The sequence below is a fragment of the Arachis hypogaea genome, chromosome 1 (genome assembly GCF_003086295.3).
Source record: "Arachis hypogaea cultivar Tifrunner chromosome 1, arahy.Tifrunner.gnm2.J5K5, whole genome shotgun sequence".
NCBI lineage: Eukaryota > Viridiplantae > Streptophyta > Magnoliopsida > Fabales > Fabaceae > Arachis > Arachis hypogaea.
This window is the reverse complement of record NC_092036.1, coordinates 58134975-58207063: the sequence shown is the minus strand read 5'-3', so window position 1 is coordinate 58207063 and position 72089 is coordinate 58134975. Positions and strand designations below refer to the sequence as shown.

General features: G+C 36.2%; 2 protein-coding genes, 3 long non-coding RNA genes and 1 other non-coding gene across 10 annotated transcripts in view; 3 read left to right on the top strand and 3 right to left on the bottom strand.

Moving 5' to 3' along the window:
• The first annotated feature begins 6319 nt into the window (after positions 1 to 6319).
• LOC112804995 (adenylate kinase 4) lies at positions 6320 to 10590 on the top strand. The gene is made up of 6 exons (XM_072198574.1): positions 6320 to 6825; positions 8885 to 9030; positions 9117 to 9236; positions 9369 to 9536; positions 10134 to 10223; positions 10314 to 10590. The coding sequence occupies exons 1-6, from the start codon at positions 6708 to 6710 to the stop codon at positions 10413 to 10415; spliced, it is 744 nt and encodes a 247-aa protein (XP_072054675.1). The 5' UTR covers positions 6320 to 6707; the 3' UTR covers positions 10416 to 10590.
• A 6588-nt stretch (positions 10591 to 17178) lies between these two features.
• LOC112804984 (uncharacterized) lies at positions 17179 to 17716 on the top strand. Its single transcript, XR_003203604.2, has 2 exons — positions 17179 to 17351; positions 17442 to 17716. It is a non-coding gene; the product is annotated as an uncharacterized lncRNA (long non-coding RNA).
• A 12582-nt stretch (positions 17717 to 30298) lies between these two features.
• LOC112716585 (small nucleolar RNA R71) lies at positions 30299 to 30406 on the bottom strand. Its single transcript, XR_003160412.1, has one exon. It is a non-coding gene; the product is annotated as a small nucleolar RNA R71 (small nucleolar RNA).
• A 26512-nt stretch (positions 30407 to 56918) lies between these two features.
• Positions 56919 to 61422, bottom strand: LOC112804948 (cyclin-dependent kinase G-2). 3 transcript variants are annotated; one of them, XM_025847577.3, is made up of 6 exons: positions 59943 to 60181; positions 58162 to 59464; positions 57885 to 58020; positions 57644 to 57732; positions 57436 to 57547; positions 56919 to 57348 (listed from the first exon to the last, which is right to left on the bottom strand). In XM_025847577.3, the coding sequence occupies exons 2-6, from the start codon at positions 58989 to 58991 to the stop codon at positions 57229 to 57231; spliced, it is 1287 nt and encodes a 428-aa protein (XP_025703362.1). In that variant the 5' UTR covers positions 58992 to 59464; positions 59943 to 60181; the 3' UTR covers positions 56919 to 57228. The 3 variants fall into 3 exon arrangements, 2 of the variants coding, with proteins under 2 accessions (XP_025703362.1, XP_025703360.1); XR_011863280.1 differs by having other exon boundaries at positions 57436 to 57563; positions 58162 to 60267; XM_025847575.3 differs by having other exon boundaries at positions 58162 to 61422.
• Positions 61423 to 64404: 2982 nt separating this feature from the next.
• Positions 64405 to 65224, bottom strand: LOC112802402 (uncharacterized). The gene is made up of 2 exons (XR_003202389.2): positions 65122 to 65224; positions 64405 to 65029 (listed from the first exon to the last, which is right to left on the bottom strand). It is a non-coding gene; the product is annotated as an uncharacterized lncRNA (long non-coding RNA).
• A 2577-nt stretch (positions 65225 to 67801) lies between these two features.
• The window catches only part of LOC112804926 (uncharacterized), a 12386-nt gene continuing 8098 nt past the window's right edge, over positions 67802 to 72089 (top strand). For all 3 annotated transcript variants that reach the window (XR_003203558.3, XR_003203546.3, XR_003203552.3), the window contains exons 1-2: positions 67802 to 68312; positions 69730 to 69815. This is a non-coding gene — a long non-coding RNA (uncharacterized lncRNA). The remainder of the gene's footprint in view (positions 68313 to 69729; positions 69816 to 72089) is intronic.

The window sequence follows — 72089 nt, the reverse complement described above, 5'->3', positions numbered from 1 at the left end:
ACATAGTTGATACATATTATTTATTCAATTTTTCTAAAAAAAATTAAAAAAGAATATTTTCATGTGTTATATATAATATAATATTTTTAACAAAAGTATTTAGTTAATAAGTATTGAATATAATAATCTAATTATTTATCAAGAAATATAAAATAAAATTTAATTATTTTATATTTTTATGCTATAGTTTAAAATATCTTTTAAATATAAATTTTAATATTATAATCTTTTTGCATAATAATTAATTTTAATAAATAAAAAATATTTATATTTTTTGTATTTATATGTTTTATATTTTTAATTACATAAGTTTAATTAGTTTAGGCCTTACTAATATAAGTAAATATATAATGTGATAAGCATAAATTTAAAATTATATTATTTATTCTATTTTTAAAAAAAATTAAAAATAAAAAGTTAATATTTCCATGTATTATATAAAATATTTTAAATAAATTATATTTTTAAAATATTTTGATAAAAATTATATTATATAATAATATTTTTAACAAAATAATTAGTTAATAAATTTGAATATAATAATCTAATTATTTATCAAGTAATATAAATAAAATTTTAATTATTTTATATTTTTATATTACAATTTAAAATATTATTTTAATATATTTTTTAATATTATAAAATATTTTTTGCATAATAATTAATCATAATGAATAAAAAATACATATTTTTTGTATTTATATATTTTATATTTAATTATTTAAGAATAAAAGATTCTGTTGTCATTTAAAGTATTGTGTATTAAATTGTTGTTATTTAAAATATTTATTTATGTAATAGGATATTCTATATTTATTAGAGTCAATCAATACTCTTTTTTTATATTAGCTTTTGATTTTTATCTAATAAAATCTAATAGTCTATATAGATGTGGCACATTCAATAAGCACACAATTGTTGTGCTCATTTTAGATATACCCGAAACTTTGAATTTGACTTAGCCCAATGATAAAGGTTTTGAATTTAATTTAGCTCAACAAACAAAGTAAATCACTCATCTCACTTGAATACACATAAAAAAAATGTATATAAAGCAACTGAAAAATTTTATTTCTAAAAAAATTGATCAAATTATATCACAAAAAATGTTTAAATAGATTCCTAAGAAATTAGCTATAATGTGGATTAAACCTTTCTAGAATAAAATATAACATCTAAAATTAAATAAAAGATATGATTCTAAAATTAACTCTATTTGAAGTATTAGATGAGATCAGATTTGATATAAATATAAATTTAAATTTCTAAAATATGATAACCAATTTAAACCAAATTTAATTTTATTAGAGTATATCATATTTGATTTAAATTTTAAACTTCTAAAACTATTACTAAACAAATCAAAATCAAATAAGATCTTTTGACAAATCTTAATAACAAATCGAACCAAAATATGGACTAAATAATTTTGAAATTAATACTAAATTTGTTCTTTCTAATAAACTTGAAAAGCAATCTTAGATTGTGTGCTCCTGATTTAGTCTAATGAGCTTTGTCCTTTCTCCTTTGATTAACAATTTGATGTATTTCATTATGTATGAGTACTGCCAAATTTCTAAAACTCTCATTGAACTTCTTTTCATGTGTTTTAGTGATGAGACTTTTTAGACCTTTTAAAAGTGTAAAATTTTTATTATGTCCCTTTGTCTTACAATATTTAAATTGTCCTCTAAACATGTATCATATTTAGTTATATTTTTTTTCTTCAAATATAAAGATATTTTTTAAAGGGTAATAAAATAAATAGGTTCATAAAACAAAAAATTTTTTCATATTTTTTAATCAAATAGATCAATAATTAATATGTTATGGATTAAAATTTTATTTAAAAATTTATTATTAATTAATAAATTATTTTATATATAAAATAAAATTTAAATACTTAATATTTATTTAAATAAACTAATAAGCTATGTCTTCAAACAATTCATGCATAAAAAAGTATTGTGTAAAAGTGGGAGTACGTATTCCTCATCTAGCGTCCGACACTTTGCTAGGTTTTACTGTACCGCCTTCATGGTTACACCTTTTTTTGTCTTTTCTTCGTCAAACTCTTTTTCATCTTCTTCTACTTTCTTTTCTTAATTTCTTTTCCACTTAGCTCCCTAATTTTCGTTTTCTTTCCCAATTCATTCCTCTTTTAATTCATTCTATTTTCTAATTCACTCATTCCATATATCTTATTTCTCTTTGGAATCATTAAATACCAATTCTGATTTTCTCTACACCATGAGCAACAAATCAAAGACTCATAACCCTCATATAATTGTTATGACGGAGGGTGCCAGCCTTCAAGTGGCACCCAAAGAAATATGAAACTACTCTCGTAGAATTGTCGGAATTTGGGGAGACCCCTAACAATCCACAATCTTAAAGGAATTTGCAAATCCTACTCCCCCGAGGTTGGTTTTATATGTGAAACAAAAAATCAATCTCGACAAGTTGAAGGAAAACTAAGATCTTGTGGTTTCAAAGAATGGTTTATTGTGGATCCGGATGGATTATCAGGGGGTTTGGCAATGGCATGGATGGATGGTTGCACTGTTCAGATTTTACAGCATGGTAGATTCTTCATCGCGGCATCAGTTCTGACAGCTGGTTCTAATGATCCCTATGGTGTTCTAGGTGTTTATCTCAGTTCAAATGATCAATATAGAATGGCTCAATTTGTGGAATTAACTTCAATCACCCAACAGTTCGATGGTAAGGTTGTGTTAATAGGGGATTTTAATGCCATTTCTAATCAATTGGAGAAAGAAGGTGGGGGTGCTAAATCTCCTTCTTCTATTGAAACCTTTAACAGTTTTATTGATGATAATTCCATGATTGATATTGGTATGGTCGGAAGACCATTCACTTGGTCAAATAGACGGAGGGGTGATGAGTTGATACAGGAAAGATTAGACCGATTCCTGGTAGGAGTTGATTGCCAGCAACTCTATTCCAATGCAACGGTTCTTAGACTGTCAGAATCAGGCTCGGATCACGCCCCTCTTCTCTTAAACTCTAATTCGAGAACTGAGAGATCTAAACACCGATTCAAATTCCAAGAAAGATGGTGTTCCAATGATGAAATAAAGCAAATTGTTAGAGAGGTTTGGTATGAACAGATTGATGATTAAGCCATGTATATCCTAACTCAAAAAATAAAGCGTTGTCGGCATAAGATTGTCAGATGGCAGCAAGAACACAGATCTAATTCGAAGGTGGAGATTGATTTACTACAGTCGGAATTAGAGAAACTTTGTTTAGCAGGAATTCATGGAGGCAACATCATTTTAGAAATAGAGGACAAACTTGAAAAAGCATTGCAAAATGAGTTATCTTATTGGAAAGATAAGTCTAGAGTCAAATGGCTCAAATCTGGTGATCAGAATATAGCTTTCTTCCATCAGAAATTTAGAAATCGAACCCGAAGAAATAGAATTTGGCAACTAAATGGCAGTGATGGTGAAGTGACTACTTCAAATGCTGGTATTGCTTCTGTGGCTGAATCTTATTTCAAGGACATCTTTTCCTCCACTTGTCATGAGAACCATGAACCTCTGTTTACTGATTTTGAACCTAAGGTTACAGCTCACATGAACCGTAGGCTTCAAAGACCAGTGACTATGGAGGAAGTGAAACACGCAACATTTAGCATTCATCCTCAAAGTGCTCTAGGAGATTATGGTATGACAGCAAAAATTTTTCAAAGCTTCTGGAACATACTTAATGGTGATGTGTTTCGAGCAGTTAAGAGCTTCTTTTCTGGGGGCAGAATCTTGAAGGGTTTTAACCACACTCAAATCTGTCTTATTCCCAAGATTTTTGATGCTAAAGATATGACTCAGGTAAGACCAATAAGCCTATCTTCAGTCTTTTACAAGATTATCTCCAAAGTATTTGTACATAGGCTTCAGGTTATGATGAATAGACTAATTAGCCCTACGCAGAGTGCTTTTATGAAAGGCAGATTAATCTTTGATAATATCCTAATTGCTCACGAGTGTATGCATTACTTGAAGAACAAAAAAAGGGGACTCAAAAATGAAATGGCGCTAAAATTAGATATGAGTAAGGCATATGATAGGGTGGAATGGCACTTTCTTTGGTTTATATTGGAGAAGTTTGGTTTTGACTTCCGGTGGATCATGTGGATTCGAGAATTAGGGACAACTGTTTCTTATTCTGTTATTGTGGAAGGACAACCTTATGGTTTCTTCAAACCAAATAGAGGTATTCGACAAGGAGATCCTCTATCCCCCCTATCTTTTTCTTTTCTGTGCAGAAGGTCTCTCCTTCTTGCTACACAAGGCAGAACAAAACAGACTAATTCAGGGTCTTCAGATACATAGGCGATGTTCCAAGGTCAACCACCTCCTGTTTGCTGATGATTCCATCTTATTCTGTAAGGCTAATCCTGAAGCATGTTCAAATATCCTGCATTTATTGAATTTTTATGAAAGCATCAGTGGCCAGAGGATAAATCTTAATAAATCTGCTGTATTCTTTAGCCACAACACTCCCTCCACTACTCATACACTACTGGTTAACTCTATGAATATTAATCATATTGGGGCGCAGGATAAATACCTTGGTTTGCCTTCTACAGTCTCTAAATCGAAAAAGGCTTCTTTTAGTATGATCAAAGAAAAGATTCAGAAAAGAATCCAAGGGTAGAAGCGCAATCTTCTTTTGTCAGGTGGTAGACACGTATTGCTTAAGGCAGTGGGAGAAGCTATTCCTATTTATACATTGTCTTGCTTCAAGTTGCCTGATGGTTTAATTTTGAAAATTCACTCTCTACTTTCTCAGTTCTGGTGGGGACAAAAAGGATTTGAAAGGCGAATGGTTTGGATTAGTTGGGACATTATGACTCGCCCACGAAAAGAAGGAGGCCTTAGATTTAAAGATCTCAGAATCCAAAATCTGGTACTTTTAGGCAAACAGTTTTGGCGACTTCTAATACAGCCTACTTCCTTATTATCCAAAATCCTAAGAAGTAAATACTTTAGCAATGGTAATGCTATAACGGCAGAATTGGAGTCTTACCTTCTTGGGGATGGAGGAGCATATTGGAAGGCCGAAAGATTGTTGAAAAAGGTCTTAATTGGGCTGTGGGTACTAGTGAAAATATCCGAACCTTTGAGGATCCTTGGCTGCCTCCTCCGTATCCTTTAATGATTTCTGACATGCCAAATAGGCAGGCTATTTCTGAGTTGGTTCCAAGAGTTAAAGATCTAATTATTGAAGATAGAAATTGGAATCAGAATCTCATTCAAGAATTATTTTCCCAAGACGTTGCAAACAGGATTTTGTCAGTTAAAATTCAGCAGAATAGGGACAAATTACAATGGAATTTGAACAAATCCAAGCAATATGATACAACTTCAGGTTACAGAATTGGCTATTTATTTTACCATCCGCCTCTAGAGCTTTGCCCTAATTATATGCAGTAGAAAAAGTCGTAGATTGATCTATGGAAGTTGAACTTGCCTCACAAAATTAAGCTATTTATCTGGAAAGCTCTCCGTGGCCGACTTCTGGTGCTTGCTCAGATTCATCACCGCATTCCATCTATATCACCAATATGCCCCTGCTGTCATGAAGCAACGGAAACAGTCACTCATTGTTTGATCGATCGCTCTAGAATTAAAGACGTATAGTCTCAGAGTTATCTTTGTGACTGTCTTTTCCCTCAGAGTTCTAATGACTTTTGGACATGGTGGACTGCATCAACAGAGATATTTAACCCGTTGAAGAATGCTGACCGTAATCCTCAATTGCTTGCCATCGTTTGCTGGAATTGCTGGAAAGCTCGCAACTAGTTGATCTTTGAATGTTCTACTTTTATGCCGTCTAGCATCCTAGCAAGCTCTGTCAAGTTGCTCCGTGAAATCCAAAGAACTCCCAGTTTAGGTTGTCATCTCCATGAGGCAAGCTCTTAGTTGCATTCAATTTGATTTACCATTCTTTTTTCTTTAAGATTTTTCTTCGTTTTTCGACTACGCACGATTGGATGAATATCTTCAGTGTAATGTTTTTAGAAAATCCCCACCTTTTATTATACTGTCCTGTTTTTAGACATCTTTATATTTTATTTTTTTGATAATTAATGAAATATAACCTACTATCTTTGAAAAAAAAAAGTTTTCAAACAATTCAAGTTAAACCAAAGAACTTTTAAACAAGTGAATTTAAATTCATATTTTATTGGTAAACCAACTAACAAAATGGCCTTTCAACAAAATTAAAAATCAATGCACCTACCCATAGAAATCACCCTCACCTAACACAGGCAACCGAACCAAGGGGCAATATAGTCAAGCCACTCAATATAAACTAGAAAAGCGAACCTACCAATACGGTAAGACCGCGCTCCTGAATTTTCAGCTTTGGAAGCTCCGAATCTCAAAACATTGCAACTTCGATTGTGGCACAGCAACCAAAGCCAAGCCAGGTACCAACAAAACGACATTGCCCTCCGTGCCGTTTACTCTCACTCACGGAGAGAGAGAGAGAGAGAGAGAGAGAGAGAGAGAGAGAGAACATATCCCTCATTCCACTACGCGTGTTTCTGTCTCTGTTTCAGGCGCTGTCCCTGACAACCAAAGCGCCGTTAACCACCATATCAACGGCAACAACAAGAAAAAGAAGCGGTTTTTTTTGTTGCAGTGGAGAGAGAGAGAGAGAGAGAGAGAGAGATGGGGAGCAGTAGTGCAGCACCGAACTTGGAAGATGTTCCCTCCATGGATCTTATGACGGAGCTCCTCCGTCGTTTCAAGTGTTCCGCTAAGCCTGATAAGCGTCTCATTCTCATTGGTATAACTCTTTCTTTCTCCCTTTGTTTAGCTTCAGATCCGAAATTTCCATAACGTGTACCACAAAATTCTATGCTTTTTGGTGTCTCCGTACAAAAATAAACAAAAAGTTAGCGGCTTTGGAATTTTGTTGTTGCGGATGTTAGGGTTCATTCCTGTTATTCCATGAGCTACTGAATGTCTGCTATTTTGTTTTGTTTTGTTCTGTTTTAAGGGTGGAAAGTGAAAAGAAAAGAATTTGTTTCTTGTTCTGATTTGATGCGAAAAAACAATGGAGATTTGACTAATGTTCAGTTTATAATTGATGATGGAGATTCTTTACCATGATAAGTATTCTGTTCATCTATTATTATGGCACCATTGCATTGTATAATCCATGTAGTCAACCACACCAGTGATACAAGGTTTAGTTCTTTTTCATGTGTGGTTGTCAATGCTTTTAATTTCATTCTTTGATTCGGACTTGTGGTTTTAGGAGCATGCTCTTATTGTAATTATAAGATTTTATCTATTTAATTTTGTCATTTGGATACACTTCTCTGCACTGTGAATCTACATGCATATATTTGTTGGAGGTTTTTTATCTGTTCGGGAAGTGTGTGACATTCTCTTATGTATATAATGATTGTCTTCTCTTGGTAGAGATAGCACAATATATCAGTTGGCGTGGAATCCTTTTATCTCTTCTTTGTGTACTTCAGTTTTTGTTTATGGTCGAGGGAATCAACTTTTCTTAAACTAACAATCGGTCAATACATTAGTGGATGAGTAAAGATTAAGGATTTGAATTGTTATTCTATGGAGGGAAAGAGAAATTTAAGAAGAAAGAGAAATGTTAGCTAATTGTTGAATGAAAAATGTTGGTTTTCAATATTTTCCTTTTTACTTTTTGTTCACCGATATGTAGTTGTTAGATTTTCTTTCTTTTGACTTGTCTTAATAACTTTATGTATGCTAGTATACTTGATTATTGACTGGATTTGTACTCCGGGTCACAGCATATGTCTTTCCTATTTTTACTTTTACAAACATTAGGGATACAAATAGGACAATTTAAACGTTAGGGACAGTGGGACACAAATAGGACTTACCCCAAACGTTGGGGACAAAAACGATATTTTACTCTTGTATTTTTTTCCTCCTAATATATGTATTTTCGAGATGCTATTCTCTCTATTTGCAAGTCGAAGAAAAAGAAAAAAGAGCAGAGTTGAGTAGCTTGATTAAGGTTTTAGATTGAATTGAATATATTTGCATAACAAGTCATTGGATGGTAAATTTAATTCCTATATACCTCCTTATATATATACAGTTGTGTGATTCTGTTGCTACTTTATATTTGGCCCTCCAAAACAGGAGTTAAATTAAATTAGTCTTTGCTCTTCTTCTGTTAACTTTCAAATTGAACCACCACGTGATTGCTTTGTAGTAGATGGTGAGACTTCTAGATTTGTATTGTTCCTTTGTAATGGCACGTTCACCACTTTTTATATGATTGAATCAATGCAGAATGTTTCTGTTAGAGATAGAGCTCATCTCCTAATAGAATTGAAATTATAAAAGAGAGAGGTTAAAGGTTATTTAGGGAGAATTGAGAATATGAACAAAAAGTTGCAAGGGCTGAGGGTGTCCCGAGTTGCTAAGCTGGCCACTAGGTGTGTGAGGAATGTAATTATTGCATGCGAGTGTTTTAAACCATTGTAGGGATATTTGTAGTGATGTGAAAGCATAGAGCTGCTCAGTAGTGCTGTGTATTTTTCCTTTCTCGTTTTTGTTTGTACTTCTCTTCCAAATTCTTTTTTTTTTCTGGTTCCTTAATATCTATGGAACAGGAAGCCATAAATATAATTATCATTTTCATTTTCTTCTGTTTGTTCTCAGCGGTTCTTATCAGTACCTAATATTGTTGTTCCAATTATTAAACAAAAGGCTGGTTATTTTTCATAGTTTATTTTCTCAGAACATTTGTTCATGTATGTTACTAGTATATAACTGTATATGAGATTATTTTGAAACACGATAACGTATATAATTGAAAAATTGAAAAACATTTAATGCAGGCCCACCCGGTTCCGGAAAAGGAACCCAGTCACCAATCATAAAGGATGAGTACTGCTTATGCCACTTAGCCACGGGTGACATGTTAAGAGCTGCTGTAGCTGCTAAAACTCCTCTTGGTATCAAAGCTAAAGAAGCAATGGAAAAGGTTAGGTTATCCATATATTTTTTTCTGCAGATTGATGTTCTTCTCTCTGCATTTCATGAGGAGATTGATAATGTGATATATTCCAGGGAGAGTTGGTTTCAGATGACTTAGTTGTTGGCATTATAGATGAGGCTATGAAAAAACCATCGTGTCAAAAAGGTTTTATTCTTGATGGTTTTCCAAGAACAGTTGTCCAAGCACAAAAGGTATTAGCTTCTCCACACTCTAGCTATTTTTGCGGTTGAAATGTTGGATTACATTTGAAACACAATTAAATAATTAACCACATTTGCTGTTCTTCTGTGTAATATGGATTTGCCTGGTCTCTCTCGTTGCAGCTTGATCAAATGCTGGAAAAACAGGGACTAAAAGTTGACAAGGTGCTCAATTTTGCAATTGATGATTCTATCCTTGAGGAGAGGATAACTGGCCGCTGGATACACCCATCCAGTGGCAGAAGCTACCATACAAAATTTGCTCCTCCTAAAGTTTCGGGGGTTGATGATGTATGTTCATTTTTTTCTAACGTCTCTTCTTTTAGAGTTAAAATATTGATTAAGTTGAAGAATAAGTTGCCAGGCTTTATTGTTAAATCCTTTTATGTTAAATTTTCTGTTAGTCTTTACTGTTTTTCCAAATTTGCAATTAGGTCTCTAAATTTTAAAAGTTTTCAATTGAGTCTCTTCACCAAGTTTAAATTTGTAATTAGATCTTTTTTGACAGTAGAAGTTACAAAAATGTTTTCATCCATCTAACACTACAACGGATTATGCCTTTTGGAATGACAAGAATGTGATTACTAATTTAAAACAGGAGTAAGGACCTAATTAAAACTTTTAAGTGTAGGGACTCAAATTATAACTATATTGAAACTATTGGAACTAATAGAATAATTTAACCATCTCTTTATTAGAAAATAAATTTACTTAGCAGCCATTCAAATGGTATCTATTTTAGTATTTTTTTTATAGAACCAAAGCTAACAAAGGAGGAAGGTGATTATATTTTAGGCAGAAGAGAATGTCATAGTCTCACGGAATACAACATTGTTGCTTTTAAGTAGTATGCTGTAGTGTCAATATTCATTGTCAACTTCTTCTCAGGTGACTGGCGAACCTCTTATCCAGCGTAAGGATGACACTGCAGCAGTCCTTAAGTCAAGGCTGGATGCATTTCATAAGCAAACTGAACCAGTATGATTCTGAGTGCCCTATCTCTTGTCTTTTAAACATAGTTCTTTGCTTTATCATGTTAATTTAATTTTAAATTAACTGTATATGCAGGTGATTGATTATTATACAAAGAAAGGGATCGTCGCCAATCTTCATGCTGAGAAACCTCCCAAAGAAGTTACAGTTGAAGTCGAGAAGGTGTTGTCTTCGTAGAATTATCGAACTTTTTTTTTTTTCAATATAGACGTTGAAAACTCCATTTGCCAATTTGTATTTTAGTACGTTCTAAATCAGACCGTTCAGCTTTGCTGCAAATGCCGGCTTCTTCTCAAACTCAAATTTGATGAGTAACTTTGGTGAAATAAGAGTTGAATTTGAAATTTTACTATTTGTTTGTGCGTTAATTCCCTCCACTTGTTTTTTGCAACTGCTTGTGTTCTCTTTAAGAGGCAATATATGCATATGCTCAATCAGATTTTTCATGTAAATCATCCAACGCCTGAGTTAGGAAAATTTATTGATAGCAACTCTTACAAGATATTTAATATGGGATAAGATTCCAAATAAAGAGATGCTGGGTGTAAGAACCCAACAACAATGGATTTACCCTTTTTGTTATACCAATTAGAAGCTGGAAAAATATAAAGACACAATGAAAATACTAATCAATGTAAATAATAGAGTAAAAAAAAAATTAAAATCATAAATTAGATTATGAATTAATTATTTTTAATTTTAGATTTTGAAATTTGAAAAATAAAGATTTACAATTAAACCAAATCACAATTGGCACAGTTACTCCCAATATCACGTTAACATCTCATTCTCCATTTGCGATCTCCAGTCCGCAGAGTCACCCCGGCGCCGTTGCACTATCCCACTGTCTAATCCGATACCGTCCAGCCGATGCCGCCCAGCCTTCCATCGATGACGCCCAGCCTCTTTGCGTTCCGCATGCGCGCCATAGCAACGGGAGATCGCGCCGCAATAGCCCCGTGCGTCCTCGTTTCCACTACCCACCCGCCGCAGGCCATGCAGGCCCCATAATAAACCACTATTTTATGATTTATCTTGTGCTAAATTGAGTGGTTTTTATTAGCTTTTCACCCACTTATTCATATGAATTGCATGATATTACAATTCCTTCCCAAATTTATTCTATGATTGAAAACTTGCTTCCTAAAGCTTTAAATTGTGTATTTTAATTTCTCTTTTATACCATTCGATGCCGTGATCTGTGCGTTAAGTGTTTCAGGCTTCATAGGGCAGGAATGGCTTAGAGAATGGGGAGGAAGCTTGCAAAAATGGAAGGAACACAAGAAATTAAGGTGATGACCAGCGAGAAGCGACGCGGACGCATGGCTCACGCGACTGCTCGAAATGGAGGAAATCGCAGTTACGCGCTCACGTGCCTGACGCGAACGCGTGGATTGGAAGCTGCACGAGTGACGCGAACGCGTGGACGACGCGTATGCGTGGCAAGGAAAAACGCATGGACGACGCGGACGCATGCCTAGCGCAAAACGCAATTGACGCGGACGCGCGGAAGAGCAAAACTCCAGATGACGCGAATGTGTGGCCCACGCGTACGCGTGACAGACGCCACGTCCAGAAATTGTAGAAAATGCTCTTAGCGATTTCTGAACCCTCTTTTGGCCCAGATCCAAGTCCAGAAGCACAGATTAGAGGCGATAAAGTAGGGAATCCATCCATGCATCAGAGAGAACTGATACAACATTCATAATTCATAATTTTTAGTTCTTAGATGTAGTTTTTAGAGAGAGAGGTTCTCTCCTCTCTCTTAGGTTTTAGGATTAGGATTTCTTTTAGTCATTAGGTTAGGATTGTTTCTTCATACCAGGTTCAATATTCCTTTATTTTGACTTCTCTTCTACTTTTAGATACTTTAATGCTTTTATTTATTCATGACTTATGTTGCCAAATTGGCTTATGAACTCTTCATGTTAGATTTGGATTTTCTATTTAATGAATTTTTGAGGTATTTCAGATCTATGATTTGTTTCTTTTATTTATGATATAAATAATTTGTATTTTTCTCCTTTTGGCTTTGGTTGAGTAATTAGAGACTCTTGAGTTATCAAACTCTTTTGTTGATTGATAATTGGAAGTTGCTAATTGACTTGAATTCCACTAACTCTAGTCTTTCTTTGGGAATTGACTAGGACTTGAGGATTCATATTGATTTATCCACTTACCTTCATAGTTAGAAGTTGACTAAGTGGGAGCAACGAGCAATTCTCATCACAATCGATAAGGATAACTAGGATAGGACTTCTAACTTTCATACCTTGCCAAGAGTTTTCTTAGCTATTGATTTATTAATTCCGGCAATTTATTTCTCTTGTTCAAACCTTTCAAAAGTCCAAAAATACGATTTTCCATAACCAATAATAAAACATACTTCCCTGCAATTCCTTGAAAAGACGACCTGAGGTTTGAATACTTCGGTTATTTATTTTTATTGGATTTGCTTAAGTGACAAACAAAACTTTTGCACGAAAGGATTCTCCGTTGGTTTAGAAACTATATTTACAACGCGAACTTATTTGTGAATTCTTTACCGATAGAGAATTTCGATCGTCAAAATGGCGTCGTTGCCGGAGAATTGCAAACATGTGCCTTATTATTGGTTATTGTAAATATTTTCTTTTTTATTAATTTTTGTTTTTATTTTCCCTCACTACTATGAACTCTCACCCCTTTCGCTATGAGTCTGGTTACAATTATGTTGCAGGAAGAGGAGATTACAATGAGAACATGCATCAAGGTTGGGACAATCAAAGATGGGAGGAGCCACAAGGATTTGATCAACCCTCATGGCAACAACCACCTCCAATGGACTATCAACAACCATTCTATGATGCATATCAAGGCAATGGCTATGGTGAGCACTCTTTTGATTATCAACAACCACCACCATATGCCTATGAACCCCCTCCTCAACATGACTTTGGACCACCATACTCACAAGCCCCTTTCCACCATTCACCTCCATATGACCCTAACTCGTATCCACCATACCAACTACCTTATGAGCCAAATGAACCATACATAGAACCACCCCATTCCAACACAATTACTCTCATGAACCACCACCTCAATATACACCATCTCCTTATCATTATCAAGATGAACCACTAACGTAGCGGAAATTGGCAGATTAAGAAATTAATATGAGTGATACGTTGCAAGTACAGTTCTTAACCAACAAAAATCTGCTTATCAATTTAGAAAGGTTGTCACAAAATTAGAATTAAAATACTGGGAGTATGAATCCCAGGTCGTCTCCCAACGAGTTGCAGGAAGATGTGCTATCTTATTAATCAGAGGTTTTCCAAAATGGTTTTGAGTTTGATAAACGGGAAATTAAATTAGAGTATTGATGTAATTTAAATAAAAATCTTGACAGGGAGTAGATTAATCGGAAGTTCTATCCTTGTTGGAGTTTTTCCAAGATCAATTGATAATTGAAGGTTGTTCTACTTAGTTATCCTTTACTAGGTAAAGGAGAGTCAAGTAAGTTGGAAGTTGATGAGCGGATAATTTATACGCTTTTTGGCATTGTTTTTAGGTAGTTTTTAGTAAGTTTGAGCTACTTTTAGGGATGTTTTCATTAGTTTTTATGTTAAATTTACATTTCTGGACTTTACTATGAGTTTGTGTGTTTTTCTGTGATTTCAGATAATTTCTGGCTGAAATTGAGGGACTTGAGCAAAACTCTGAAAAAGGCTGACAAAAGGACTGCTGATGCTGTTGGAATCTGACCTCCCTGCACTCGAAATGGATTTTCTGGAGCTACAGAACTCCAATTGGCGCGCTCTCAACGGCGTTAGAAAGTAGACATCCAGAGCTTTCCAGCAATATATAATAGTCCATACTTTGTTCGGAAATTGACGACGCAACTTGGAGTTGAACGCCAAGTACATGCTGCTGTCTGGAGTTAAACGCCAGAAAAACATCATAATCCGGAGTTGAACGCTCAAAACACGTCATAACTCGGAGTTCAACTCCAAGAAAAGCCTCAGCTCGTGGATAGATCAAGCTCAGCCCAAACATACACCAAGTGGGCCCCGGAAGTGGATTTATGCATCAAATACTTACTCATGTAAACCCTAGTAGCTAGTCTAGTATAAATAGGATAAGTTACTATTGTATTAGACATCTTTGGTCTCAGTTTTGTTTTATTCTTCATCTGAGGAGACTATTGATCACATTCAGGGGGCTGGCCATTCGGCCATGCCTGAACCTTTTACTTATGTATTTTCAACAGTGGAGTTTCTGCACACCATAGATTAAGGGTGTGGAGCTCTGCTGTACCTCAAGTTTCAATACAATCACTATTAATTTTTATTCAATTCCCTTTTATTCTTATTCCAAGATATACGTTGCACTTAACTTGATGAATGTGATGATCCGTGACACTCATCATCATTCTCACCTATGAACGCACGCGACTGACAACCACTTCCGTTCTACCTTAGGCCGGGCGCATATCTCTTAGATTCCCCAACAGAATCTTCGTGGTATAAGCTAGATTGATGGCGGCATTCATGAGGATCCGGAAAGTCTAACCTTGTCTGTGGTATTCCGAGTAGGATCCTGGGAATCCGGAAAGTCTAACCTTATCTGTGGTATTCCGAGTAGGATTCCGGTATTGAATGACTGTGACGAGCTTCAAACTCCTGAAGGCTGGGCGTTAGTGACAGACGCAAAAGAATCAACGGATTCTATTCCAACCTGATTGAGAACCGACAGATGATTAGCCGTGCTGTGACAGAGCATAGGAACCTTTTCACTGAGAGGACGGGATGTAGCCATCAGCCATGGGTGATGCCTCCAGACGATTAGCCGTGTAGTGACAGCGCATAGGATCATTTTCCCGAGAGGATTGAAAGTAGCCACCGTTGATGGTGATGCCCTACATACAGCTTGCCATGGAAAGGAATAAGAAGGATTGAAGGAAGAATGAGTAGTGAAGCAGAGTTTCAAGAGGAGCACAGCATCTCCATACACCTATCTGAAATTCTCACTATTGATTTACATAAGTATTTCTATCCCTTTTTATTTTCTATTTTATTATTAATTTTCGAAACCATAAACCAATTTAATCTGCCTAACTGAGATTTACAAGATGACCATAGCTTGCTTCATACCAACAATCTCTGTGGGATCGACCCTTACTCGCGTAAGGTTTATTACTTGGACGACCCAATACACTTGCTGGTTAGTTGAACGAAGTTGTGAACTATGGTATTGGCACCAAGTTTTTGGCGCCATTACCAGGGAATGAAAAGCAATGAATTTTGCAAAATGGAATAACAAGTGAATCACAATTTCGTCCACCAGAAGTCTACTTCTATTCACAAGTTCTAATCCTCTCCCTTGAGAATGATTAGTGTCAGTGACTAGAGAGCCATCCAACAATAAACCCAATTACAATTTTACTCTTGAGCATTCCAACTCAAGGGTCTCCTTTCAATCAACTCCCAATCAAGTTAGAGAAATATTCACTCATCATGGATGTAAATTTCACAAAATAAAAATAAGGAATAAGGAAAGACATGATAGACAATAATAAAAAAGATCAATTAAAAATAAAAATGGTTCTTGTATTAATGAATCCTAAAAATAATCCAATTGTAACTCTGAACAAATTAAGGATATGAAAGAGTAAGCAACAAGTAAAGAGAACAAACTAGAGTGATGAAACCTTGCGGAGGTAATAACTTTTCTCAATATCCCAAGCCAAAAAGCAATAAAAACCAAATCATAAGAACTGTGAATGTGTAGAGAAAAAACCTAGAAGAGGAGTAAAATCAGATCTAAAAAATTAGGAATGTTGTGGAATGAATGTTGTCCTTTGTCTTTGCATGTTCTTTGGCTCTAATCTGCGTTTTTGGGCCGAAAATTGGGTTAAAACGCGGCCCAGAATTTATGCCAGCGACTTCTGTAATTCTGCAGATTGCGCACGTCACGCGGTCGCGTCGTCCACGCGTTCGCGTCACTCAGCGTTTTCTGTGCCACGCGTGCGCGTCGTCCACGCATTTGCGTCACTCGTGCAGCTTTCAATCCACACGTTTGCGTCAGGTACGCGTTCGCGTTGCTGTGAATTTCTCCATTTTGCGCGGTCACGTGAGCCATGCGCTCACGTCACTTCTCGCTGGTCATCTCCTCAATTTCTTGTGCTCCTTCCATTTTCGCAAGCTTCCTCTCCATTTTCTAAGTCATTCCTACCCTATGAAGCCTGAAACACTTAACACATAGATCACGGCATCGAATGGTATAAAGGAGACTAAAAATATACAATTAAAAGATCTTTAGGAAGCAAGTTTTCAATCATAGAACATTTTCAGGAAGGAATTGTAAATACATGCAAATCATATGAATAAGTGGGTGAAGACTTGATAAAACCACACAATTAAACATAATATAAATCATAAAATAATGGTTTATCAACCTTCCCACAGTTAAACATTAGCATGTCCTCATGCTTAGTTGAAGGAGATAAATATGAATGAATAGGGACATGTAAGACTCATGCAATGCAATGCAACCTATATATATGAATGCAACTATATGATTTTGTCTATCTGATTAAAAATAAATAAGTTCTCTAAGACAAAACATGGAGCAGATTTCACTAGTTCAAATCACACAGTAAAAGTAGGTAAATGTGTAAGAAGACAGCTCGTGAAAGTAGGGGACATGGAATTAAGCAGTGAACCCTCACTGATGGTGTGTGTGCACTCTAATCTCTCTAGTGTATTGGGTAATCACTCTATCCTTCTCTAATCATGCTCTCTAATTTTTTTTTCTTCACCTAACCAATCAACAACATTTAATGTATCAATGCAAACATCATGAGGTCTTTTCATGGTTGTAATGGGCTAAGGTAAGGGTAAGGGTATACATATGGCTAAGTGAGCTTATACATTGAATTTTTAGGCAGAAGAGAATGTCATAGTCTCACGGAATACAACATTGTTGCTTTTAAGTAGTATGCTGTAGTGTCAATATTCATTGTCAACTTCTTCTCAGGTGACTGGCGAACCTCTTATCCAGCGTAAGGATGACACTGCAGCAGTCCTTAAGTCAAGGCTGGATGCATTTCATAAGCAAACTGAACCAGTATGATTCTGAGTGCCCTATCTCTTGTCTTTTAAACATAGTTCTTTGCTTTATCATGTTAATTTAATTTTAAATTAACTGTATATGCAGGTGATTGATTATTATACAAAGAAAGGGATCGTCGCCAATCTTCATGCTGAGAAACCTCCCAAAGAAGTTACAGTTGAAGTCGAGAAGGTGTTGTCTTCGTAGAATTATCGAACTTTTTTTTTTCAATATAGACGTTGAAAACTCCATTTGCCAATTTGTATTTTAGTACGTTCTAAATCAGACCGTTCAGCTTTGCTGCAAATGCTGGCTTCTTCTCAAACTCAAATTTGATGAGTAACTTTGGTGAAATAAGAGTTGAATTTGAAATTTTACTATTTGTTTGTGCGTTAATTCCCTCCACTTGTTTTTTGCAACTGCTTGTGTTCTCTTTAAGAGGCAATATATGCATATGCTCAATCAGATTTTTCATGTAAATCATCCAACGCCTGAGTTAGGAAAATTTATTGATAGCAACTCTTACAAGATATTTAATATGGGATAAGATTCCAAATAAAGAGATGCTGGGTGTAAGAACCCAACAACAATGGATTTACCCTTTTTGTTATACCAATTAGAAGCTGGAAAAATATAAAGACACAATGAAAATACTAATCAATGTAAATAATAGAGTAAAAAAAAAAATTAAAATCATAAATTAGATTATGAATTAATTATTTTTAATTTTAGATTTTGAAATTTGAAAAATAAAGATTTACAATTAAACCAAATCACAATTGGCACAGTTACTCCCAATATCACGTTAACATCTCATTCTCCATTTGCGATCTCCAGTCCGCAGAGTCACCCCGGCGCCGTTGCACTATCCCACTGTCTAATCCGATACCGTCCAGCCGATGCCGCCCAGCCTTCCATCGATGACGCCCAGCCTCTTTGCGTTCCGCATGCGCGCCATAGCAACGGGAGATCGCGCCGCAATAGCCCCGTGCGTCCTCGTTTCCACTACCCACCCGCCGCAGGCCATGCAGGCCCCATAATAAACCACTATTTTATGATTTATCTTGTGCTAAATTGAGTGGTTTTTATTAGCTTTTCACCCACTTATTCATATGAATTGCATGATATTACAATTCCTTCCCAAATTTATTCTATGATTGAAAACTTGCTTCCTAAAGCTTTAAATTGTGTATTTTAATTTCTCTTTTATACCATTCGATGCCGTGATCTGTGCGTTAAGTGTTTCAGGCTTCATAGGGCAGGAATGGCTTAGAGAATGGGGAGGAAGCTTGCAAAAATGGAAGGAACACAAGAAATTAAGGTGATGACCAGCGAGAAGCGACGCGGACGCATGGCTCACGCGACTGCTCGAAATGGAGGAAATCGCAGTTACGCGCTCACGTGCCTGACGCGAACGCGTGGATTGGAAGCTGCACGAGTGACGCGAACGCGTGGACGACGCGTATGCGTGGCAAGGAAAAACGCATGGACGACGTGGACGCATGCCTAGCGCAAAACGCAATTGACGCGGACGCGCGGAAGAGCAAAACTCCAGATGACGCGAATGTGTGGCCCACGCGTACGCGTGACAGACGCCACGTCCAGAAATTGTAGAAAATGCTCTTAGCGATTTCTGAACCCTCTTTTGGCCCAGATCCAAGTCCAGAAGCACAGATTAGAGGCGATAAAGTAGGGAATCCATCCATGCATCAGAGAGAACTGATACAACATTCATAATTCATAATTTTTAGTTCTTAGATGTAGTTTTTAGAGAGAGAGGTTCTCTCCTCTCTCTTAGGTTTTAGGATTAGGATTTCTTTTAGTCATTAGGTTAGGATTGTTTCTTCATACCAGGTTCAATATTCCTTTATTTTGACTTCTCTTCTACTTTTAGATACTTTAATGCTTTTATTTATTCATGACTTATGTTGCCAAATTGGCTTATGAACTCTTCATGTTAGATTTGGATTTTCTATTTAATGAATTTTTGAGGTATTTCAGATCTATGATTTGTTTCTTTTATTTATGATATAAATAATTTGTATTTTTCTCCTTTTGGCTTTGGTTGAGTAATTAGAGACTCTTGAGTTATCAAACTCTTTTGTTGATTGATAATTGGAAGTTGCTAATTGACTTGAATTCCACTAACTCTAGTCTTTCTTTGGGAATTGACTAGGACTTGAGGATTCATATTGATTTATCCACTTACCTTCATAGTTAGAAGTTGACTAAGTGGGAGCAACGAGCAATTCTCATCACAATCGATAAGGATAACTAGGATAGGACTTCTAACTTTCATACCTTGCCAAGAGTTTTCTTAGCTATTGATTTATTAATTCCGGCAATTTATTTCTCTTGTTCAAACCTTTCAAAAGTCCAAAAATACGATTTTCCATAACCAATAATAAAACATACTTCCCTGCAATTCCTTGAAAAGACGACCTGAGGTTTGAATACTTCGGTTATTTATTTTTATTGGATTTGCTTAAGTGACAAACAAAACTTTTGCACGAAAGGATTCTCCGTTGGTTTAGAAACTATATTTACAACGCGAACTTATTTGTGAATTCTTTACCGATAGAGAATTTCGATCGTCAAAATGGCGTCGTTGCCGGAGAATTGCAAACATGTGCCTTATTATTGGTTATTGTAAATATTTTCTTTTTTATTAATTTTTGTTTTTATTTTCCCTCACTACTATGAACTCTCACCCCTTTCGCTATGAGTCTGGTTACAATTATGTTGCAGGAAGAGGAGATTACAATGAGAACATGCATCAAGGTTGGGACAATCAAAGATGGGAGGAGCCACAAGGATTTGATCAACCCTCATGGCAACAACCACCTCCAATGGACTATCAACAACCATTCTATGATGCATATCAAGGCAATGGCTATGGTGAGCACTCTTTTGATTATCAACAACCACCACCATATGCCTATGAACCCCCTCCTCAACATGACTTTGGACCACCATACTCACAAGCCCCTTTCCACCATTCACCTCCATATGACCCTAACTCGTATCCACCATACCAACTACCTTATGAGCCAAATGAACCATACATAGAACCACCCCATTCCAACACAATTACTCTCATGAACCACCACCTCAATATACACCATCTCCTTATCATTATCAAGATGAACCACTAACGTAGCGGAAATTGGCAGATTAAGAAATTAATATGAGTGATACGTTGCAAGTACAGTTCTTAACCAACAAAAATCTGCTTATCAATTTAGAAAGGTTGTCACAAAATTAGAATTAAAATACTGGGAGTATGAATCCCAGGTCGTCTCCCAACGAGTTGCAGGAAGATGTGCTATCTTATTAATCAGAGGTTTTCCAAAATGGTTTTGAGTTTGATAAACGGGAAATTAAATTAGAGTATTGATGTAATTTAAATAAAAATCTTGACAGGGAGTAGATTAATCGGAAGTTCTATCCTTGTTGGAGTTTTTCCAAGATCAATTGATAATTGAAGGTTGTTCTACTTAGTTATCCTTTACTAGGTAAAGGAGAGTCAAGTAAGTTGGAAGTTGATGAGCGGATAATTTATACGCTTTTTGGCATTGTTTTTAGGTAGTTTTTAGTAAGTTTGAGCTACTTTTAGGGATGTTTTCATTAGTTTTTATGTTAAATTTACATTTCTGGACTTTACTATGAGTTTGTGTGTTTTTCTGTGATTTCAGGTAATTTCTGGCTGAAATTGAGGGACTTGAGCAAAACTCTGAAAAAGGCTGACAAAAGGACTGCTGATGCTGTTGGAATCTGACCTCCCTGCACTCGAAATGGATTTTCTGGAGCTACAGAACTCCAATTGGCGCGCTCTCAACGGCGTTAGAAAGTAGACATCCAGAGCTTTCCAGCAATATATAATAGTCCATACTTTGTTCGGAAATTGACGACGCAACTTGGAGTTGAACGCCAAGTACATGCTGCTGTCTGGAGTTAAACGCCAGAAAAACATCATAATCCGGAGTTGAACGCTCAAAACACGTCATAACTCGGAGTTCAACTCCAAGAAAAGCCTCAGCTCGTGGATAGATCAAGCTCAGCCCAAACATACACCAAGTGGGCCCCGGAAGTGGATTTATGCATCAAATACTTACTCATGTAAACCCTAGTAGCTAGTCTAGTATAAATAGGATAAGTTACTATTGTATTAGACATCTTTGGTCTCAGTTTTGTTTTATTCTTCATCTGAGGAGACTATTGATCACATTCAGGGGGCTGGCCATTCGGCCATGCCTGAACCTTTTACTTATGTATTTTCAACAGTGGAGTTTCTGCACACCATAGATTAAGGGTGTGGAGCTCTGCTGTACCTCAAGTTTCAATACAATCACTATTAATTTTTATTCAATTCCCTTTTATTCTTATTCCAAGATATACGTTGCACTTAACTTGATGAATGTGATGATCCGTGACACTCATCATCATTCTCACCTATGAACGCACGCGACTGACAACCACTTCCGTTCTACCTTAGGCCGGGCGCATATCTCTTAGATTCCCCAACAGAATCTTCGTGGTATAAGCTAGATTGATGGCGGCATTCATGAGGATCCGGAAAGTCTAACCTTGTCTGTGGTATTCCGAGTAGGATCCTGGGAATCCGGAAAGTCTAACCTTATCTGTGGTATTCCGAGTAGGATTCCGGTATTGAATGACTGTGACGAGCTTCAAACTCCTGAAGGCTGGGCGTTAGTGACAGACGCAAAAGAATCAACGGATTCTATTCCAACCTGATTGAGAACCGACAGATGATTAGCCGTGCTGTGACAGAGCATAGGAACCTTTTCACTGAGAGGACGGGATGTAGCCATCAGCCATGGGTGATGCCTCCAGACGATTAGCCGTGCAGTGACAGCGCATAGGATCATTTTCCCGAGAGGATTGAAAGTAGCCACCGTTGATGGTGATGCCCTACATACAGCTTGCCATGGAAAGGAATAAGAAGGATTGAAGGAAGAATGAGTAGTGAAGCAGAGTTTCAAGAGGAGCACAGCATCTCCATACACCTATCTGAAATTCTCACTATTGATTTACATAAGTATTTCTATCCCTTTTTATTTTCTATTTTATTATTAATTTTCGAAACCATAAACCAATTTAATCTGCCTAACTGAGATTTACAAGATGACCATAGCTTGCTTCATACCAACAATCTCTGTGGGATCGACCCTTACTCGCGTAAGGTTTATTACTTGGACGACCCAATACACTTGCTGGTTAGTTGAACGAAGTTGTGAACTATGGTATTGGCACCAAGTTTTTGGCGCCATTACCAGGGAATGAAAAGCAATGAATTTTGCAAAATGGAATAACAAGTGAATCACAATTTCGTCCACCAGAAGTCTACTTCTATTCACAAGTTCTAATCCTCTCCCTTGAGAATGATTAGTGTCAGTGACTAGAGAGCCATCCAACAATAAACCCAATTACAATTTTACTCTTGAGCATTCCAACTCAAGGGTCTCCTTTCAATCAACTCCCAATCAAGTTAGAGAAATATTCACTCATCATGGATGTAAATTTCACAAAATAAAAATAAGGAATAAGGAAAGACATGATAGACAATAATAAAAAAGATCAATTAAAAATAAAAATGGTTCTTGTATTAATGAATCCTAAAAATAATCCAATTGTAACTCTGAACAAATTAAGGATATGAAAGAGTAAGCAACAAGTAAAGAGAACAAACTAGAGTGATGAAACCTTGCGGAGGTAATAACTTTTCTCAATATCCCAAGCCAAAAAGCAATAAAAACCAAATCATAAGAACTGTGAATGTGTAGAGAAAAAACCTAGAAGAGGAGTAAAATCAGATCTAAAAAATTAGGAATGTTGTGGAATGAATGTTGTCCTTTGTCTTTGCATGTTCTTTGGCTCTAATCTGCGTTTTTGGGCCGAAAATTGGGTTAAAACGCGGCCCAGAATTTATGCCAGCGACTTCTGTAATTCTGCAGATTGCGCACGTCACGCGGTCGCGTCGTCCACGCGTTCGCGTCACTCAGCGTTTTCTGTGCCACGCGTGCGCGTCGTCCACGCATTTGCGTCACTCGTGCAGCTTTCAATCCACACGTTTGCGTCAGGTACGCGTTCGCGTTGCTGTGAATTTCTCCATTTTGCGCGGTCACGTGAGCCATGCGCTCACGTCACTTCTCGCTGGTCATCTCCTCAATTTCTTGTGCTCCTTCCATTTTCGCAAGCTTCCTCTCCATTTTCTAAGTCATTCCTACCCTATGAAGCCTGAAACACTTAACACATAGATCACGGCATCGAATGGTATAAAGGAGACTAAAAATATACAATTAAAAGATCTTTAGGAAGCAAGTTTTCAATCATAGAACATTTTCAGGAAGGAATTGTAAATACATGCAAATCATATGAATAAGTGGGTGAAGACTTGATAAAACCACACAATTAAACATAATATAAATCATAAAATAATGGTTTATCAACCTTCCCACAGTTAAACATTAGCATGTCCTCATGCTTAGTTGAAGGAGATAAATATGAATGAATAGGGACATGTAAGACTCATGCAATGCAATGCAACCTATATATATGAATGCAACTATATGATTTTGTCTATCTGATTAAAAATAAATAAGTTCTCTAAGACAAAACATGGAGCAGATTTCACTAGTTCAAATCACACAGTAAAAGTAGGTAAATGTGTAAGAAGACAGCTCGTGAAAGTAGGGGACATGGAATTAAGCAGTGAACCCTCACTGATGGTGTGTGTGCACTCTAATCTCTCTAGTGTATTGGGTAATCACTCTATCCTTCTCTAATCATGCTCTCTAATTTTTTTTTCTTCACCTAACCAATCAACAACATTTAATGTATCAATGCAAACATCATGAGGTCTTTTCATGGTTGTAATGGGCTAAGGTAAGGGTAAGGGTATACATATGGCTAAGTGAGCTTATACATTGAATTTTTAATTAACCTAAGCTCTAATCTCACCTAACATACATATATTCTATATAACTTTAAAATTCATACCTAGCTACCCATAATTTTCTTTTCACATTCCATACTCATGCATCAACCTTTATTTTAATTTTATCACATGTACATTGATTATTGAACTTTAACTTATCATTGGGGTAATTTTGTCCCCTTATTTAAATAAATATTTTTTTAAAAAATAAACATAACTTATCAATGCACATAGATTTTTAATTTTCTTTTATAGCTTCACATGAGTAGGTACCCAAATTCCCATTATTTTATCATGACACATTCCTATATTACCCAAAAATTTGTTCCCACAATCTTTCCAAACTCAATTAACACACAATTTCTATCTTAACCTAACCAAAGATTCAATTGGGATATAAAAATTATTTTCTGCTTAAGGCTAGTAATGTGGTAAAATGTAGAACAAATGGGGTTAAAACGGCTCAAAGTGGCTAACAAAGGTAATTAAAAGGGTAGGCTTAATTGGGATAAGTGAGCTAACAAACAATGGCCTCAATCATATGCATGCATATAACACATTAACATTGGACATATAGGATAAAACAAAATTCAGATTACAATCATAGAGAAGTAAACACAAAAGAAAAAAAATTCATGGTTAAATAATGTAACCATGTATTTAGGCTCAGAGTCTCACGGGTTGTGTGTTCCTTAGCTCAAAAACCATGTTCCAATTACAACTTCAAACAAATTTAACATAAAGGTTTTGATTTAAATTAGTGAAAATTTTCAAAGATAGGGTCTTAAAAGAAACTTATTATTTTTTTCAATCAAGTAGAACATGCATGCCATTAACCTATTACTATGCAATCTATCATATTCTAAGAAAAGAGAAAATTGGTGTTAGGGAAGAGAAATTACCTCCGAAAGTCAGGTACAGACCGACCTCCCCATACTTAAGGCTTTGCACCGTCCTCGATGCCATCTGTCAGGAACAAAGGTGGGCTGGTAGCAGTATTTCTACAGTTGGGATCGTCATGGCTCCCTGTGCTGGTAAAGGAAGTGGAGTCCGGAGTGTCTGGGTCCTTGTCAGGTATGTGGTTCCCTGTGAGTAGCTCCTTGAGGTATTTGAATCAGCGCTAGTTGCAGTGCTCTTGTAGCTTCACTTTCTGTTCTTGCCGGTCCAACCTCTCTAGTATTTGCTGGAGCAGCTGACTTGATGATGGAGGAATGTCTGCAGCTTGTTCTGGGACTGGCTGGTAGTGGCTTTTGGTGGCCTGAGATATTTCCCGTTGGGGACGTACTAATCATCCCGTGGAAGCATGGCTTTGGTGTCCCCAGCTCTTTAGGAGACTCCGGCTGCTGAGACAAGAACTGAGACCAAGGTGGGAAAAGGTAGGTTGCCCGTAATTTGTACGTGTCCCATGGCATTCCGGATGTGTCTTGGCAGATTTAGAGGCTGGTCTGTAAGGATGCACCATAGTAGAACGGCCATGTCTGCAGTGAAGGAGGACTCATGAGTGCTCGAAAAGACGTAATGGGACATAATCTGTGCCCATACGCAAGCCTCCAAGGTGAGAGCAGAAGCCGATATTCCCTTAGGTCGGGAACGATGGTATCCAAAAATCCATCTGCTGCCAGGTTGTGCAATAACTCTGAGAACACATCCCAGTCAAATTGGTATGTCTGGCGCTTGAGTGCGGCTTCTTGAAATGCGTCCAGTCCTTCTGGAGCAGGGGGGAGATCTAAGGCTCGTTGAATGGCCTATTCTGTAATGGGACTTGCTTCTGACGGACATATACAGACTGCAGGGTTGGCAGGTGGAAATTGGAGTAGAACTCAACCACCCATGAGAGATTAACCTGCCGTGACTGTATCTGTAGGAATCCCCAGTGTCTGTGTCTGATTAGCGGCTCAACAAATTCAGCAATACGGGGTGGGATGATAAGAAGGTGTTCGTTGTTGTTGTTCCTTGCTGCCAGAATGGGGAACATCTACTCACAATAGCGGTTGGGAAATCGCGCAGTGTCCTTTGCTAGGAAGGCTTTCTCTTTTTCATCGACCTTTATAATCCTCATAATTCTTTTTGTTGAGGGCATAACTGCAGTTGAAGATGGCTCTGCCACTAATGCTCTTTTTGTTCCTCTCCTTGCTGTTGATTTGGAAGTAGCTTTCTCCTTGCCTTTCTTGGTGGCCATCCTGAAAGAGAAAGAGGAAGGACGTGAGACTTCAAGGGTTATAGAATGGAAAAGAATGGGAAAGGTGGTAATTGATGAGCGGATAATTTATACGCTTTTTGGCATTGTTTTTAGGTAGTTTTTAGTAGGATCTAGCTACTTTTAGGGATGTTTTTATTAGTTTTTATGCAAAATTCACATTTCTGGACTTTACTATGAGTTTGTGTGTTTTTCTGTGATTTCAGGTATTTTCTGGCTGAAATTGAGGGACCTGAGCAAAAATCTTGTTCAGGCTGAAAAAGGACTGCTGATGTTGTTGGATTCATACCCCCTGCACTCGGAATGGATTTTCTGGAGCAATAGAACTCTAAATGGTGCGCTCTCAATTGGGTTGGAAAGTAGACATCCAGGACTTTCCAGCAATATATAATAGCCCATACTTTATTTGAGCTTAGATGACGCAAACTGGCGTTCAACGCCAGTTCCATGCTGCATTCTGGAGTAAAACGCCAAAAACACGTCACAAACCAGAGTTAAACGCCAAAAACACGTTACAACTTGGCGTTTAACCCCAAGAGAAGCCTCTGCATGTGTAAAGCTCAAGCTCAGCCCAAGTACACACCAAAGTGGGCCCCAGAAATGGATTTTAGCACTTAGACTTATTTCTGTAAACCCTAGTAACTAGTCTAGTATAGATAGGACTTTTTACTACTGTATTTTCATCTTGGAATCTTTGGACCTTTAGTTCTTAGTCCTTGGGGGCTGGCCTCATGGCCATGCCCGGACCTTCATCACTTATGTATTTTCAACGGTGGAGTTTCTACACACCATAGATTAAGGTGTGGAGCTCTGTCGTTCCTCGAGTATTAATGCAAAGTACTATTGTTCTTCTATTCAATTCATGCTTATTTTTATTCTAAGATATTCATTCGCACTTCAACCTGATGAATGTGATGTTCTGTGATACTCATCACTATTTTCACTTATGAACGCGTGCCTGACAAATACTTCCGTTCTACCTGCGAAAGCTAGAGTGTGTATCTCTTGGATTCCTGACCCACGACGCGTGGTTGCCTCGCCTGACAACCGAGCCTCCCATTCCGTGAGATCAGAGTCTTCGTGGTATAAGCTAGAATCCATTGGCAGCATTCTTGAGATCCGAAAAGTCTAAACCTTGCCTGTGGTATTCCGAGTAGGATCTGGGATGGGATGACTGTGACGAGTTTCAAACTCGCGACTATTGGGCGTAGTGACAGATGCAAAATGATCACTGGATCCTATTCCAACATGATCGAGAACCGACAGATGATTAGCCATGCTGTGACAGTGCATTTGGACCATTTTCACTGAGAGGACGGGAGGTATCCATTGACAACGGTGAAACCCAACATACGGCTTGCCATGGAAAGGAGTAAGAATGATTGGATGAAAGTAGTAGGAAAGCAGAGATTCAGAAGGAACACAGTATCTTCATGCGCTTATCTGAAATTCCCACCAATGAATTACATAAGTATCTCTATCTCTATTTTATGCTTTATTTATCTTTATATTTGAAAACCATCATAACCATTAGAATCCGCCTGACTGAGATTTACAAGATGACCATAGCTTACTTCATACCGACAATCTCCGTGGGATCGACCCTTACTCACGTAAGGTTTATTACCTGGACGACCTAGTGCACTTGCTGGTTAGTTGTGCGAAGTTGTGAAAAAGAGTGATATTACAATTGTGCGTACCAAGTTGTTGGCGCCATTGAGAACACAATTTCGTGCACCAAGTTTATGGTGCCGTTGCCGAGGATTGTTTGAGTTTGGACAACTGACGGTTCATCTTGTTGCTCAGATTAGGTAATTTTATTTCATTTTATTTTCAAAAAAGTTTTCAAAATTTTTTTCTTCTTTTTTGTTTTTTCTAAAAATATTTTCGAAAAATAAAAAAAATTAATAAAATCATAAAATCAAAAAAATATTTGCGTTTCTTGTTTGAGTCTAGTGTCAATTTTCAAGTTTGGTGTCAATTGCATATTTTTTTTTAAAATTTGTGCATTTTTCGAAAAACTCATGCATGGTGTTTTTCATGATCTTCAAGTTGTTCTTGGTAAGTCTTCTTGTTTGATCTTCATATTTTCTTGTTTTGTGTCTTTTGTTATTTTTCGTATGCATTTTTGAATTCATAGTGTCTAAACATGAAAAATTTATAAGTTTGGTGTCTTGCATGTTTTTCTTTTCTTGAAAATTTTTCCAAAATAAGTCTTGATGTTCATCTTGATCTTCAAAGTGTTCTTGGTGTTCATCTTGATATTCATATTGTTCTTGCATGCATTAGTTGTTTTGATTCATAATTTTTATGTCTTGAGTCATTTTGTTGTTTTTCTCTTTCCAAATTAAATTCAAAAATAAAAAATATCTTTCTCTAATTTCTCTCATAAATTTCAAAATCTTTGGGTTGACTTAGTCAAAATTTTTTAAAATAATTTGTTTCTTGTTAGTCAAGTCAAGATTTCAATTTTAAAAATCCTATCTTTTCAAAATCTTTTTCAAAAATCAAATCTTTTTCATTTTTCTTATTATTTTTTGAAAATTTTAAAAATTGATTTTCAAAATCTTTTTCTTAATTTTATTTCATAATTTTCGAAAACTTTACTAACAATTAATGTGATTGGTTCAAAAATTTAAAATTTGTTACTTTCTTGTTAAGAAAGGTTCAATCTTTAAATTCTATAATCATATCTTTTAGTTTCTTGTTGGTCAAGTAATCAATTCTAATTTTAAAAATCAAATCTTTTTCAAAACAAATCTCAATCATATCTTTTCAATCATATCTTTTTTTTTTCAAAATCAATTTCAAAAATCTTTTCTAACTCTTTATCTTTTCAAAATTGATTTTCAAATCTTTTTCAACTAACTAATTGACTTTTTGTTTGTTTCACTATTTCTTATCTTTTTCAAAACCACCTAACTACTTTCCTCTCTCTAATTTTCGAAAATCACCTCCTTCTTTTTCAAAAATCTTTTTATTTAACTAATTGTTTCAAATTTTAATTTTAATTTTATTTCTTCTCTTAATTTTCAAAAATCACTAACCTTTTTTTTCAAAAATAACTTTCGAAATTCTCTCCCTCTCATCTCTTTCTATTTATTTTATTTATTTACTAACACTTCTCTTCATCTTAAAATTCAAACCCTCTCTTCTCTTCTGTGTTCGAATTTTTCTCTTCTTCATTCTTATTCTTCTTTTCTTCTACTCACATAAAGGAATCTCTATACTGTGACATAGAGGATTCCTCTTCTTTTCTGTTCTCTTCTTTTTCATATGAGCAGAAGCAAGGACAAGGACATTCTTGTTGAAGCAGATCCTAAACCTGAAAGAACTCTGAAGAGGAAGCTAAGAGAAGCTAAAGCACAACAATCCAGAGAAAACCTTACAGAGAATCTCAAAAAAGAAAGAGACATGGCCGAACCCAACAATAATGCAAGGAGGATGCTTGGTGATTATACTACACCTACTTCCAATTTTTATGAAAGAAGCATCTCAATCCTTGCCATTGGAGCAAACAATTTTGAGCTGAAGCCTCAACTAGTTGCTCTCATGCAACAGAACTGCAAGTTTCATGGACTTCCATCAGAAGATCCTTATTAGTTTTTAACTGAGTTCTTGTAGATTTGTGATACTGTTAAGACTAATGGAGTAGATCCTGAAGTCTACAAGCTCATGCTTTTCCCTTTTGCTGTAAGAGACAGAGCTAGAACATGGTTGGACTCACAACCTAAAGATAGCCTGGACTCTTGGGATAAGCTGGTCACGGCCTTCTTGGCCAAGTTCTTTCCTCCTCAAAAGCTGAGCAAGCTTAGAGTGGATGTTCAGACATTCAAGCAAAAAGATGGTGAATCCCTCTATGAAGCTTGGGAAAGATACAAGCAGTTGACCAAAAAGTGTCCTTCTGACATGCTTTCAGAGTGGAACATTTTGGATATATTCTATGATGGTCTATCTGAGTTCTCTAAGATGTCAATGGACCATTCTGCAGGTAGATCCATTCACCTAAAGAAAACGCCTGCAGAAGCTCAAGAACTCATTGACATGGTTGCAAATAACCAATTCATGTACACCTCTGAGAGGAATCATGTGAGAAATGGGATGCCTCAGAGGAAGAGAGTTCTTGAAATTGATGCTCTGAATGCCATATTAGCTCAGAACAAAATGTTGACTCAGCAATTCAACATGATTTCTCAGAGTCTGAATGGACTGTAAAATGCATCCAACAGTACTAAAGAAGCATCTTCTGAAGAAGAAGCTTATGATCCTGAGAACCCTGCAATGGTAGAGATGAATTACATGGGTGAACCCTATGGAAACACCTATAATCCCTCATGGAGAAATCATCCAAATTTTTCATGGAAGGATCAACAAAAGCCTCAACAAGGCTTTAATAATGGTGGAAGAAACAGGTTTAGCAATAGCAAGCCTTTTTCATCATCTTCTCAGCAACAGACAGAGAATTCTGAGCAGAGCCCCTCTAGCTTAGCAAACATAGTCTCTGATCTATCTAAGGCCACTTTAAGTTTCATGAATGAAATAAGGTCCTCCATTAGAAACTTGGAGGCACAAGTGGGTCAGCTGAGTAAGAAAATCACTAAAACTCCTCCTAGTACTCTCCCAAGCAATACAGAAGAAAATCCAAAAAGAGAGTGCAAGGCCATTGATATTATCAAAATGGCCGAATCCAACTAGGAAGGGGAGAACATGAATCCCAATGAGGAAGACCTCATGGGACGTCCCCCAAACAGAAAGGAGTTCCCTATTGAGGACCTAAAGAAATCTGAGGCTCATATAGAGACCATAGAGATTCCATTAAACTTTCTTCTGCCATTCATGAGCTCTGAGAACTATTCTTACTCTGAAGAGTAAGTTGCTCAATATCTATGAGCCATCATGAAGCTGAATGCCAAGTTGTTTGGTAATGAGACTTGGGAAGATGAACCTCACTTGCTCATTAGTGAACTAAATACATGGGTTCAGCAAACTTTACCTCAAAAGAAACAAGATCCTGGTAAATTCTTAATACCTTGTACCATAGGCACCATGACCTTTGAGAAGGCTCTGTGTGACCTGGGGTCAGGTATAAATCTTATGCCACTCTCTGTAATGGAGAAACTAGGGATCTTTGAGGTACAAGCTGCAAGAATCTCATTAGAAATGGTAGACAAGTCAATAAAACAAGCTTATGGATTGGTAGAGGACGTGTTAGTGAAGGTTAAAAGCCTTTACATCCCTGTTGATTTCATAATCCTAGACACTGGGAAGGATGAGGATGAATGCATCACCCTTGGAAGACCCTTCCTAGCCATAGCAGGAGCTGTGATTGATGTTGACGGAGGAGAGCTAGTCTTTCAATTGAATGGGGACTACCTTGTGTTTAAAGCTTAAGGATCTTCCTCTGTAACCATAGAGAGGAAGCATGAAAAGCTTCTCTCAATACAGAGTCAAACAAAGCCCCCACAATTAAACTCTAAGTTTGGTGTTGGAAGGCCACAACCAAACTCTAAGTTTGGTGTTGAACCCCAATATTCAAACTCTAAGTTTGGTATTGGGAGGTCCCAACAATGCTCTGAATATCTGTGAAGCTCCATGAGAGCTTACTGTCAAGCTATTGACATTAAAGAAGCGCTTATTGGGAGGCAACCCAATTTTTATTTATCTATATTTCTACTGTTCTTTTATGTTTTATTAGGTTTATGATCATGTGGAGTCACAAAACAATTGCAAAAATTAAAAACAGAATAAAAAATAGCAGAAGAAAAAGCATACCCTGGAGGAAGAGCTGTCTGGCGTTTAAATGCCAGAAACAAGCATCTGTCTGGCGTTTAACACCAGAAACAAGCACCAAGCTGGCGTTTAACGCAAGAAACAAGTATCAGGCTGGCGTTAAACGCCAGAAACAGGCTACATTTAGGCTTATAATGCCAGAAACAAGCATCAGTCTAGCGTTAAACGACAGGATTGCATACAGAGGGCATTTTACACGCCTAAAAGGTGCAGGGATGGGAAATTTTTGACACCTCAGGATCTCCCCCACAGGATCACCACCTACCCCACTTCTCTCTTCTTCACACAATCCAATAACACTATACCCTTCACCAATCACCTCAATCTCTCTTCCCCATTACCCCTTCACCAATCACATCCATCCACTCTTCCCCATAAACCCCACCTACCTTCAAATTCGAAATCTCTTTCCCACCCAAACCCACCCTAAATGACCGAACCCAAACCCCTCTCCCTCCACTATATAAACCTCTCTATCATTCTTCATTTTCACACAACACTACCCTCTCTTCTCCCCCTTGGCCGAAACCCACACCTCTCTCCCTCTCCTCCATATCTTCTTCTTCTTCTTCTATTCTTTCTTCTTTTTCTCGAGGGCGAGCAACACTCTAAGTTTGGTGTGGTAAAAGCATAGCTTTTTTGTTTTTTCATAACCATTGATGGCACCTAAGGCCAGAGAAACCTCAAGAAAGAGGAAAGGGAAGACAATTCCTTCCACCTCTGAGTCATGGAAGATGGAGAGATTCATCGCAAAAGCCCATCAAGACCACTTCTATGAAGTTGTGGCCAAGAAAAAGGTGATCCCTGAGGTCCCTTTAAAGCTCAAAAAGGGCGAATATCTGGAGATCCGACAAGAAATTATAAGAAGAGGATGGGAAGTTCTCTCCAATCCCATTCAACAAGTCAGAATCTTAATGGTTCAAGAGTTCTATGCAAATGCATGGATCACAAGGAACCATGATCAAAACATGAACCCAAACCCAAAGAATTGGCTTACAATGGTTCGGGGAAAATGCTTAGATTTCAGTCTGGAGAACGTAAGGTTGGCGTTCAACTTGCCTATGATGCAAGAAGATGCACGCCCCTACACTAGAAGGGTCAACTTCGATCAAAGGTTGGACCAAGTCCTCATGGACATATGTGTGGAAGGAGCTCAATGGAAAAGAGACTTAAAAGGCAAACCGGTTCAATTGAGAAGACTGGACCTTAAGCCTGTGGCTAGAGGATGGTTGGAGTTCATTCAACGCTCCATCATCCCCACTAGCAACCGATTCGAAGTAACTGTGGATCGGGCCATCATGATCCATAGCATCATGATTGGAGAGGAAGTAGAAGTTCATGAAGTCATCTCTCTATAACTCTACAAAGTAGCCGAAAAGCCCTCCACCTTGGCAAGGCTAGCTTTTCCTCATCTCATTTGCCATCTATGCAACTTAGCTGGAGTTGTCATAGAAGGAGACATCCTCATTGAAGAAGACAAGCCCATCACTAAGAAAAGGATGGAGTAAACAAGAGAGCCCATTCATGGATCTCAAGAGACGCATGAGGAAGCTCATCATCAAGAAATCCCTGAGATGCCTCAAGGGATGCATTTTTCTCCAAACAACTATTGGAAATAACTCAACACTTCTCTAGAAGGATTGAGTCATAACATGAACCAATTAAGGGTGGAACATCAAGAGCACTCCATCATTCTCAATGAGATTAGAGAAGATCAAAGAGCTATGAGGTAGGAGCAACAAAGGCAAGAAAGAGACATAGAGGAGCTTAAAGACACCATTGGTCCTTCAAGAAGAAGGCGCCACCCTCACTAAGATGGATTCATTCCTTAACTTCCTTGTTCTTATCTCTCTGTTTTTCAGTTTTATGCTATATGTTTGCCTATGTTTTGAGTCTTTACTACATGAACATTAGTATTTAGTAACTATGTTTTAAGGCTCTGAATAATTCTATAAGTCCTTCACCTTTCTTAAATGAAAAATGTTTCTAATACAAAAGAACAAGAAGTACATGAGTTTTGAATTTATCCTTGAAATTGGTTTAATTATATTGATGTGGTGACAATACTTTTTGTTTTCTGAATGAATGCTTGAACAGTGCATATTTTTTATCTTGTTGTTTATGAATGTTAAAATTGTTGGCTCTTGAAAGAATGTTGAAAAAGAGAAATGTTATTGATGATCTGAAAAATCATAAAATTGATTCTTGAAGCAAGAAAAAGCAGTGAAGAACAAAGCTTGCGAAAAAAAATAATAATTTTAAAGAAAGAAAAAAAACAAGCAGAAAAAGCCAATAGCACTTAAAACCAAAAGGCAAGGGTAAAAAGGATCGAAGGCTTTGAGCATCAATGGATAGGAGGGCCCAAGGAAATAAAATCCAGGCCTAAGCAGCTAAATCAAGTTGTCCCTAACCATGTGCTTGTGTCATGAAGGTCCAAGTGAAAAGCTTGAGACTGAGTGGTTAAAGTCGTGATCCAAAGCAAAAAGAGTGTGCTTAAGAGCTCTGGACACCTCTAACTAGGGGCTTTAGCAAAGCTGAGTCACAATCTGAAAAAGTTCACCCAGTCATGTGTCTGTGGCATTTATGTATCCGGTGGTAATATTGGAAAACAAAGTGCTTAGGGTCACGGCCAAGACTCATAAAAGTAGTTGTATTCAAGAATCAACATACTTAACTAGGAGAATCAATAAAACTATCTAAACTCTGAGTTCCTATGGATGCCAATCATTCTAAACTTCTAAGGATAAAGTGAGATGCCAAAACTGTTCAGAAGCAAAAAGCTACAAGTCCCGCTCATCTAATTAGAACTAATATTCATTGATATTTTGGGATTTATAGTATATTCTCTTCTTTTTATCCTATTTGATTTTCAGTTGCTTGGGGACAAGCAACAATTTAAGTTTGGTATTGTGATGAGCGGATAATTTATACGCTTTTTGGCATTGTTTTTAGGTAGTTTTTAGTAGGATCTAGCTACTTCTAGGGATGTTTTTATTAGTTTTTATGCAAAATTTACATTTCTGGACTTCACTATGAGTTTGTGTGTTTTTCTGTGATTTTAGGTATTTTCTGGCTGAAATTGAGAGCCCTGAGCAAAAATCTGATTCAGGCGGAAAAAGGACTGCTGATGCTGTTGGATTCAGACCTCCCTGCACTCGGAATGAATTTTCTGGCGCTACAGAACTCCAAATGGCGCGCTCTCAATTGCATTGCAAAGTAGACATTTAGGGCTTTCCAGCAATATATAATAGTCTATACTTTATTCAAGCTTAGACGACGTAAACTGGCGTTCAACGTCGGTTCTATGCTGCATTCTTGAGTAAAACGCCAGAAACACATCACAAACCAGAGTTAAACGCCAAAAACACGTTACAACTTGGCGTTTAACCCCAAGAGAAGCCTTTTCATGTGTAAAGCTCAAGCTCAGCCCAAGCACACACCAAAGTGGGCCCCGGAAGTGGATTTCTGCACTTAGACTTATTTCTGTAAACCCTAGTAACTAGTTTAGTATAAATAGGACTTTTTACTATTGTATTTTCATCTTGGAATCTTTGGACATTTAGTTCTTAGTCCTTGGGGGCTGGCCTCAGGGTGATGCCTGGACCTTCATCACTTATGTATTTTCAATGGTGGAGTTTCTACGCACCATAGATTAAGGTGTGGAGCTCTGCTATTCCTCGAGTATTAATGCAAAGTACTATTGTTCTTCTATTCAATTCATGCTTATTTTTATTCTAAGATATTCATTCGCACTTCAACCTGATGAATGTGATGATCCGTGACACTCATCACTATTCTCAATTATGAACGCGTGCCTGACAAACACTTCCGTTCTACCTATGAATACTAGAGTGTGTATCTCTTGGATTCCTGACCCACGACGCATGGTTGCCTCGCCTGACAACCGAGCCTCCCATTCCGTGAGATCAGAGTCTTCGTGGTATAAGCTAGAATCCATTGGCAGCATTCTTGAGATCTGGAAAGTCTAAACCTTGCCTGTGGTATTCCGAGTAGGATCTGGGATGGGATGACTGTGATGAGCTTCAAACTCGCGAGTGTTGGGCGTAGTGACAGACGCAAAAGGATCACTGGATCCTATTCCAACATGATCGAGAACCGACAGATGATTAGTCGTGCTGTGACAGCGCATTTGGACCATTTTCACTGAGAGGACAGGAGGTAGCCATTGACAACGGTGAAACCCAACATACAGCTTGCCATGGAAAGGAGTAAGAATGATTGGATGAAAGCAGTAGGAAAGCAGAGATTCAGAAGGAACACAGTATCTTCATGCGCTTATCTGAAATTCCCACCAATGAATTACATAAGCATCTCTATCTCTATTTTATGCTTTATTTATCTTTATATTTGAAAACCATCATAACCATTAGAATCCGCCTGACTGAGATTTACATGATGACCATAGCTTGCTTCATACCGACAATCTCCGTGGGATTGACCCTTACTCACGTAAGGTTTATTACTTGGACGACCCAGTGCACTTGCTGGTTAGTTGTGCGAAGTTGTGAAAAAGAGTGATATTACAACTGTGCGTACCAAATTGTTCGCGCCATTGAGATCACAATTTCGTGCACTAGTAATCAATGCACAATAAAGAAGAGTGACGTTAACACATGGTCATGACTAAATGTGAAAAGTCATCAATGGAAATATAGCAAGTGCATATAATGATAGTTAAATGCAAGGTGTTTATTGGCATGCCGGCAAAGGCATGAGTGGCATAGATTAAGCATTCAATGTCCAAGTTAGATTACCAAGTCTGTCAAACTAACAATCTGTTTGTAATAACAATTATATTTAATCAATAAAATATAGAAAGGGTATTTGTGAAAAGTAAGCATTTAGAGTAGTAGAATAAAAGAATCCGAAAGTAGTGTACAATGCCATACGGGATTTTTCACAAACACTTAGCATGCATGGTAAATAAGGTATGAAAAGTGTTAAATTAAACATGCAAGCAACCCTATAAAAATAATATATAATTGTTAAACAGTTTCTCAATAATCCACAAGAAAAGTATAGAAAATAATTAATGACCCAAATAAATATCCAACACCAATTACAAGAAGAAGAGAGAAGAAGAGAACATAGATAATGAAGGTAAAAAGAAAAAAAAAAGAAAACATAAAAATAAATATAAGAGTAGAAGGGGGAAGAAGAAAAGAAAAACCTTGATAATGGTGGGGAGAGAGAGAGAGTAGAAGGAGAGAAAGAAGGAAGAAGGAAGAAGTGGGGAAAAGAAATAAGAAGGGGGGAAGTAGGATTTGGGAAAGAAAAGATAAGATAATCTGGCAGATTTGAAAAAAAGTGTGCAGCGCATGCAACGCGGATGCGTGGGTCACGCGTTCGCGCGGGTAGCGCTTGAATGAGGTGACGCGGACGCGTTGGTCACGTGGACGCGTGACATGATTTATGCTAGTGGCGCGAGGGCAGCCTCGCGCTCGCACAACTCTCTGTTTCGAAACTCAATTTGCCAAATTCTACGGTAACGCGTTCGCGTGGTTGACGCGATCGCGTGGATGGCCAAACTTTGAGAACGGCGCGGACGCGTGGGGCACGCGTACGCATGGTAGGGCTTGTTCATCTAGCACGAGTTCAGCCCAACTCCAGCGCAACTTACTACCATACACCCCTTTTACGTCGAATCGCAGGGCCACGCATTGGCGTGGTTGACGTGGACACGTGGGGAGGCTATTGCGCACATGACGCGGACGCATCATCGACACGGTCGCGTGGATCTATTTGTGCCAAAGGCACGCCTCCAGCCACACTCTCGCGTGACTCTCTGTTCATTTTATTTTCTTCCCAACGCACCTATGACGCGGATGCGTCAGCGACACTGTCGTGTCGCGTGCGTATTTTTTTTATGAAATATGCAAATGAGATGCAAAATATAGGCAGTAGCTGAGACGAGTTATTGAAGAAGGAAATTAAGGAGAGAGAAAGGAACGATCATACCGAGGTGGGTTGTCTCCCACCCAGCACTTTGCTTTAACGTCCTTAAGTTGGACGCTCCACTAGCTCAGTCTTCTGCTGTAGGTGGATCTTCCAAGAGGAAGGTCTCGATCTCTTTCTTTTTCTTCATCTTTTCACCATGATATGGCTTTAAGCAATGTCCATTGACTTTGATAAATTCGGAGCTTGAAGGATGACTCAGGTGGAAAACTCCGTATGGTTCAGCCTTCTCTACTCTATAAGGGTCGTCCCATCTTAATCTCAATTTGCCTGGCATGAGCCTCAATCTGGAGTTGTAAAGGAGGACTAAGTCTCCAGATTGAAACTCTTTCCTCTTGATGTGCTTATCATGTACAGCCTTCATCTTTTCCTTGTAAAGCCTGGAGTTTTCATAAGCTTCTAGGCGAAGGCTTTCTAATTTCTGTAGTTGCAACTTTCTTTCAGCTCCGGCCTTCTTAAATCCCATGTTGCACTCCTTCACTTCCCAAAAGGCTTTGTGCTCTACCTCAACTGGGAGGTGACAAGCAATTCCATAAATTAAGCGGAAGGGACTCATGCCAATGGGTGTCTTGTATGCTGTCCGATATGCCCAAAGCGCATCTTGGAGCCTGGTGCTCCAGTCCTTTCTATGAGGCTTGACTATCTTTTGTAGTATGCATTTTATCTCTCTGTTAGACACCTCTGCTTGCCCGTTAGTCTGGGGGTGATAGGCTGTTGATACTTTATGAATTATTCCATGCCTCTTTAGTAATCCTGTTAGTCGCCTGTTACAAAAATAGGTGCCTTGATCGCTCACGATTGCTCGTGGTGATCCAAAGCGACAAATAATATGGTTTCTAACAAAGGAAACAACAGTGTTAGCATCATCAGTGAGGGTAGGAATTGCTTCCACCCATTTAGAAACATAATCTACAGCTAACAATATATAGAGATGACCATTAGAATTTGGAAATGGACACATGAAGTCAATGCCCCAAACATAAAAAATGTCACAGAAAAGCATAATCTGTTGAGGCATCTTGTCCCTCTTGGATATATTACCAAACCTTTGCCATGGAGAACAAGATTTACAAAATTTAGCAGCGTCTTTAAAAAGAGTAGGCCACCAGAATCCACAGTCTAGAATTTTTCTGGCTGTTCTTTGAGGGCCAAAATGTCCTCCACTCTCAGATGAGTGGCAGGCTTCTAAAATGGACTGAAATTTTGATTGAGGCACACATCGTCTAATTACCTGGTTAGCACCACACCTCCATAAATATGGATCATCCCATATATAATATTTGGACTCGCTTTTCAGCTTGTCTCTTTGATTCTTAGTAAAGTTTGGAGAGAGAGTGTGGCTGACTAGATAATTAGATACAGGCGCATACCAAGGGACTACTTCAGATACTGCTTGTAAGTTTTCAAATTGGAAATCATCATTTATAGGAGTGGAGGCATCCTTAATGTGCTCAAGGCGACTCAAGTGGTCTGCCACTAGATTCTGGTTACCACTCCTATCCTTAATTTCTAAATCAAATTCTTGTAGTAGCAGTATCCAACGTATGAGCCTTGGTTTAGACTCCTTTTTTGCTAATAGATACTTTAGAGCTACATGGTCTGAGTACACTACTACCTTAGTACCCAGTAAATAGACTCGGAATTTATCCAGAGCAAAAACAATAGGTAGAAGTTCTTTTTCAGTAGTAGTGTAACTAGACTGAGCAGCGTCTAAAGTTTTAGACGCGTAAGCGATTACGAAAAGATCCTTACCTTCACGATGAACCAGCGCTGCTCCTACTGCATGATTGGAAGCATCGCACATGATTTCAAATGGCTGGCTCCAGTCTGGTCCTCTCACAATTGGAGCTTGAGTCAGGGCGGTCTTCAGCTTATCAAAAGCTTGCTCACAATCTTTACTGAACTCGAACTCGATGTCTTTCTGTAGCAATCTGGATAAAGGTAATGCGACCTTACTGAAGTCCTTAATAAATCTCTTGTAAAAACCTGCATGGCCAAGGAACGAACGGACTTCCCTCACGAAGGAGGGGTAAGGTAAACTAGAAATAACATCCACCTTTGCTGGGTCTACAGAGATACCAGTATCAGAAATAATATGTCCTAGAACAATTCCTTATTTCACCATAAAATGACACTTTTCGAAATTTAAAACAAGGTTTGAACTAACAAACCTGTCCAATACTCTAGATAAACTATCCAAGCAAAGGCTAAATGAATCACTATATACGCTAAAGTCATCCATAAAAACTTCCATACAGGTCTCAATGAGATCAGAGAAAAGACTCATCATACACCTTTGGAAAGTAGCTGGTGCATTGCATAAGCCAAATGGCATTCTTTTATAAGCATAAATCCCAAAAGAACATGTAAAAGTAGTCTTTTCCTGATCTTCAGGAGCTATATGGATTTGAAAATAACCTGTATAACCATCTAAAAAGTAGTAATGAGATTTACCTGACAGGCGATCAAGCATCTGATCAATGAATGGCAAGGGGTAATGATCCTTGCGAGTGGCTTGGTTGAGACGCCTGTAGTCAATGCAAACTCTCCATGAATTCTGCACTCTAGTTGTCAGAAGCTCTCCTTGCTCATTTCTTACAATTGTGACTCCTGATTTCTTGGGCACCACTTGTAATGGACTGACCCATTCGCTATCTGAAATGGGGTAAATGATATCTGCTTCAAGTAGTCTGGTTACTTCCTTCTTGACAACTTCTAAGATGGTAGGATTCAATCTTCTCTGAGGTTGATGGATAGGCTTTGCTCCTTCTTCTAAGAATATTCTATGTTCACAAACTTGAGGGCTGATGCCTACTATATCCGCCAAGCTCCATCCAATTGCTTTCTTATGCGTCCTCAATACACTAAGCAGTTGTTCTTCTTGTTGGGAAGTGAGCTCCCTTGCAATAATAACTGGGAACTTCCGCTTGTCCTCAAGGTAAGCATACTTGAGGTGTGGAGGAAGGGGCTTTAATTCGATTTTCTGCTCAACTCGTGGCTCTTGGTCATCTGGGGCTGGTGATAATGGTGAAGTGCTCTCATTGTCCTCTGAAAATATCCCCACACTTGGACCTTGCCCTATGTACTTCTCTTCTAATTCTTCCTGGTAAACTTCAGCTACGGTTACATCAATGATGTCACACTGGGAGATAGAATGATCTTCCGGAGGATGCTTCATAGCTTCATTTAAACTGAATTTCACTATTCTGCCATCTATTTCAAAAGAATAAGTTCCTGAAAATGCGTCCAGCTTGAACTTTGAAGTCTTCAGGAATGGTCTTTCAAGCAGGATTGATGATGGCCTCCCGAAGTCATTAGGGGGCATTTCCAGGATATAAAAATCAATGGGAAATGTGAGCTCCTTAATGCTCACCAATACATCTTCAGCAATTCCAATCACTGTAATAATGCTTTTATCTGCCAACACAAAATGAGCTGCCGACCTTTTTAAGAGGGAGCCTTAAAGCATTAAATATAGATAAAGGCATTATACTAACACACACTCCTAGATCACACATGTAGTTAGAGAATATCACACCTCCAATAGTACAGTTGACCATACATGGACCTAGATCACAACATTTTTCAGGTATACCTCCTATTAAAACAGAGATAGAACTACCTAAGGGAATAGTTTCTAATTTATTAATTTTATCCTTATGTATACATAAATCCTTTAGAAACTTCGCATATTTAGGTACCTGTTGAATGACATCAAAAAAGGGAACAGTTACCTCAACCTTTTTGAATATTTCTACCATTTTGGGGTCAAGTTCCATCTGCTTCCTGGGCTTCTTTGTGAGTTGTAGAAAGGGGACAGGACGTGTGTTATCTGCAGCTTCAACATCCTTTGGTGCTTCACCCTGTGGTTGAGTTTCCTCTTCTTCAACTATATCATGTATGTCCTCTTCCTCTTCAACATCTTCCACTTCTACTGCATCTTCAGCTGGGGTGTGTTTTGGTGGACTTGGCTCCTCTTGGTTCCCATTGTTATCTCTGCCTCCTCTGTTATGATTGTCCCTCCAATCCTGATTAGAATTATCTCTCCAACCTTGGTTGGAATTGTCTTGCCATCCATGGTTGTAGCTGCCACCTTGATTGTTTCCTTGATTGGGGTGGTCATAGAAGTTATGAGTGGCTGCCATAGTGTTGTCTTCCTGTTGGAACTGTGGACATTCATCAGTGTAATGACTATAATCAGCACAGATCCCGCATACTCTTTGTGAAACCAGCTGTTGGATTTGCTGTGATGGAGAAGGCTGAGCTTGCTGAGCTTGTTGTTGACTCAATTACATATGCTTCAGTAAGTTGGTCATTTCACATATTCTCTGAGTTAGAGCAGTAGTCTCTTTGCTAGAGGATACCTCTGCAACAGTTCTTGACCGGCTTTGTTTCTGCCTGTGATTCCTAGTAGATTTAGCTAAGTCACTGATCAATTGCCATGCCTCATCAGTAGTCTTGTACTTTTTCATAGACCCATTGCTAGCACCTTCCAATGTGGTCTTATCTTGAGGTTTCATGCCCTATGTGAAGTATCCGAGCAACACTATCTTGTCAATCATATGGTGGGGACATGCTTCCAGAAGATTGTTGAAGCGCTTCCAATATTCGTAGAGAGTCTCAGATTTGTCCTGAACAATCATGGAAATATCTTTCCTCAATTTATCGGTAACTTCAGCTGGAAAGAATTTTTCTAAAAATTCTCTTCTAAGCGTATCCCAGTTAGAAACAGTTACTCCGGGTTGAGTGTAGTACCACTCTCTTGCCTTTCCCTCAAGAGAGAATGGGAAGGCTTTTAACAGAATAGAAGTTTCATCAGCACCATCACGCTTAACAGTAAAACAAGCTGTCTAGAAATTCCTAAGGTGCTTGATAGGTTCTTGAGCAGGTAAGCCATGAAACTTGGGCATCAAGTTAAGTAGTACAGTCTTTATTTCAAAATCTACAGCCACCGCTGGGTGATGCGCTTGATACGGCTGCAGTGTGAAATCTGGGGCTCCAGCTTCCTGGATAGTAACTCTCCTAGGTGCTGATATGTTATCTACACGTGAATCAACTGAATCAGTAGTAGAGGAGCTTGTTTCTTCCTCAAATGGCGGTTTAGATTCTTGGATTGGTGAATTGACGTTAATCACTTCACCACCCTCAAAGGCTAGCCGACGTCGAGCTCGCCTAATACGTGAAATAGTTCTTTCAATTTCGGGATCAAAAGCGGCTAAGCTTGAATCAGGCAATGAATGAGTCATTCAGTGGAAGAGACATATAGCTCATGATAACAAAAACAAAATAAAATAAAATGCAAATAAATAAATTCCGATCAATAAATTAGCACTCTATTGCAACTCTCCGGCAACGGCGCCAAAAATTGACGTAGCAAAAATTGGCAGATTAAGAAATTAATATGAGTGATATGTTGCAAGTACAGTTCTTAACCAACAAAAATCCGCTTATCAATTTAGAAAGGTTGTCACAAAATTAGAATTAAAATACTGGGAGTATGAATCTCAGGTCGTCTCCCAATGAGTTGTAGGAAGATGTGCTATCTTATTAATCAGAGGTTTTCCAAAATGGTTTTGAGTTTGATAAACGGGAAATTAAATTAGAGAATTGATGTAATTTAAATAAAAATCTTGACCGGGAGTTGATTAATCGAAAGTTCTATCCATGTTGGAGTTTGTCCAAGATCAATTGATAATTGAAGGTTGTTCTACTTAGTTATCCTTTACTAGGTAAAGGAGAGTCAAGTAAGTTGGAAGTCTACTTCTATTCACAAGTTCTAATCCTCTCCCTTGGAAATGATTAGTGTCAGTGACTAGAGAGCCATCCAACAATAAACTCAATTACAATTTTACTCTTGAACATTCCAACTCAAGGGTCTCCTTTCAATCAACTCCCAATCAAGTTAGAGAACTACTCACTCATCATGGATGTAAATTTCACAAAATAAAAATAAGGAATAAGGAAAGACATGATAGACAATAATAAAAAAGATCAATTAAAAATAAAAATGGTTCTTGTATTAATGAATCCTAAAAATAATCCAATTGTAACTCTAAACAAATTAAGGATATGAAAGAGTAAGCAACAAGTAAAGAGAACAAACTAGAGTGATGAAATCTTGCGGAGGTAATAACTCTTCTTAATATCCCAAGCCAAAAAGCAATAAAAACCAAATCCTAAGAACTGTGAATGTGTAGAGAAAAAACCTAGAGGAGGAGTAAAATCATATCTAAAAAACTAAGAATGTTGTGGAATGAATGTTGTCCTTCGTCTCTGCATGTTCCCTGGCTCTAATCTGCATTTCTGGGCTGAAAACTGGGTTAAAACGCGGCCCAGAATCTCTGCCAGCGACTTCTGTAATTCTGCAAATCGCGCACGTCATGCGGCCGCATCGTCCACGCGTTCGCGTCACTCAGCATTTTCCGTGCCACGCGTGCGCGTCGTCCACGCATTCGCGTCACTCATGCAGCTTTCAATCCACACGTTCGCGTCAGGTACGCTTTCGCATTGCTGTGAATTTCTCCATTTTGCGCGGTCGCGTCACAAGTGCATTAGGAAGAAAAGAAAAGTGAACAGAAAGTCACGCGAGAGCGTGGCTGGAGGTGTGCCTCAAGCACAAATATGCCCACGCGACCGCGTCGCTGACGCATCCGCGTCATTTGCGAAATAGCCTCCCCACGCGTTCGTGTCACCCACGCGAACGCATGGCCCTGTAAAATCGACGTAAATGGGTGCATGGAAGAGAGTTATGATGGAGTAGGGCTAGACTCGTGCTAGAAGCACAAGCCCTACCACGCGAACGCGTGCCTCACGCGTCCGCATCGTTTTTTAAACATGGCCACTCACGCGATCACGTCACCCACGCCAACGCGTCACCCAGTTTTTTTTTTTTTGGCAAAATGAGTTTGAAACAGAGAGTTGCGCGAACGCGAAGTTGCACTCGCGCCAATCGCACAAATCAGGACACATGATCGCGTGACCCACGCGTCCGCGTCACCTGACCTTATCGCACACCACGCGACCGCGTCACTCACGCTTCAGCGTCGCCTGCGCCGCACAACTTATCCAGATCAGCACCAATTATCTTATCTTTTCTTTTCTAATCCTAATTTCTTCTATCTTTTCTTCTTTCTTCTTTCTTTCTTACTTTATCTCTTTAACTTCTCTCATCCCTCTTCACTTCAATTCTATTTTACTTAATTTATTTGCATATTTCATTCATTGTATTTTAATTTTGTGCATATTTTTCTTTTCTTTTCTAAATTTATTATTTTTCCATTGGTGTTACTTGTTCATATTCAACTATTGCATCTTTCTGGTATTATTTTGGTACTCAGTGACTTGTTTTACACTATTGGGTAATATTATTTAAGTCAATGCCAATATTTTATGATACTTGTATTAATTTTGCATTGACATGAATTTATATTGTCTTTCATTACCCACACTCCTCCCCTTTGTTGCAAATTTTGCACCATTGGTATGCCATGTGCTTCTATTGCTTTCTCACATACATGCTGTAGCTACCATGTAATTGAGACCTTCATTATTTGGCATTAACCCACCCAGACTTTATTTATTTTCTTATCTTTATTTCTGGGTTACTTTTTCTTCTTTTTCCTCTTCTTTCAGGCTGGCCACCGAGAAAGGAAAAAAGAAACTTCTATATGGGGCAACAGACAAGTCCATCTGCACCGAGGATGGTGCAATCTTTAAGTATGGGGAGGTCGATACCGATCTCCATGGGTTAGTTACTCTTCTATCTCCACACTAATGGTTTATTTTCCTTGTTAGTTGTTGCATTTGCATGTTTGATTGCATATTTTACCACTTGGTTAAAGTAATATTTTCTTTTTTCAAGAAACTTTTTAGAGTATTTCACTAATTTAAATTAAAACTTTTTATTAAACTTGTTCGAAGGAATATTATACTAGAACATGGTTTAGAGCTTGAAGACACAAAACCAGTGAGATTTTGAACCTACTTGATTGGTTGCATCTTATCAACCAATATTTTATTTTTGGTGTGTGTTTTTCTCTCTAAAATTGTGATCTTTGTCTTGATTAATTCTATATTTCCATTGTTTAATGTATGCATGCACTTATGTGATTGAGGCCTTGTTTCACTAAGCTTACAAACCCATATGGCCTTTACCTTTCGTTATCCCTTGCAAACCAATTTTGAGCCTATTTTACCCCTTTGTCCTTTACTTTGGCTCATCACTAACTCTAAGCGGAAAATAATAATGTCCTTAATTTGAATCCTTGGTTAGCTTAGACTAGTAAGAGTGATCATGAATTAAGTGTGGGAAAAAGTGGGTTTGGAAACATTTGGTTTAAGAATTGGGTGTTATATATCTTTATGATAATGTGAAAGAAATGTTTAGGACATGTTCATGCATTCAATAATTTAATCATATGCATTGAGAAAAACAAAAGAAAAAAATATAAAAAAATAAAATAAAATAAAAAAGAAAAAGATAAAAGAGAAAAAAAAAAGAAAAAGAGTAAACAATAAAAAGGAGACAAAATGCCCCAAGGTAAATGGTAAAAGCAATGCATATATAATGTACTCGAAATTAGGATGCATGAATATGTGGAAAACATAATTAATTGATAGTTAGATTTTGTATTGTAATTACATGGATTGTCCTAAGTTAGGTGAAAAGTTTAGGTTAATTAAGGATTCAGATTTTAGTCCACTTGGCCAAATATAATCCTACCTTGACCCTAACTCCATTACAACCCTTAAAAGACCTCTTGATATGTGTATCTGTGCATTAAATTTTTTGTTGATTGTTAGATGAAGAGCAAGCCTTAGAAAGCAAGATTGGTAGAAAATTGAGAGAATCGAACCTCGAACACCTGAGCGATTAGAGTGTATACACTTCCAATGAGGGTTCGATGCTCGATTCCTTGTTCTCTGCTTTCATGAGCTATTTTCTTCTTGCAAGTCATTTGTACTTTATTTTGTGATTTGAATTAGTGAAATCCAATTCATATTTGTTCTTGAAAGATTTATTTACTTTTTTACCAAGTAAGTAGAATCATTTTAGCATGTAGTTGCATTCATATACATAGGTTGCATTTCATGAATCTCACTTCCCCTTATTCATTCTCTTTATCTCCTTGAGCTTAGTATGAGAACATGCTAATGTTTAAGTGTGGGGAGGTTGATAAACCACTATTTTATGGTTTATCTTGTGCTAAATTGAGTGGTTTTTATCAGCTTTTCACCCACTTATTCATATGAATTGCATGATATTACAATTCCTTTCCAAATTTATTCTATGATTGAAAACATGCTTCCTAAAGCTTTACATTGTGTATTTTAATTTCTCTTTTATACTATTCGATGTCGTGATCTGTGCGTTAAGTGTTTCAGGCTTCATAGGGCAGGAATGGCTTAGAGAATGGAGATGAAGCTTGCAAAAATGGAAGGAACACAAGAAATTAAGGAGATGACCAGCGAGAAGCGACGCGGACGCATGGCTCACGCGACCGCGCAAAATGGAAGAAATCGCAGTGACGCGCTCGAGTGCCTGACGCAAACGCGTGGATTGGAAGCTGCACGAGTGACGCGAACGCGTGGACGACGCGTATGCGTGGCAAGGAAAAACGCATGGACGATGCGGACGCGTGCTTAGCGCAAAACACAAATGACGCAAACGCATGGACGACGCGGACGCGTGCCTAGCGCAGAACGCAATTGACGCGGATGCGTGACTGACGCAGACGCGCAAAAGAGCAAAACTTCAGATGACGCGAACGCGTGACCCACGTGTACGCGTGACAGACGCCACGTGCAAAAATTGCAGAAAACGCTCCTAGCGATTTCTGAACCCTCTTTTGGCCCAGATCCAAGTCTAGAAGCACAGATTAGAGGCTATAAAGTGGGGAATCCATCCATTCATCAGAGAGAACTGATACAACATTCATAATTCATAATTTTTAGTTCTTAGATGTAGTTTTTAGAGAGAGCGGTTCTCTCCTCTCTCTTAGGTTTTAGGATTAGGATTTCTTTTAGTCATTAGGTTAGGATTGTTTCTTCATACCAGGTTCAATATTCCTTTATTTTGACTTCTCTTCTACTTTTAGATACTTTAATGCTTTTATTTATTCATGACTTATGTTGCCAAATTGGCTTATTAACTCTTCATGTTAGATTTGGATTTTCTATTTAATGAATTTTTAAGGTATTTCAGATCTATGATTTGTTTCTTTTATTTATGATATAAATAATTTGGATTTTTCTCCTTTTGGCTTTGGTTGAGTAATTAGAGACTCTTGAGTTATCAAACTCTTTTGTTGATTGATAATTGGAAGTTGCTAATTGACTTGAATTCCACTAACTCTAGTCTTTCTTTGGGAATTGACTAGGACTTGAGGATTCATATTGATTTATCCACTTACCTTCATAGTTAGAAGTTGACTAAGTGGGAGCAACGAGCAATTCTCATCACAATCGATAAGGATAACTAGGATAGGACTTCTAATTTTCATACCTTGCCAAGAGTTTTCTTAGCTATTGATTTATTAATTCATGCAATTTATTTCTCTTGTTCAAACCTTTCAAAAAACCAAAAATACTGTTTTTCATAACCAATAATAAAATATACTTCCCTGCAATTCCTTGAGAAGACGACCCGAGGTTTGAATACTTCGATTATTTATTTTTATTGGGTTTGCTTAAGTGACAAACAAAACTTTTGCACGAAAGGATTCTCTATTGGTTTAGAAACTATACTTACAATGCAAACTTATTTGTGAATTCTTTACCGATAGAGAATTTTGATCGTCACCCCACCACATGCAGCTGCCTCCGGTTGCATCGTTTAGAGTTGTTGCGTGCTGCTCCGTCACCAGGTCTCCTCCCCTGCCTCCATGTGTAGCCGTCAACTCTCTCCACCCCGAAAATGTGCTGGATGTTTAATTTACTAGGTATGTAGATGGTTATTTTGTTCAATTCAATTTAAGTATATACAATTAACAAATGTTGGATGGTCATTTCACTAGGTAGCCTGATGATTATTTTAATAACTATGTGTATGGTTGTTTGATGACAATCTCGCAATGGTGATGGGGGAGGGGGCTACAGAGGTGGACGATGATGGCCGGTGCGGGACCTTCTAACGTCAGGGAGGTGGGATGATTGATGAGAGTGGGAGTAGCAGACAGTTTGGGGGAGAAGAGAGTGTTTGTGTGAATTCCTTTGGTAAATTAGGGTTGTAATGGTTAATTTTTTGAAATAACTGTTTGGGTTTTTTGGTTTAGGTAATTTGGAGAGTTTTCTTACTTTTCCCCCTATATTGGGCCAAATTCAAAGCCTATTGTTCACATTGTTTAGATTCTTTATTGTCTCACTAGCCGAATTGTTAGAAGCAAATCTAAAGCCATGCTTTTTGTATATCATATTCCGTTTGCTAAGATTGAACCCGTTCAACATAAGCTATGAAAAAGAAAATCCCTTTCATCTACCAAAAACGGCACAACTGCAAGCTGCATCTAATGAAACTAAACCTTGGTCCTGACTCTAGATATTTCACATTTTTCCTATAGATTATAACTATGAAACTTTTATCATATCACATATATTCACTAAATTCTTAACAAAATTACAATACACGCAGCTAAGTTTATCTATTGTTTTTTTTAACTGGAAAGTGAGAGGATTCATTCAACGGAAACCATAAGGTCAGTAACGTCAAATTGAGTACACGAACAAGAGCATCCTTCATTCACACAGAATTTGGATTGGTAGGTGCCAATTGTGCTAATTCATGAGCAATTTTGTTTCCATCTCTCTTTACATAAATGAAACTAATTGATCTAAAATTACTTACTAGATCTAGGACATCAATAATAAAAATTACATCTCTCTTCTTTTCCCTATCTTTCTAGTTTGCTTCCTCTTCGATCTCCTTATTCTCCTTCACACTCATTTCCAAATCTAGGCTTGTTTTTTTTTTTTTTTTTTGGCTTGTCCTTCCTCTTGTCTGTTAATTTCTATGAATTTTTTTACTGTAAACTCATGGAATTCCTTCCCCTTTTTGATCCCATCCTCCAGATCCCTCTTCGGTGAGGAGGTTCCTAAAAGTGTTATCACAAGGACCTAGCTGTTACCTTTTCCAATGTCGGTCTCAAAAGAGTCCACCATTGGCAGACATACTAGTTTTTTCATTAGTTTCTCTACGATTATTGCTTTACGCTTTCCTTCTTCCTTATTTTTTTCTTGTTGTTTTGCATTTGTTCAACTGTTTATTATATCAACTCTAACACTAGTAATATCTGCTTTTATCGAGGGACTAAGAGATTTGAATTTATACATACCTCTTTCCTCATCTTGTTTTTCTTTTTCACAGCTGTTTTCTTTATGTCCTGCTCTTTCACAATAGTAACGAACTGTTGGTAATCTTTCGTACTTGAAGATTACCCATGTAAGGCCATCCTTCTTGCTCCCCACGTTTGTTCCTTTCATGAAGGGTGTTAATACTCATTGTGACAGTTGCTTTGATGAATTTCACTTGGTATTTTCCTACTTCAAATAGCTCGCAGCTCACTACATCTCCCATACAGGCAGCTATCTTTTCTCCAAGTTTTGGTGTTTTGCAATGTTCCGGGAGATCCTTGGTCTGCATTTTCATCTCTACCTTATCTAGGCCTTTGTCTATCTAGTCTTCGGCTCTCTCCCATTTTTCCACTAGCAGCTAGGCATTCCTGAAGAACCATGGATTTCCTTTTAGCACCTTGTTTAAATCGGCCTCCTTGTTGAAGAAGAACTGATCGATCTTTAGTTGAACTTCTATAACTCTAAAGCCTACTAGTTTCTCCATATGTTGGATAGCATAGATCTTTAGTTGAACTTCTATAACCCTAAAGCCTGCTGGTTTCTCCATATGTTGGATAGCGTTGTTTGGATCCATGTAACATTGATGTTTTTGTTTGTTACTAGCTTCACAATGATGTTATTTTCGCATGTTGAGACACTTTCTGAGATGTCATCGTCATACACGACAAGTGTTTCTTCCTTGTCAAGTTCTTGTTCTATTGGTTCTACGTATTCTCCTTCATCAACCATTTGTACTCCACCTCGTTGGGACAAATACTTTCCACTCCACTAGTTATCACTAGTGAGGACTCTTCACACGATGTATTACGGACAGTAGCACTACACTCTTCAAACCCTAGGAGAGGCTCCCAAAGACATGAGGAGAGAGGATGTATAGGAAAATAAAAAAACAACAAAAAAGTTTGTGTGTGTTGTGATAAGATCATATGTGGATGCCCATTTCCAAAGTTACTTAGTTTATCAAGGATGACTCTATTTATTATAGTTTGAAAAATGTCATCTTGTACACCTATAAATAGAGGCTCAAGCCTCTGAATAAAAACACACACAAGCAATAAGAATTCTCTCTCTCTTTATGTTGCAATACTTCTTTCTCTCTCTTTATATTTCTTTATATTTGTTACCTCTTCCTTATTTTTTTATTTAGTTATTTTATAATATGTTATCAGCACGAAGCTCTAACAAAATTTTAGGAAGACTCCAGGTAACAAATTTTTATTATGTCGAAACTCTTTCATCTTGAATATAATGCTCTTGATATATTTGGAAACAATTATTTATCATAGATATAGATGTTGAAATCCATCTTGATTCAATGGATCTTGAAGATACCATTGAGACTGAAAATTATACATCCCAGAAGGATAAAGCCAAAGCTATGATTTTCTTTCGTCATCATCTTGAAGTATGATTGAAAAATGAATATCCCACATTAAAAGATCTTGCAGATCTGTGGAAAGATTTTGAAGAAAGGTACAATCATGTGATACTTCCTCAAGCCCGATATGTTAGAGAAAATTTTTTTGACCTTCCATGTCTCGAATGTGCTCCTGCAGTAGCAGTATCGAGAAAAAGAATTTAAAAGTATTTTGAATTAATTTCTTACTTTCTTGTTGCTGAATGCAACAATGAGTTACTTTTGAGAAATCATGAAGCGCGTCCAATTGGCGCCGCCCCATTTCCTGAAATAAATGCGGCAAATTATAACCCCAGAAGAGGTAAATGGCAAGATTTTGATAACAAGAAAAATTATGGAAAGAAAAGAAATTATGTTCATAAGAAAGCATCTCACCAGAAGTGGGATAAAGAAAGAAACAATGGACAAAGTAAATCAATTGAGGATAAATGCTTCTGTTGTGGTGGAAAGGGCCATTGGTCACGTACCTGTTGTACCCCAAGGCACATTGTTGATCTTTATTAAGCATCCTTGAAAAAGGATGACAAAGAAAAAGAAACAAATTTTGTTTCAAATAATGAAAATTCCACCACTCATTATGATGTATCTAATTTCTTTAAGGATTCTAAAGGAGATATTGGCTATTTGATCAATGATGAAATAATTTAATATGTGTTTGTTAAGCATTCATGTGAATAATTTTACTGTGCATGTACTCCTACTCATTTTATTATTATTATCATTTGTTTTTGAAGAAAAATGGCAATGACATATTCTGAAGATATTTGCCTTGCGGATAGTGCAAGTTCGCACACTATTCTTAAAAGTGATATATATTTTACCCATATTGTGCCAAAAGAAGAGTATGTTATACTATTATTGGCTCAGGCAATGTGATATAAGGCTCTGGAAGAGCTATAATTTTGTTTCCTGGAGGAACAAAATTTATAATAAATAATGCACTATTATCTACCAAGTCTCTGAGGAACTTGTTGAGTTTCAAAGATATTCGCCGAAATGGATATCATATTTAGACAGTGAATGAGGGAAATCATGAGTATTTATGTATTACAGCTCATGATTCAAATAAGAAAGTTATATTAGAAAAATTACCCTCACTTTCATCTGGATTGTATTATACCAAGATTAGTGCAATTGAATCACATGCCATTGTAAACCAGAAGTTTACTAGCCCAAATGAATTTATAAATTGGCATGATAGATTGGGTCATCCGGGAACAACCATGATGAGGAGAATTATTGAAAACTCTCATGGACATTCACTAAAGAACCAGAAGATTCTTAAATCTAGTGAATTTTGTTGTGCTGCATGTTCTCAAGGAAAGTTAATTTTAAGGCCATCACCAGTAAAGATTGGATTTGAGTCCCCTGAATTCCTAGAAAGGATTCAAGGTGATATATGTGGACCTATTCATCCACCATGTGGATCTTTTAGATATTTTATGGTCCTAATAGACGCATCTTCGAGATGGTCACATGTGTGCTTATTATCTTCTCGCAACCTGGCGTTTGCGAGATTACTAGCTCAAATTATTCGATTAAAAGCACAATTTCCAGAAAATTCAATCAAAGCAATTCATCTTGATAATGCTGGTGAATTTACTTCCCAAGCATTTGATGCTTATTGTATGGCTAATGGAATAAGTGTTGAACATCCAGTAGCTTATGTTCATACACAAAATGGGTTAGCAGAATCACTTATTAAACGCCTCCAATTGATTGCTAGACCCTTACTTATGAGAACAAATCTCCCAACTTCGGTTTGGGGACATGCTATTTTACATGCCACAGCATTTATTCGTTTGAGGCCAATGAGTTACCATCGGTTCTCTCCTATGCAATTAGCTTTTGACCAGCAGCCAAATGTCTCCCATTTAAGAATATTTGGGTGTGCGATATATGTTCCCATTGCACCACCTAATCGCACCAAAATGGGACCCCAAAAAAAATTGGGGATATATATTGGATATGATTCTCCCTATGTAGTGAGGTACTTGAGATACAAACGGGAGATGTATTTAAAGCCCAATTTGCGGATTGTCATTTTGATGAATTAAAATTTCCAATATTAGGGGGAGAGAATAAGCTTCCTGAAAAGGAACTTAATTGGAATGCATCATCATTGATGCATTTAGATCCTCGATCAGGGCAATGTGAACTAGAAGTTCAAAAGATTATACATTTGCAAAGAATAGCAAATGAATTGCCTGATACATTTTCCGATACAAAGAGGATAACCAAATCTTATATACTAGCGGAAAATGCCCCAATTCGAATTGATGTCCCAGTAAGACAAGTAGCCACTGAAACAAATTCACGCCAGAAGCGTGGCAGGGCGAAAAACGCCCCAATTCGAATTGATGTCCCAGTAGGACAAATAGCCACTAAAGCAAATACACGCCAGAAGCGTGGCAGGCCTGTCGGTTCCAAAGATAAAAATCCTCGAAAGAGAAAAGAGGTAAATAATATTCCTGTTGAAAAAGACATAGTAGAGACACCTGCAGTTGTCGAAAATTCTGATATAGTTTTAACGCCAGAAGACGTTCAGGTACCTGAAAATTGTGAAAATGACGAGATCTTGATAAATTATGTCTTTACAGAAGAGAAATGGGACCGAAATAAGACAATTGTCAATGAAATATTTGCATATAATGTGGCATTGAATATCATGCATGAAAGTAAGGATCTTGAGCCAAGATCAGTTGAAGAATGTCGACAAAGGAATGATTGGCCAAAATGGAAAGAAGCCATGAAGGCTTAGTTAGACTCACTTGCAAAACGTGAAGTCTTTGGACCTGTAGTCCGTACACCAGAAGATGTAAAACCTGTTGGATACCGGTGGGTATTTGTGAGAAAACGAAATGAGAAAAATGAAGTTGTGCGCTATAAAGCCCGACTTGTGGCACAAAATTTTTCACAAAGGCCCGGTATAGATTATGAAGAAACGTATTCCGCTGTAGTGGATGCGATAACATTGCGTTATTTGGTCAGTTTATGTGCATATCATAAACTGCATATGCATTTAATGGATGTGGTAACAGCCTATTTATACGGCTCATTAGATCGGGATATCTATATGAAAGTCCCTGAAGGACTAAAGATATCTAAACCATCCAATGAATATTCACAGGGGTTATACTCAGTTAAATTGCAAAGATCTTTATACGATCTTAAGCAATCTGGACGAATGTGGTATAATCGTCTTACTGAGTATCTGGCCAAAAATGGATTCAAAAATGATGATATTTGTCCATGTGTTTTCATAAAGAAATCCGCATCTGGATTCATTATAATTGCTGTGTACGTTGATGATTTAAATATCATTGGAACTCTTGAAGAGATTCCAACAATTATAAAACTCTAAAGGAAGATTTTGAGATGAAAGATCTTGGAATGACTAAATTTTGTCTCGGCCTGCAGATCGAGCATACAAAAAATGGGATCTTTATTCATCAAGCGACATACATAGAGAAGATCTTGAAAAGATTTTATATGGATAAGTCACATCCTTTGAGTACCCCAATGATCGTAAGATCTTTGGATATGGAAAATGATCAATTCCGTCCTAAAGAAGAGAATGAAGATATCCTTGGTCCTGAAGTACCATATCTTAGTGCCATTGGAGCGCTAATGTATCTTGCTAATAATACGCGACCTGACATATCATTCGCGGTGAATTTACTAGCAAGGTATAGTTCCTCTCCAACCAGAAGACATTGGAGTGGAATCAAACAAATTTTTCGATATCTTCATGGAACGGTTGATATGGGATTGTTTTATCCCTACGGATCCAAGTCACAACTAGTTGGCTATGCAGATGCCGGATACTTGTCTGATCCACATAAAGGGAGATCTCAAACAGGATATCTGTTTACATATGGTGGAACAGCTATATCATGGAGGTTCACGAAACAGACGATTGTTGCAACCTCCTCTAATCATGCTGAAATACTTGCGATACATGAAGCTAGTCGCGAGTGTTTTTGGCTCAAGAGTTTGATCCAATATATTCTATCATCATGTGGACTGATTGATCATATGATAGCTCCAACTGTCTTGTTTGAAGATAATACAGCATGCATTGCTCAACTTAAGGGTGGATACATCAAAGGTGATAGAACAAAGCATATTTCTCCCAAATTCTTCTTCACTCATGATCTTCAAAATCAAGAGATAATTGATGTCCAACAAATCCGCTCAAATGACAATCTGGCAGATTTATTTACAAAGTCACTCCCAAAATCCTCCTTTGAAAGATTGGTACATGAAATTGGGATGCGCCGATTTCGAAACATTAAATGATGTCGACAAGAGGGAGAGACTGTACTTTTTTTTCCTTGGTCAGGTTTTTTTCCCATTGGATTTTTCTTGACAAGGTTTTTAATGAGGCAGTTCCCATCACAAAGGATATTGTACTCTTTTTCCTTCACTAAAATTTTTTTCCCATTGGATTTTCTTTAGTAAGGTTTTAACGAAGCAATAATCCTAAATAGGTATCCAAGTGAAAGTATTGTGATAAGATCATATGTGGATGTCCATTTCCAAAGTAACTTAATTTATCAAGGATGACTCTATTTATTATAGTTTGAAAAATGTTATCTTGTACACCTATAAATAGAGGCTCAAGCCTCTGAATAAAAACACACACAAGCAATAAGAATTCTCTATCTCTTTATGTTGCAATACTTCTTTCTCTCTCTTTATATTTCTTTATATTTGTTACCTCTTTCTTATTTTTTTATTTAGTTATTTTATAATAGTGTGGTGGGTTTTACTTGGGTTAAGTTTAGCTGTTCTTATATTTTGGTATTCCAAAAAGAAATAAAAACAAAACCTATATTGAATTGTTAAAATACAGATAAAGGAAAAACAAGTAAAACGAGGAGAAAACAACTATGACAAAAGAAAGAGCATTGAGATAGCATGGAACTCATCAAATCTACAGAATAAATCACGATACACATGTACATCTCTAAGCGAATACGAAACGAGAATTTGAGTAGACAAATATATATAAGGCACAACGCCAACCAACTCAACTACTATATATACATCAATCTGCCGCTTTCTAATTATTAAGTAGCTGGAGCCTAGGTTAATTCCTTGGCCTGTCCATTGCTATCATATCATTTATCCGGATATTCCCTGAATGGGAAGGACCTAATTAGAAACAATGACGATAAAAAATTAGCATTGTTCTTGGTTTTTAATCCGCACTGAAAGTGGCCTGGCCACGCAAAGGAGGGAAAATTGGCTTGAAATCAGATTTTGCAAGGGGGACTTCATGGAACCAATCATGAAGAAGGGCCTCTTCTGCACTTATCCTCTGGAAAACAACAAACAATTCAGACAGTTATTATTCAGTTCACATCACGGAAAGGCAATCAGAATTCATTTAATTAACAAAATTTACCTCTTCTGGATTGTAAGTTAGAAGCTTCTTCAACAAGTCGAATCCTAGCTCAGACAGAACTGGTAAACCAGTAAAAGATGTGGCTGGAAATTTCTTCCTTAGCATATTGTACCTGAAATAGCAATCATCTATGGTCAAAATCCTTAGCATATTGTATCAAAGAATAACAGTTGTAGAGAGGGAAACTAAAAAGAGGTAGTGTACTCACGGTTGTTTAACAAATTTTGCTTTAGGACCAGGTAATTTAGATAAGCCCGGCCAAATCTTCTCATCAGGTGTACCCAGGGTCCTAAAAATCTGCAACGTGCAAACAGTAACAACAAAGAAATGTTAATAGGATTCTCCAAAAGATAATAGACATTATGATTTAATTTAATTTTCTCCATGGGTGGGGTTTTTTTTTTGGGAGAGGGGGGGGGGGGTATCCAGGTGAGTTGAGTAATAATAACCTTATCAATTTGTTCAAGTTCTGTTCTACCCGTGAACAGAGGTTCCTTGGCAACCAACTCAGCCATTATGCAACCCACTGACCACATGTCAATTGCGGTTGAATATTCCTTAGCTCCTAACAAAAGCTCTGGAGCCCTGTACAGAGTAGCAATTCCCCTTCGTTAGTTTGAATTGAATACCATGCTCTACAGAACTCAAAAACAAAAATACCAGATACGCACATAATGATGAGATCAATACAAAATTGGAAAGCATAACGGTGACAATGAAACTCACCTGTACCATAGTGTCACAACAATAGGAGTATATGGCTTCAGTGGGCTTCCAAACTGCCGGGACAACCCAAAGTCACATATTTTCAGCTCCCCCTTGTCGTTCAGCAGAATGTTTGATGTCTTTAAGTCCCTATGGAGAACCCAATTGTCATGGAGATACTTGACACCTTCAAGAAGTTGCAGCATCAAAGATTTTATTTCACCCATACTGAAGGGCTGTTTCTTTGCCTCCATCAGTCCCTTAAGGTCATGCTCCATGTACTCCATCACCATGAAAGTACCATCATAATTATCCACAACTACTTCTTTAACATCCACAATGGAGGGGTGATCAAAAGACAAGAGAATGTTAATTTCCCTCAAGGATGACAATGGAAAGCCATCCCTTTCTATATTCATCTTCACCTTCTTCAATGCTACTATTTCTCCGGTCTTCTTATCCCTAGCCTTATAGACAACACCATAAGTTCCTTCGTTGATTTTCTTAATCATTTCAAACTCACACACACTTCTGCAACTCTGAAGCATGTTTATATTTCTCTGCAGGTGCATTAAACCGGCATCTTCATCAGAATCACATGCATAATCACCAACATCACTCTGTTCCTCATCATCGACCATGGAGTCAGTAGGGAATTCCTTTTCAGAATCACTACCATCAAAGTGGCCCCCACTATTATCTCGTCCATTGCTTCCTGAGGATCTAGTGATTGTGCTTTCTGAACATTCTCTTTGAAATTCACCAATCTCAGGACTTGGCTTCACTTTGCCAAAATTAAATTCATCAACAGCACCCACCGGTGATTGACCATCAGAAGCCCATCTAGACATTTTGATGTTCCACCCTTGGGCATTGTTCTCTTCATCTGCTTCTTGGTCATCATGCCCTGACTGCAAGACACAAGATGAATTTTGTGGAGGTATCCTAGAGACACCCCCATGCAAACGACCATCTTGTACCGGGCTTTTCAACAGAGTTGGACAGGAGTGAGACACAGTAATAACCTGTGTGGCCCCTTTTTTGGAGAGGATCACTCCTTCCTTCTCTGGTAGATCCCACACAATCGGAGAAAATTTTCTTCTCTTTTCCGGTGGTGGCAAGACCTCATCTCCATCAACTGCTTGAAACCCTGAGGCAGGTTCATAGTCACGCACCCCAGGTTCGACACAGAGCTCACCTTCCTCTCTCTCCTCCTCTTTTCCAACATGAAACCCATTCTGTACAGAACCATGCCTACAGTGATCAAGCTCCTTGATGGAACTCTCTCTGTAAGATTCTCTTCTCAGAACAACACCTTTTCGCCCTGCCGCCATTTGATAGTCACAAGCACAATTCCTCTCAATCAGTAAACCAATTTATTGAGGAAAATATGTATTCAATCCAAAAACCCCTTTAAAATCTCAAATTTCCAACCCTAACCCCAAAAATAGAATCAATATTCGATTAGGTTTTCAATAATTCACACAACCCAATCAAGAACACGAAAGGTTCAATTACAATAACTTATCTTATCCTTCTTTTCCTCAATACAGCCAACAGTGAATTGTATCAAATCGGGGGAAAGTAACAGCATACGAAAAATACACAAATATCAAATTGAGAATTAAGAACAAAAACAAAAACACAACATTAATTAAGAAAAGCAACCGGAGATCAAAGATAAAAAAAAAATTAGGGCATGGATAGGGAAATCGAGAGGAGATCGATTGGGAACAAAACCCTAGGTAGTGGTTGGTTCGTCTTGATGGTTATTATTTTTCAGAGGTTTCGAATGGCCTTACCGGCGGCGAGACGACAGAGAAAAGAACTGATGAAGGAAACGAAGGAATGAACGAAAGTAGCGAAGGGTCTCTCCGGTCGATGATTCGAAAGAAGTTTTTGCCAGCAGCCTTTCAAGTTTCAGTTTCAGATGTGTTGTTAGTTCATGTTTGACGCTGTTTTCTGTTATTTAATGGGTTGTGAGATTTCTTTAAAATATCGCGTTGCAACTTGCAAGCAGAGGGCGGCCCAATTATTCTATGCTAGTCGGTGGCTTTTACGCGTATTCTATTTTTCCGAGTTTGGCTGTTTGGCAATTGGATTCATGTGCGGGTAACTAGATATTTTTTTAAAATTGTCTATCATTCAGATTTTTAAAGAGAAAAAAATTAAAAAATAAGTAATTTTTTATAAAAGTTAATATTTAAATTAATTAAATAATATTATTTAAATCAAAAGACTAATTAAAAATAAAAAATTTAAAAGATAAATAACATTTTTCTTTTGTCATTGACAAAACCAAATTGATTATTGAACTAATTTAATGGTTTACTTAATTCGAATAGAATCAAATTATAATCTAAAAAAATTAAATTGTTGTTGAACTAATTTCATTAAATATATAATAAAATTATTAAAAATTTAATATATAATTTTAAATATTTAAATTTAATAATTTTTAAATTAATAAAATTTAAAATTTTATAATTTTACTTAATAATTTATTCATATTTTATTATTAAAATTTATAAAATAATTTTTTTAATTAACTTCAAAGTTCTAATCAAGTAATTTGTAACAATTTTTAGAATAAATATTCAGAGTCCAAAAACAAAAAATTCAAATAATCCAAAAGCACTAAAAATAGAAAAATTAAGCAAAAAATTTAAATTTAGCAATCACATCACCAATAATCTAACTTAGAACATAACAAACAAAAGAAAACAACAACTCAATAATCAAATTTCAGTAACTCAGAGTCAATAAAATTAAAAAAATAAGAAAATATAAATTGAAGCAAACATAGATTTCACTAGTGCTTATTCGATTATTTTATATTTCAAAATCATACAAAAACAGAAACTCCAAAAAAAATTAAACAAGCAGAAGTTACTGGCAATGATGGAGGAACCAAATTGACGGCGACAGAAGAACGAAACTCAACTGTCAATGAGAGAGGAACGGCAAGACAGAAACGACGATCAAGCAAATTGACCAGCGAGGGAGGAATCAAATTGATCGCGCCTCAATCTGCAAGTCCACGATGATCACGACGACGACGACGAAGAGAAGAGTAGAAGACGACTATAAGCTTCGATTTGCAAGTCCATAGGCAACGACGTGGAAGAGAAGTGGATTGACAACCAAGAACTTCGAACTGATCCTCTGGTTGAGGAAAAGAGTTCGGCGATGACAGTGCGTGACGCTGGCTGCTGCAGCTGCTAGCTGAGAGAGAGAGAGAGAGAGAGAGAGAGAGAGAAGGGTAGTAGTTAGGAATTTTGTGATAGAGAGAGTGGGAAGGCTCTGCTATAGTATTCTGATTTTTCTTTTTTTTTTTTAATTAAAACTCTAAAAATCGTTAAGAAACTAACCAGTTCTATCGGTTTGCTAATTTATCGTCGATTCGACTGGTTTTTCACTATTTTTTGCCAGACGATTTTCAATGTCAACCGAACTGGCTAAGGGACAAATTCTTGGTTAATCCGATTGAACCAGTTCGATTTTCAAAACTTTGGTTTTCACCAAGGCTATTAGAACCGAACCAATCTTAAAACTCTTTTAGTCATTAGTTCATCAAATTAGAAGTTCCACCGATTCAACTGTAATTCAATTGTAATAATCAAATTATAATAAAATAATATATAAAATTTTAAATAAATACAAAAATCTAAATATATTATAATATAAATTTTAAAAATAAATAAATTAAAAATACAAAACCAACTAAAATTTCATAATCTTATGTAAATACAACACAAGAGTTAAACAAAATAGAAAATAGCTACATATCAAAGTTCATATATAAAAAAATTCATGATATTATATATATTATAGAATAATAAAAAATTATACAAAAACTGCATTAGTTTAATTATATCTTAATTCTCCTTTTTTTTAACTTGAAAATAAATATATTATATATCTTTTTTATCTTTTATTTTTTTATATATTTAATATTTAATTTGAATTAAATGTATTATATTATGTTAGTATCTTAAAAATAAGTATAGTTTTTGTCATTAAGGACTTGTTTAGGTGAATTTCTAAGAAAAGATCTTTTTTTGAGTTATCTTTTTTTTAAAAGATCTTATGTAAAAGTAAAAGTAATTTTATGTTTGGGTATCTCATGTAAAAAGATCTTTTTATTTATCAATTATGTTTGGATATAACAATATAAAAGTACTTTTTTGTTTATTTATTATATGAAAAGCATCTTTTTTTTTTTAAGGAAAAAAGATCTTTTAAAAAAAGATGTAAATTACAGCTTCTCAAAAAAGATATTTTTCTGATTTTTCTAGTGCTTTTACTTTTACTACTAGAAATTTGCCCAACACACTAAAAAATAAAAAAAAATCTTTTTTTATCAAAATAATGGCGTCCAAACAAGCACTAAGTATAGTTGTTAAGAAAAAACTTGTTAATAAAAAAATACAAAATCTTATAAAGAGTAAAGTGATAAGTAGATCCTAAAAAGTTTAGTTTCAGATTAATTAGTTCTTGAAAAAAAATGTATTAATTTGATTTTTTAAGTTAGCAAACATTATATATGTTATGTCCTTCTATTAATTCATCACATAAAACATAATGATGGTGCTTATACATAGGGTTGGAAGTTAGTCAAGGCAGCTCATGAGCTAGTTCGAGCTCAATTCGTTAATAGCTCGATAAACTGAACTTGTGAGCTGGTGAGCCAAGCTTGAGCTTGGAATTGAGCTCACAAATTAAATGAGCCGAGTTTGAGCTTAGATAAGCTCAGCTTATTAGCTCATGAGCTGGCTCGATTATATTTATAATATTAAAAGTATAGATTAAATACATAATATATATATATATATATATATTTCACATATATATTAATGTTCTTAATTATTAAAAATTTTATAGTCAGTTTTTATACATAATTTTGATGTAAGACATAAATAAAAATTTATAGTTGATAGATACACAATATATTATCTTTTTAATATTTTTTAATATATAAGTTATAATTAATTGATATAGAATTATAGATTATGTTCCTATCATTTGAGTTAGCTCGTGACCTCGAGTTAACTCGTGAGCTTTCATTGAGCAGAATTTGAGCTTACGAAATAGGCTCGATTGTTAATGAGGTGAGTCGTGAGTCGAGCTTAATTTTCATGAGCTGAGTTTGAGTTTGGTCTAACTCGGCTTAACTTGGCTCACTTCTAGCCTTAGTTATAAGTAGCTAATGTTACTGTGACATGTCTATTTATGAAATATCGTCACATAGATAACAATTTTTGGAGTGAAACTCCACCTGTTTTGGTAGGATTCATGGTAAATAAAGAGCAATTGATAAATATTATATGAAAGCTCAAAAGATAATGAATGTTTTGTTATCCAAAACTACATCGTTTTTATACTCATGTGGCAACAATAGGACACGCACCGCTATAGATAACGAAATATATGGACAATTTTATTTCGCTTTGTACTATCTATTGACGGAAGGATATACATGTACAGTATTTACTATTGTGGAGGACCTAATTAATACTTTTTTTTTTTAAGAACTAATTAGTTCAAGGTCAAAATCCTTAAAGATGTAATTGTCATTTTATTCTCTTATAAAGACTAGTCCAATGCCATGTTAACCCTAATATATGATAACATTTTCTTTCGCTAAGAGTTTGTTTAAAAACTCCTAGAATAGAATTCTCTAGAGAAATAGAATTCTATTTCATGTTTTAATATTAAAAAATAGCATATATTTCAATTTAATGAGAATTCAATTCTCATTTTAAGGTCATATACAAATCAGACCAAAATAGCTTTGATTTCTAATTCTATTCTCATTATTTGATAAATAAAAATTGATAAACCAAAAATATACTCATTAAAAATCTACTTTATGACTGTTGAAACAGCACTCTAACTTCTATTGAAGCTTTTTCATTGTTGACGTCCCAGCTATGCAAAGATCTCCCAAGATTGCTTGCTTATGAGCTCTCTTTTTCTGAAGTGTTTCTACCATTATTGCCACTCTTATGCATCCCTCCGCCAAGCCAGTCCCACGCCTTCACATAGGAGACAACTGATGAGCCTAAGGCTGCCATTGAAGCTCTGAAAGAGGCCTCAGGTATCCATAGCCATCAAACTAACGACGTTCGCTGATGCGCTGATTCTTCTGGGATTGAAGCTCTACCATACATCTTCTCTTTCGATCTGGCAAAATATTCGTTCTCCTTATCTTCTCATTCTGGGTCACCACTCACTATCTACACTTTAACAAAAAGAAAATACAAAAAAAAAAAAACTAAACCATAAAGTTGACGGTATCTCATTTATTAGTAAAAAATCTCTAGAAATTAAACTACGGATAAACTTTGGACAATTACACCTTCAAAATTATGGAAGGCGAACAACAGGAAAAGAAAATGAAAAAGAAACAATTTACTTTGTTGAAGCTAAAATAGTAATATTACATATATTTTAAACATTCACTTTTCATTCAATTCTTTTAGTTCCAAATTTAAGAATTGATGTGAGAATTGAATTACAAATCAATTTTCTGAAAAATTTAATTCAATTCCATTCCATCTCATTAAAGTTTCCAAACACACTCTCAACTAGCACTGTAGCCACATCACACATAATACAACCAATGTGATAACAATATCTTCTACTAATTTTGGATTACTTTCTCCAACATTCTCTTTTTCTTCTTCTTTCTTTTTCATCTCTTCAACCTAGGCTTCTCATCATTGCCGCATCTGCCATTTATGGCATTAGTGTCTCTTCGTCGACTCTATCTTTATTCTGCCTCTTTTCGTTGTTGCCGTTAGTGAACTATTCTTCCTTTGCACTACCGCTTCCTCCATTGCATTTGATGATCTGTAGATATGCCTCTAAGTCTCTCGTCCATGCTCTGCAAAAGGAGAAAAAGATAATGATGACAGAGCAGATGGGACTTAGACAAAAGCGGCTGGAGAAGAAGAAGACGATGACTATGGTTGCTACCTACTGCAATGGATGAGACAGCGAAGGTGGAAGTAGTAGAGGAATAGAGACAATTTCTTTTTTTAATTTCTGAACCTGTTTTTTATTTTATTTTATTAACACTAGACAACATCGTTTGTGGGGAGGGGGTTTGATAAAAATGGATTGAGTCTCGGTTCGGTTCAATTTGTTGGTTTTTGGCCGATTTTTCGGTTTTAAAATGGTTTTTTGATTCCGACGATTCTTCTAACAGATTGAGTCAGGTTATTCATCGGCTTTTTGGTACCACTAGTCTGATCAATCAATTCGATCTAATTTTTAGAACATTGGTTTTCACTTTTCACAAGATTTTAATTACCGATGATTTTTATTTAGAGCAATGTTAGGGGGACATCAATTTTTGTGATTGTTAGCCATCAACTAGCTATCAATGATGATTTGATGGTGTGAGATTTGTGTGAGATTTCATCCAATGGCTCACTTTTCTCTGCTGGTTACATGCTGGCCATAATTCAATAGAATTGCTGGTCTCCTAGACTTTCCTTTTTATTTAATTAAGTTTTATTATTTGAATAAATTGTAAAATTTGTCCCTGTAAAATTATCCATTCTCAAAATTAGTTTTCTAAAGATTTTTTTAATCAAATTCGTTCTTCAAAAATTTTATGTGATATCAAATCAACTCCAAATTAAATGAAACTTTGAGGCATTAAAATTCATTAATTTGGAGCTAATTTGATCTAATTTCATAAACATATCATCTTAGCAACCAATTAAGATTGCTATGTGTGTGCTGTAGTCAGTGTGGTATCATTTAATATGCCATATCAGCAAATTCTGACGGTATCAATAGCAAAAATGATGGAAAGACAAATGTGATCAACTTAAAATGTTTGAAGGATGAATTTGATTAGAAAATTTTTTAGGAACTAATTTAAAAAATAAGTAATATTTTAGAGACAAATTTAACTATTCACTCTTTATTACTTTTTTTGTTAACGGTACACTGCTTTTTCTTTTTTCATTTATATGTCATCTTGCCGTTATTTTTTTTTTTGTATATTGGCTAAATAGGTGTGATTTATTTTAAGGTGGAAATCTCTTACGGTTATATTTATGTGAATTTGATATCTTAAAATATTTAAATGATAATTTAGTCAAACAGATCAAATTATTTAATAATTTTTAATTATTAACTTTACATAAATTACATATGAGTCTCTACTTTATTTTTAATATTGAATTATTTTAGTTAAATACATTAATATAGAGGTAGTTAGGTGAAATTGAAATCGTGAGGGACGATTTGCAAAAAAAAAATTAAACGGAAAAACAAACCGTAACTTTGGATTTCATGTAGCACAAATTTTTTAATTTTCCAATAAATTAACCTGACTAACGATTACTATAACACAAATATGCAAAAATAAAATAGAAAAATGAAATTGTGACTAACGTTTCATGCAAGACAAACAACTGAAAAGCAAACTGTGACCAATTTGTTTAATTGAGAATTTTTAGGTTTTTATAAATTATAATCTTGGCTCACGATTTGTCAAAATTTTACCTATATAAGGAAATCTGTTCTCCCTTAGTATTTGTCACTTCTTCGCTTCTTTTTTATTCTACTAAATATTCATTGTTTTTCGCTACTAGTTTTTTTCCTTCTTATGTGTCATGTGAGAGCTAGTAAAGTTCTTGAAGGAAAAAATAGATAATAATATTAATTTAAGAGTCTATTAAAGTTATCAGATTTTATTACAAACACATGGCGTCATATGTAAGAAATATTAGTCGTTTATTTATAATAAAATAATAATTTAATTGTTCGAAATAGATTAAAAATGATGAAAAGTATTAAATTTAAAAGTTTTATAGAAAAAATAAAAATTTTAGCATAAAAATATAAATAATCGCAAAAGGGCGCGTATCAGTTAAATTGGTTTGGTACTGTAAGTGAGAAAGTTAAATTAGTGAGTGAATAAATATAGTGTTATTGTTGAATTCAATTCTTTATGCTTTTATAGCAATAAATTAAAACTGTTTTCTTTGACTATTTTAAATAATGATTTTATAACTGTTACCATGATTTATATTTAAGCAACGATTTTTTATTGTTGTTTAAATAATTGAACAAAAGAAACGCATAAAAACCGTTGCCAAAATGCTACACTTTAAAACCATTCTATTAGATGGTCTTAGACAACAATTTTTACAGTGTTGATATTGAAGTTTAATTTTTTATTATGCTATAATAACAAAATAAAACCGTTCTCTTTGATTATTTCAAAGAACGGTTTTATAACCATTACAACAATTATTTATGAAACAACAATTTTTTAATATTAATTATACAAATTAAACAATACCAATAAAAATAATTTCAAATAATCATATAAATTTAAACTATTTTTCCTATAAATACTAAATTTATAAAATACTAAAAAACTATTGTTATAAATATATAACAAATATTACCTTTGAAAAAAATAAATTAAAATAAATTAAAATAAATTTATAATAAATATTATATATTTGTGTTATAAATATATAAAAAATATTTTTTTTGAAAAAAATAAAGTTAAAATAAATTTATAATAAATATTATACATTTTTATTATAAATATATAACAAATATTATTATAAAAAAATAAAATTAAAATAATTTTAGAATAAATATTATATATTTATTGATAAATCTCACACTAAGATAAACACTAACATAAGGGTCAGACTCTGATCTTCTCTTCGAAACAAACCATCAGGCGCACTCTTCCTCGCTCCGCCATCAACCCTAACCGACACTAACCCATGCCATCAGAGTTAGAGGCATCATCGCACCGCAGCTCACCATGAAGCCCTAACCCACTGTCGAAGGTGCATCATCCTTCTTCCCAAAATCGTTGTTGTGCCCTTCTTCCCGAAATTGTCGCTGCGTCTTTCTTCCCGGCGTCGCTAAGTCTCTCCTCTTTGCGGCATCGATGCTTCTCCCCTCTCCGCGGCATCACTGATTCTCTGTTCTCTGCGGCGTCCTTGCTTCTTCTCTGTTTTGCTTTTGCTTTGCTGCTTCTCCTCTGTTCTGCTTCTCCTCTGTTCTGCTTCTACTTCGCTGCTTCTACCTTGCTACTTCTGCTTTACTGCCTTGGCTTATTGTGGGTTGTGTTTCGCTGCTTCTACTTCACTGCCTTGGCCGTTTGTGGATTGTCATCTGTGGTAAGTGGTCTTCTTCTCTGATTTTCTGTTGTTTGGCTGTTAGCTATTTTTGTTGGAGTTAAGAAGAAGAAAGGAAAGTGGTGTGTGAGCTTCTGATTTTGCTTCTGTTTTGGCATCTTCACCAGTTATACACACTCCTATGTCTTTTTCTTTGTGTTTGTTTCAGTCCTTTGAATAATGATTAGATTTTGGATTATGAGATGAGACTTGATTAACTGATTATGGTGTTATGATTAGGAAGCGGAATAAAGTATGGGAAAGTAGGATTTGCTTATATTTTATTAAGATGGGAGTTTGACCAGGACATTTGATGGTAAAGAAAAAAACAATTTTATTGAATAAATTTTTATATTATTGTTAATATCTTTATCAAGTGTTATATATACAAGTTGATGAGTGATAAAAGGGGTTCGTTTCCTAATTAAATTGAGCATATAAAGTATTTATTTTTCATAAAATAAAGAATGTAGTACATGTAACATTTGTGTAATTTAACATGCCATTGAGTAACGCTTTGACTATATGCAAAGAAGAAAATAAAAAAAAAGTTTCATTACTGTTAGAGACGATGGTTTTCTACTTTGTATATCGCTTCTTAGCTCTTTCCCCATGTCATTTTTTTTTGCTATTGCTTTTGTTCCATAAATTATTATTTGGAAATGCTTTTGTGATTTTATTTTGATTTTAATATTGATTTAGTATGTAACTGGTTCTCTGTCAATGCTGCTCTGATTTTGTTTTGATTTTAATATTAATTTGTTATAATATTGTTATGATTTTGATTTGGTAATTAGTTCTCTGAAAATTTTGTTCTGGTTTTATTTTGATTTTAATATTAATTTTATATTGATTTAGTATAATGCTGCTTGATTTTGATTTGTAAAATGGTTTCTAGAAGCACTATTTTGATTTTATTTTGATTTTAATATTAATTTGGTATAGTGCTATTCTGATTTTGATTTGGTAATTTGTTATCTGAAAATGTTGTTCTGATTTTGTGTTGTTTTTAATATTGATTTTGGTCATTGCTTTGTTTTGGTCATTAATTTAAAATAGAAAAATATTACCACAATTATGAAGATTTATATATGGTTGATTGGTTTGGTGGCTTCTACTCATGTGCTATTATTTTGAGTCTCTTTGAACTGTTTAATGCAAATAAGTTTGATTTTGTTGTTAATTTTTGGATTTCATAAATCAGAAAAGTATTTTGGTTCACTAAGTATAGTGAATTTGTCTATTTGTACCGATAGATAGGTTGAAGGTGCTTTTGTTACGTAGTAACTAGTGTCTTTGGTGGATTTTGTTTGATTTATAGGTGCTAATGCTAGTGTGTAGTCATGGAAGTGATAGTAACATTAGTATTAGAGTTATGGTTATGAATTGCTTATATTTTTATTCTTTGTTGCTGTTGTAGTTTGTCTCTTTAAAACCAGAAAAAAGGAATCAAATAGTGCGTCTCTCTGTAGCTGCCGATATCTTAGACATTGAGCTGCACTACAGGTAAATCATTTAATATATTATCTTTTTAAATTCGTTTGAAGATTTAATTGTTAAGAATATTTAGTGATTGATTGATTGCTTAAGCCTTTTTGCATAGTTTGATAGATATAAATTGTTAGTTTCATGATTGGTTAAGATGTTCTCTTTTGAACATTTATGGTTGACTTCTAGAAATCCTTTAGAAGTAATAAGCTCTTGATTGGAAAAATCACTTATAGATAGTTTAAAACATATGTTCGTGTCTTTTATTTTAGTTGACAAAGTAATGGACAAAATGTGGACTAGTTTACCAAGACATACTGAGGGTTACCAACACGGTGTTAATTCATTTTTGGATTTTGCCTTTTCTAAAGGTAGACCACAAGGACAAGAAATTCTTTGTCCTTGTTCTATATGTAACAACATTAGTTAGGGGTGAAGGGATGAAGTTTGTGATCTTCTAATAAGTAAGGGATTTCAAAAAGGTTACACTGTGTGGGTTCATCATGGCAAAAGGATAAGTCACATGGATAGTGATTCCGATGAGGTTGAGTCCATTAAGAATTTGTCGACGACATTCATGGGTCGCTAAACGAGACATTTCAGCATGTGCTTGAAGGAGATAAAGATGGTGATGGGTCAAACGAAGATGCAAAAAAGTTTTATAACTTGCTTGAAGAAGGAAAACAAGAATTGTATCTTGGTCATAAAAAATTTTCGACAATATAATTTGTTATCCGAATGTATATGTTGAAGACTCTTAATGGTTGCAGCAACACATCCTTTACTGCTCTACTTGAATTATTAAAAGAAGCGATTCCTCATTTGAATATTCCTGATTCTTTCAATAAAATTAAGGCCATGGTAAAAGATTTAGGACTCGGTTATAATAAAATTCATGCTTGTCCCAACGATTGTATTTTGTTCCAGGATATATATGAAGATGATGAATTTTGTCCAATTTGTGGAACTTCCAAGTACATAGAAAATGTTGAGGTAGATACAGAAGTTGATAAGTTGAAGAAAAAACATGTGCCTGCAAAGGTTTTGAGGCACTTTTCCTTGATTCCAAGGCTTAAGAAGTTGTTCTTGTGTTCAAATATAGTTGAATCATTAAGGTGGCACGATGAACATCGTTCAAAAGATGGAAAGTTAAGACACCCAGTTGATGGCCAATCATGGAAAGACTTTGACAGGCTTCATCCCGATTTTACTAAAGAATCTCGTAACATAAGACTAGGGCTAGCTAGTGATGGATTTAATCCATTTAGAACCATGAGCATCTCCCATAGTACATGGCCAGTAGTTTTGGTCGCATACAATCTTCCTCCATGGTGTTGCATGAAACCAGAGTATGTCATAATGTCCTTGCTCATCCCTGGACCATGTTTGCCTGGAAAAAGTATTGATGTGTATCTTTAGCCATTAAGAATTGAAGGTTTTATGGAGTGGAAACATATGATGCTTTAAAGAATAAAGCTTTTCAACTACATGCAGCACTTTTATGGACTATAAGTGACTTTCCATCTTATGCTATGTTATCCGGTTGGAGCACAAAGGGAAAGTTAGCATGTCCTTGCTATAATTATGACACCTCCTCTTGTTATTTAAAACATAGCTGGAAGATGTGCTACATGGATCACCGTAAATTTCTGGCTGTGGATCATCCATATAGGATGGATAAAAGATCTTTCAATGGCGATGTTGAATTAAGGTCTTCACCAACTTTATTAGATGGGGAACATGAGATAAATTCAAATTCAATTGTTGAATTGCATGCAAAGTTCTTGAAAAATATGGAAGTTAAGTGAGAAAAGATGTCTTCTGGTCAACAGCAACATCAACCACCACCACCACTTAAGAGGATAAAAACCCTTAGTAATAGGGAAAGGGAGCAGAACTTAAGAAAAAATAGTGTCCAAGCAAATGAAAAGCAGAACTTTGTAGAAAAGCCAAAAACTCTTGCAAAAGAAAAAGGACAGAATTTGAAGAAAAGTAAAGTACAGACGGAAGCAAGTATGACTCACTCTCAAGGATCTACTTGTAGACAAAAAAAAGAACTTTTTTTTACATTTACTACTATGGCTTACAAAAATACTAGAGAAGTAGATTCTAGAATGAATCAAGATTTAAAGCGAAAAGAGATCACAATTGTAGATGATGTTGAAGAGTGTGGCAGCTTGCAAGAAAGGCCAACTAAGAAGGAAAAAATTCGTCAATTTGCTTTAATGCCGATTGATACATTTCTTAAACTTAACAATGAACCTGATGGTAAAGAGGAATTGGATGAGAATG

Bases quoted from the DNA above. Each gene is read 5' to 3' on its own strand.
- LOC112804948 (XM_025847575.3), bottom strand. From the start codon at position 59,474: ATGGCGGCAGGGCGAAAAGGTGTTGTTCTGAGAAGAGAATCTTACAGA. The intron at 57,733-57,884 runs GTTATTATTACT...TGCACGTTGCAG, and splicing joins AACTTGAACAAATTGATAAG to ATTTTTAGGACCCTGGGTAC. The intron at 57,548-57,643 runs GTGAGTACACTA...TTGCTATTTCAG, and splicing joins GCAAAATTTGTTAAACAACC to GTACAATATGCTAAGGAAGA.
- LOC112804995 (XM_072198574.1), top strand. From the start codon at position 6,708: ATGGGGAGCAGTAGTGCAGCACCGAACTTGGAAGATGTTCCCTCCATG. The intron at 6,826-8,884 runs GTATAACTCTTT...CATTTAATGCAG, and splicing joins TAAGCGTCTCATTCTCATTG to GCCCACCCGGTTCCGGAAAA. The intron at 9,031-9,116 runs GTTAGGTTATCC...GATATATTCCAG, and splicing joins CTAAAGAAGCAATGGAAAAG to GGAGAGTTGGTTTCAGATGA.